Source organism: Medicago truncatula, chromosome 8 (genome assembly GCF_003473485.1).
Source record: "Medicago truncatula cultivar Jemalong A17 chromosome 8, MtrunA17r5.0-ANR, whole genome shotgun sequence".
Lineage (NCBI taxonomy): Eukaryota > Viridiplantae > Streptophyta > Magnoliopsida > Fabales > Fabaceae > Medicago > Medicago truncatula.
In genome coordinates this window covers 47,723,154-47,775,260 of record NC_053049.1, presented here as the reverse complement: position 1 = coordinate 47,775,260, position 52,107 = coordinate 47,723,154, and the positions used below count along the sequence as shown (strand labels likewise).

General features: G+C 32.2%; 5 protein-coding genes across 6 annotated transcripts; 1 reads left to right on the top strand and 4 right to left on the bottom strand.

Moving 5' to 3' along the window:
* The first annotated feature begins 10,810 nt into the window (after window positions 1-10,810).
* LOC11415750 (trafficking protein particle complex subunit 4) lies at window positions 10,811-13,292 on the top strand. Of its 2 annotated transcripts, none has more exons than XM_003630763.4 (4): window positions 10,811-10,982; window positions 11,380-11,461; window positions 12,129-12,297; window positions 12,783-13,292. In XM_003630763.4, exons 2-4 carry the CDS (start codon window positions 11,402-11,404, stop codon window positions 12,977-12,979), a joined length of 426 nt encoding a protein of 141 aa, XP_003630811.2. In that variant the 5' UTR covers window positions 10,811-10,982; window positions 11,380-11,401; the 3' UTR covers window positions 12,980-13,292. The 2 variants fall into 2 exon arrangements, with proteins under 2 accessions (XP_003630811.2, XP_024628196.1); XM_024772428.2 differs by lacking the exon at window positions 10,811-10,982 and adding an exon at window positions 11,784-12,007.
* Window positions 13,293-13,396: 104 nt separating this feature from the next.
* Window positions 13,397-17,285, bottom strand: LOC11422599 (aldehyde dehydrogenase family 2 member C4). The gene is made up of 9 exons (XM_003629600.4): window positions 17,086-17,285; window positions 15,773-15,915; window positions 15,299-15,682; window positions 15,095-15,184; window positions 14,817-14,990; window positions 14,580-14,717; window positions 14,176-14,313; window positions 13,999-14,060; window positions 13,397-13,903 (listed from the first exon to the last, which is right to left on the bottom strand). The coding sequence occupies exons 1-9, from the start codon at window positions 17,192-17,194 to the stop codon at window positions 13,630-13,632; spliced, it is 1,512 nt and encodes a 503-aa protein (XP_003629648.1). The 5' UTR covers window positions 17,195-17,285; the 3' UTR covers window positions 13,397-13,629.
* Window positions 17,286-19,904: 2,619 nt separating this feature from the next.
* Window positions 19,905-27,898, bottom strand: LOC11409735 (aldehyde dehydrogenase family 2 member C4). Its single transcript, XM_039829577.1, has 9 exons — window positions 27,653-27,898; window positions 26,896-27,038; window positions 22,672-23,055; window positions 22,407-22,496; window positions 21,440-21,613; window positions 21,197-21,334; window positions 20,879-21,016; window positions 20,732-20,793; window positions 19,905-20,351 (listed from the first exon to the last, which is right to left on the bottom strand). Exons 1-9 carry the CDS (start codon window positions 27,732-27,734, stop codon window positions 20,078-20,080), a joined length of 1,485 nt encoding a protein of 494 aa, XP_039685511.1. The 5' UTR covers window positions 27,735-27,898; the 3' UTR covers window positions 19,905-20,077.
* A 3,829-nt stretch (window positions 27,899-31,727) lies between these two features.
* On the bottom strand, window positions 31,728-36,094 carry LOC11406667 (FRIGIDA-like protein 4a). The gene is made up of 3 exons (XM_003629598.4): window positions 35,116-36,094; window positions 32,688-32,863; window positions 31,728-32,576 (listed from the first exon to the last, which is right to left on the bottom strand). Exons 1-3 carry the CDS (start codon window positions 35,954-35,956, stop codon window positions 31,974-31,976), a joined length of 1,620 nt encoding a protein of 539 aa, XP_003629646.1. The 5' UTR covers window positions 35,957-36,094; the 3' UTR covers window positions 31,728-31,973.
* Window positions 36,095-39,048: 2,954 nt separating this feature from the next.
* Window positions 39,049-39,375, bottom strand: LOC11406666 (uncharacterized). The gene has a single exon (XM_003629597.3). The coding sequence runs from the start codon at window positions 39,373-39,375 to the stop codon at window positions 39,049-39,051; it is 327 nt and encodes a 108-aa protein (XP_003629645.1).
* Window positions 39,376-52,107: the final 12,732 nt, after the last annotated feature.

Sequence of the window (52,107 nt, the reverse complement as noted above, 5' to 3'; positions counted from 1 at the left end):
AAAATGTCAAAAAGTGACAATTAAAAAGGAACAGATGTAATATTTGTTAAGCTTTAAAAACATTGACTAATCACATTCGAAAACATAAATTTTATATATGATTCATTAACAAGTGTCTTTGTTTACAATAATTGTTAACATTTTTTATTTGGCTTAATTAAGTTTTTAGTCCTTATAAATATTCACAGTTTTGTTTTTAGTCCCTATAAAATAAAATCATACTTTTTAGCCCCTATAAAATTTTCCATCACCATTTGTAGTCTTTATAAAAAATTTCCATCAACATTTTTAGTCTTTGTAAAAAATTTCCGTCAACATTTTTGGTCCCTAAAATGCTTAAGGAAAATGTCACATGGACTAAAAAGTGTGATTTTATTTTATAGGGACTAAAAATAAAACTGTGAATATTTATAGGGACTAAAAACTTAATTAACCCTTTTTATTTTGGTGCTCTCGGAACACACACCAAGTGTCTATTTATAATTTTCACTTATTTTAAATTAGTTATCATTTTATAATATCAATGATGAAACGTCAATTTTTCTTTTTTTATATCTATGGCACTTTGACTATCAAGATACCCTCTCCGGTTTTAATCATAATCAAATTTTTCACTTTTTAAAATCATTAAATAAATGATGTATATGGTTAGGTGTGATACATTAGGTGTTTTTCTTTAGATGACCATTTGAAGTTGGCATATTGATTGGTTTGAGGAGAAATACTTGGTTGAACATAAAGAAGATATACAAATGAAGATTAATGTGAACTAATTTAATAAATGAATATTATTGATGGGTCATGTTGATTTTCAACTTTTATCTCATTAAAATCTGTTGTGGAAAAAATGAACTTTTTTACGTATAAAGTGGAGCAATTTTATTTGCGTGCGTCGGTATTAATTGGAAAAGAATCGTAACATTGATCTCACATAGAGAATGACGCTCTCTGGATTCTCATGAATTCTGCTCATTACCCAAATGGTTTGGCTCATTTCCAAAGTAAATGATCAAATTGCCCCTACGCATGTTAACTTGTGTAGCGTGACTTAAGTTGCGCTACGTGACTTAAGTCACGCTATATGCTATAATTAGCCCAGGCAGAACCACATTCTGCCTCATTTTCAAACACAACACACACACAAATCTCAATTTTCTCTCAAATTACCCAACTCCAAAATTCCTTCAACTTCAAATCAAACAACCCTCCAACCCTCCAACAACAAGAACAAGTAAGTTTTCACTTAAATTATATTGGTAGGATAGATTTTTTCACTTAATCTAGAATTTTTTAGGTTTATTGTTTTGTTAAAATTTTAATTTTTTTTTTTGCAAGAAATGATAGAATGTTACATACAAATGACTTATAGTGCTTAATTGTTATGATGTTTAGATACTATGTTAGATTTTTCACACTTACATTAGATTTTTTTAGATTTAGGGTTTTTTTTTTTTTTTTTTGGCAAGATATGACCCAATGTTACATGCAAATGAGTAATATTGCTTAATTATTTAGATGTTTGCATGTTTATGTTGTAGTTATCATTTTTAGGGTTTATGTATAATTTGCACTCCAAGTGTTTGATAAAATATTGGAATGAGTTTTTCATTGATTGTGTTTAATTTCTTATTGTGTAGATTTGAAGCAATGGCCGGGTGGATCGACGTTCATGCAGAATTCAACGGCGGAGAACCTAAGAGGTTGAAGGTTCGGTGCCTTGTGTTGGAACAAAATATGTTTAGCAATAATAATCCTTAAGAGTTTTGATGATAACAAAGTATTAAAAATTGTCAATTGGATACACTAATATTTGTTCAAGTGTACAGGACTATAGACAAAAACTTGACATCCTAAATTGGTATTGGAAGAACAAATAAAGAGCAAGTACATCAACAAAAAGGGGAGCTTAAAGCGTCTTAAGAAAACTACTCCTGAAGTCTGAAGTGCTCCTGAAGACAAAGTGCTCATGAAGTGATGACGTCATCAGAAGCAAGTTCATCAGAAGCAAAATCATCAGAAGCTGTGTATCACCAGAAGATGCAGTTCATCATGAGATGCAACTTAAAGCTTCAAAAGTTGTTTCAAGGATTCAAACTCGCCTAAAAATTGCAAAAGACTGGAAAAGTATGACAACGACTATTTTGAAAGGCATTGAATGCTTATTTTTCAAAGAGCGTTGACATGTTACGTTTGCACGAAGTGTACAACCACTATCTCCACTACTCTGTTTTTTGTCTCTGCTACAAGACAAGGATAACAGCTCTGCCTGCAACAATGTTTATTCACATTGGGAACGCATTTGAAATTGATCCTTCATAGGACAATAACCATATCAGGCAAAGGATGATTGGTGATTGATCAAAAGCTTCAAACGACTCTATTTTGAATGTGCTGACATTTCAACGTCTCTTTCACACCTCTATATAAAGTAGTGAAGACTCAGAGTTTCATAAGAACAATACTACGCATCAGCTAAGCCAAAACTCTGTTGAAATTGTTCTCCACTTCAAAGTTCACTTAGAATTTCTTAACAAAGCTTATATCTTAGAAATTCTAGAGTCTTTAGAGTCTGTATCTGATTTGTATTGTGAACACCACTGATTGTATATCAAGTGTTCAACCTCAAACATTTTTCTTTGTAATTCTGTTTGAATTAAGAAGTCTCTTGCAGTTGTGCTTGAGCAATATAAGTCTCTTGATTGTGTTCAGGAGCATAGGAAGTCTCTTGCAGTTGTGCTTAAGCAATTTGAAGTCTCTTACTAAGTTTAGTAGTGAGCATTTGTAATCAGATATTACATAGTGAACTCTCCTTGGAAGTGCAAGGGGGACAGGACTGACTTCCAGTTGTGGAAGGAACATGTATAAATTGATTGTATCTTTCTTCTCTCTCTCTCTCTCTCTCTCTCTCTCTCTCTCTCTCTCTCTCTGTTTTATCCGCTGCATTTAGTTCTGAACTTCTCTTCAGAAGTAGAACTCTATCTGCTTATGAACTGCATTTTCAGTTAGGAGAAAAAGCTAACACAATTCAACCCCCCCTCTTGTGTTTTTCTCACCTTCACCTTGATGTAACGTTAAGAGGTCTCAAGGATCAACTGAATGAATTCAACCAAGGACTCAACCCCAGAGCGCAAGGAGGGTGGAATACGTTCGGTATAAACGTCCAACGCTCGACGAGGGGAGAGTATCCTTCACTTGGGTGGAGTTAAAGAACGACGAAAATGTGACGAGCATGTTTTGGGAGCACAACATGTTCCAGTGCATCGATATGCGCGTAACGTTGCTGAGATCAACTGAAGATATCATCAACAACTTGATTTCGCCAGAAGATCGTCATTAGTTAGGGTAAGGTGCATTCCAACTACAATAATTGTCTTACCTCTGAAATGGGGTAATTCAAACTTGCCAAATAGCCAGGACTCAAGCATTTCGCTCGGCATTCATGTTTTTCCTTTGAAAAGATTAACACCATGTTTGGTTGTGAGAGTAAGTTGTGAAGAGAGAAAGAGGTGAGAGGGAGTAAGAGAAGAGAGAAAATGATGAGAAATATAGTAGATTTGATGTATTGTTTGGTATAAGAGAAAGAAAAGAGAAATAGAAGAGAGTGAGATGTTATTATATTCTAAAAAGACAAAAATATCCTTGAATTAAAGCCAACATAAAATTTATGATTAAATAAGTTAATTTACTTGTTTAATATAATTTAACTAAATTATCTTATTAAGATAGTTTAATTCAATTTTAACAAACTTGGTTTATATAATTTATTATCTATTTAATTGATTAATAATTTAATTTAACGGCTCAATTGAATTAGTTTATGATTAGTATTTTTAGCATCGCCAATAGCTCTGTAAAGGTTGTGTACTATTAATTGGAGTTTAAGCATGTCTTTCCTACTTAAAAATATTTGAACTTTTGTTTATGTTGTTTTAATTAAAATAATTTCTTCTATCGTGGTTTTCATCACAGCAAACAAAACAAAACATCGATTAGATTTTGACCAATCGATAAAAAAAAAAATACTAGGTATATTTCTACCATAGAATTGGCCAACGTTTTCTTTTTTAAGGATGAATTGGCCAATGTTAAAATCCAGAACTGTAAAATCGATGTGATTACCCTTATTTTTATTATTACAAAACTGTTTCAAGCAAGGTAACAATTGTTGCACATAACCAAGGGCAAATGTGGAAATAAGAAAAAATGCAGCCTTTCTCAGCTCTTTCTTCGCATTTTTGGGGAGAAGAATAAAGTGTGTGGGTCCCATGCTCTATATCTCTCTCTCCCCTATTTCTAATCAAACCAAACAAGAAAAATTCAACATTTCTCTTCAAACTTCTCTCTCCCCTATTTCACCCCTACCAAACATAGTGTAAATTCTTGTTAGGCTGGTTTAGATGAAGGTATTAAGTGTCAATGAATGAACCTCATTTCGTTGGCACTTGAATACCATCATCTAAAGCAAGCCTAACAAAAATTTATTCTTTTCAAAGGAAAACATGAATGCCGGGTGAAATGTTTGAGTCTTGTTGTTTGGCAGGTTTGAATTTACCGCATTCAAAGGTAAGGCAATTGTTATAGTTGAAATGCACATTCCAACTACAACAATTGTCTTACTCTGGATGGGGCAATTCAAACTTGTTAATCGACAGAACTCCAACATTCGATAAGCCTCTTGAATGCTGATATTCAAGTGTCAAGAAATGCACCTCATTCTTTGACACTAGAATACCGTCATTCAAGATGCTCATCGAATATTGGAGTCCTGCAGTTTAGCAAGTTTGAATTTGCCACTTTCAGGGGCAAGACAATTGTTGTAGTTGGAAGGTGCATGTAATGTTATTGTTGACATACATGTCGTTTATGTAATGTAACGAAACCTTAATTAGACTTTTTATTCGAATTCACGTTGTCACAATTTTATTCGAATTCACGCTGTCACAATTTTTATTCGAATTCACGCTGAATTTATTTATTGACTTTACTCGAATTTTTAATTCAGTACGCATGCAATCAATCATAAAATAAATGCAACAATTAACAAAAATAAAAAAACAAAAATAATAGATATAAAATATCATTTTATTAATATAATTCTTATTACATTTACAATGGAGTAAAACTAAATCTGCGAAAAAATAATAACCACCAGAAAACCTACCTCCTTGACGTAAAACTAAAAGAAAACCACCAGAAAACCGACCTCCCTGGGGTAAAACTAAAAGAAAACCACCAGAAAACCTAGCTTCCTGGGGTAAAACTAAATCTACACATTTAGTTTTACCCAATCAGGTTTTTTTTCTTCAAGAAAGCTTCTCACTACTTATCTTTTCCCCAACATTCCTACTACTTATCATTCTTACTCTTTTTACACCAAATAAAGAAGGAAAGGAAGAAGATTCATGGGGGAGAGAGTGAGGAGGAGAGTGAGAATGTGAGATGGTGTGAGGAAAAGGGGAAGTTTAGAGGTGTATTTATAGGGGGAGATTGTAACATAGGTTATATCTACCATAAATAGGGTCAAAAAACGTGTAAAAATTTAACAAAAACGTGTAAAATGCATTAAACAAAGTCAAAACAACGTGTTTTCTTGAACCCAGGTTAACTCACGCCAATTTGGCCAGTGGTCAAGAACACTTTTTATGGACTTTGGTCGGTTATTCAACACTTTTATTGAGTTTTGCACGTTTTTTTTACTGTTTTTTGACTAAATTTAGTGCATATGAAACCTATGCACTAAATAATTTTCAATTAGGCCTTTATTCTTATTTTTTGGTTACATTTAGTCCTTTATTCTAAATTATTTTATTTACTTTATTCTAATTTATTTTATTAACTTTATTCTATATTATTTTGTTTACATTAATCTAAATTATTTTGTTTACATTAATCTAAATTATTTTATTTATTATATTCAAATTATTTGATTTACTTTATTCTAATTTATTTATCCACTTAAAATAAATATTGATTCGATATTATTCATTAAATAAATACAAATATAAATAAAATTAAATGAACTAAATTAATATTTATTCATTAAATACAAAATTGGAATATAAAAGCAAATATAAAATAAAAAGGAATGAACTAAATTGAGGCATATAACAATATCTAATTTTATTAATAATTCATACAATACAATAATTCTTACAATAATTTAGTCAAATTCATTACTTATTTTCTCCTTCTTTGGGGTAAAAAGTGAACAATCTTCATGGGGTAAAATAGTGAGCAGCTTTCTTGGGGAAAATACATCATCAACCCTTGGGCTAAATTTAAATCTGTTTTTTTTTACCTAAGAAGATTCTTTTTACCCACGGTAAAAAGTTTCTGGGGTTTAAAAAAGCAGATTTAAACTTATGCCAAGGGTCGATCACTTCCCCAAGTCGGCTACTCACTATTTTACCCCTAAGAAGATTGATCACTTTTGCCCCTAAAGAGAATATTGAAAAAGAAAGAAAGAAGAGAAATAGAGGGAGAGAGTGAGGAGGGGGAGAAAGTGATATGGTGTGAGGAATTAGGGAAGTATGGAGGGGTATTTATAGGTGGGAATGGTAGTATAGGTTGTAAACACCATTAATGTGGTCAAAAAAAGTGTGAAATAGTGTTAAAAACGTGTGGATTGAATGTTGAAAAACTGACCACAAATCAAAAAACGTTTGTTCTTCAGTTCTGCACCGGCCAACTAGCGCACACTAGCACAAGTTAAGTCATGCTACGCGAATTAACTTAGGTAAAAAAATACACTAGCGCATGTTAAGTCACGAAGCGTAACTTAACATAAGTACAAATTACACTAGCGCATGTTAACATGCGTACGGGCAATATAGACATTTACTTTAGAAATAAACGGAACCATTTGAGTAATAAGCAGAATTCAATTCTCATGTCACCACCTTGGACTTTTTAAGTTCCTATGATCCCGTGAAAGTTGAGACCCATCACTTGCTAACCCTACCTCCACCAACCCACAACAAAAGAAGGGAAAAAACAATACATGTGCGGTCGTCAAGAGGACGAGAGTTTTGGTTGAAAAAGTCAATGACCTATTAAGAAGCATGGTTCCAAACGTTGTTTAAATATATCTTTACTCATAAATCATGTCATTACTTTACATGTTACATGTTGATGTATCCGTGGGATGCTTCTTAAATTAAAGAAAATATTTATGTTGGTGTATTTGCTTTTAGTTTAATCCGTGGGATGCTTCTAAAATTGAAGAAAATATTTCAGTTCGCGTATTTGCTTTTAGTTTAACCATGCATGTGGTGGATGCATCATGCATGTAGTATGAAGGTGTTTTAAATTATTTTCTATCATGTGTATTACAAAAAAAAAATAACAATAAATATATCTTGACCTAGACAATAATGCATAGGATAGACAAACTCAATAAGATAAGTTGTGTTTTTTATGGTTCCAAAGAATTCTCCAATATTTGGTTTCTTATTTTTCATTTCACACAAAATAATTAGTCTACTAATTAAATTAAAATTTCGCATTATGCACCACAATCGGTCAAAACCCTTAGGGTCCGTTTGGTTCGCGGATTTTGAAGGGGAGGGGAGGGGAATGGAGGGAATATTTTCAAATTTTTGTGCTTGGTTCAATTTTTAGAAGGGGAGGGAAGGGAGAGGAAGGGGAGCAAAATCTCTCATAAGCTCATTTATTGCTCCCCCTCAAATTGAAGTTTTTTGGAGGGGAGGGGAGGGACAGAGAGATGAGTTAATGCAATTTTAATTACATTGACATAATTATCCTCATGTTTATTTTTAAATGACAAAACCGTCCTTATTAAAAATTTAAGTGTTTTCAACATATTGCTTATTACCATCTTTTTTAGTAACATGCCAATGTCAATTTTTTTTAACGAGAACTTCATATTCTTGTCTTCTAATTTTTTTTTACCTGAATTCACTTTTTTGACTAACGTTGCATTTTTATTTTATTTTGATATATTTATTTTATAGTTTTTAATTGTATTATATATTAAAACATAATTAATAAAATTTGTAGAAGATTTTTTTATAAATATATTTTAAAAATAATTTCTAACAATAAATTTTTTATAAATATTTTTATATTGTACTATATTATTTTAAAAGTGCTCTAATATTTTGTTAGAACTTTTGTGTTTGATTATTTATGGAGTTTTTGGTTAGTGAGTTTTCATGTTTAAATTTTTATGAAGTGAATAATATAAAAATCATGATATTGTTTTAAGGTTAGAGGGATAAAAAAGTAATTTGGTTTTAAAATCCCTCCCCTTCCCTTATGAACCAAACACATTTAATTAAAATCCCTTCCCCCCCTTCCCTACTATCATTTGAACCAAACATATATTTAAGGCTTAAATGCACTTTTGATCCCTTAACTATTTAATTGGTATCGCTTTGGTCCCTTAACTAAAAAAAAGATTGTTCGAGGATTTTAAGTTTTTTTTTAGTCTTGTTTTGGTCCCTTCTGTTAGGTTTTCGTTAGAGTTTTAAAAAAAAGATAACTCTTGGACACGTGTCACCTTGTCATTGGCTCTGAGTTTTTTTTTTTTTTTTACAAAATAATTTATTATTTTTTTTAAAATATATATTTTTTTAAAAAAAATTCCAAAGCCAATGACAACGTGACACGTGTCACCTTATCATTGGTTCTGGGAATTTTTTACAAAAAAATAAAATAAAAAACTCAGAGCCAATAACAAGGTGACACGTGTCCACACTTAACGTTTTTTTTATTAAAACTAACGGAAACCTAACAGAATGGACCAAAACGAGACTAAAAAAAAACTTAAAATCCTCAAACAATCTTTTTTTTAATTAAGGGACCAAAGCGATACCAATTAAATAGTTAAGGGACCAAAAAAGCATTTAAGCCTATATTTAATTGATATATCTCTCCTTCCCTCCATTCCCTTTCCCTCCCCTCCATTAAAACCCCTCCCTTCCCCTCCCCTCCCCTCCCCTCCGTTGAACCAAACAGACTCTTAGTAATTAGTAAATCTTCATGCTCCTCTCGCACTCTCTTCAACGTCAACACTAATATGATTTTGAGATAAAAATTGTAATTCGACAATTAAAATATGTATACATATAAGGGCTAAGCCCTCACCCCTTTTTTCTTTATCAAGAGCAAATGAATTACAAAAGCCAATCAAATAACGTAACTCGTCAATTTTATTGGTGTGGATTAGTGTTTTGCGTAGGAAGAGGACCTATACATTATAATACCAAACAAGGTCTTTCCGCTAAGGAATTGAACTCAGCTACCTAATATACCTCGCGAGTTCTAGTAAATGAGACTTATTTCTCCCGATAGATCTAATTAACAGTTCCCGCCAACACATCATTTATCCAAGTGACAATGTCGAATCAAAACATCTCAATTAAATCAAATTGGATTATCTTCATCATCATACCTTTAATTGCACATAAACGAGCTACACTAAATCATCAAATTCGACGAGAAAAATACCCGCATAGTGATCATAATTGGCTTGACCCAAGCAATTGAAATCCCGAACAGTACCCAACTGGGTGTATATACCGGAAGACTCTAGGGGGAGAAAACGATTTTTTGACATTTGTTGATGGAAAAATGATATTTGTAAAACCATTTTTTGACAACTTATGTGACAACTGATATCTCATACTCACATCATGTTTTTACTTCCTCTCTATTGCTTTGGTTTTTGTGTCAATACCTCATTTTATTTGTAAATCTATGATTGTATCAAAAGTTGTCATAAAAATAGTTGTTTAGATAACCCAACTCTATTTAATGTATGTCCTCTTAAGTAATTTCTCACCACGCAAAGTTTCTTTCTCTTTCTCTCAAAAATTAAATCCACCCACACACCCACTCCTTCAATGCAGGAACGCCAACCGCAATCCCAAATCTCCAGCTATGCACTATTGTATTCCATACGAGGGCAATGTTAAAACGAAGGATAGAAGGTCTGAATTACATGTCGACGAAATGACGATGTTCCAATGCTTGTTGAGGGTGTGGTGAGAGTTTCGGATGACACTGTCACGACCGACCATGTTGTTTTGATTGATGAATATGAAGATTTTTCTTATGTTGATGGCTGGATTGTGTTTGGATCTTGGTGAGTTTCCATGACTTATGATCGGTTTTCATGAATTAATCCACCTTTTGGTTCTAACAAGTGAAGTTTTTTTTTTGACACTAAATATTTTTTTTAGAGAAAGAGAGAGGAAGTGTGTGTGGTGAGAAATTAGTTAAAAGACATGCATTTAATGACAATTAAAAAGGAGAAAAGGAGTATTTTTTTGTCAAAAGTAAAGGTGTAGAATGCAAATGTTCATCTTCTAAAATTAAGATGAATGTCATTACGCTATATCATTTTATATTTATCAAAAATAATTGTAAGGGTATTGTTAAGAGTGCTTTCGGACACTCTTTAAACATTCTAAAATAACAATTATTTATAAAAAAAATCAAATATTTTAATTTCTAATGCATTGATTACACATATTTTTATAAATACATACTACTTATGGTCCTTACTGAGTGCCGCAGAATACTCGTTAATAAGTTAGTTTTTCGGTAATTTGACGTCATCTATAAATTAATTTTCCAGTATCCGTTATTGTTTATTTTTTACCGAACCAACCCTCAAAATTTAAAGGAAAATGATAACGAATGTCTTCGAGACACTCTTTAAAACTTTAAATGATAAATTTTTATAAAAATTTTGTATAATCAATACACTTTAAAATATTGATTTTTTAAAAGAATAATGTCTTATTTTAAATCGTTTAGAGAATGTCGGGAGACTCGCTGACTAGATCCAAATTTAATTTTAATTGGATAAAAAACTATCATTTCTCACGCTGGTTCGTGGCGGAGACCTTTATCCCAGAGAAATCAACACCGTCACCGATCTCCACTGTGGCGGCGAGCACGACCAGCGCACAATCAAGTCCATTCAGCAGCGCCGCTTTCGCCCACTCCTTGAGGTATAACAGCATAATTTTCTTCCTTCGTAGCAATTTCAGTTCACAGTAATGTTCTTACCATATACACATACATCAAATTTCAGTTCATATCATCAATAACTGAATGTTCCATACACACAGAGCTTTTTTACAGTTTGATTTTGTTCTAACATCACAACAAGAATTCTAAATATATCAAAGTTCTCCATTCAAATCTATTAAGCCTTACTTATGATATTAGAATATTGTTCCGTGTTTGCATCTATAGATATGATTTAGGTAGAGCAGGTACAATATGCTTTCAATAATCAATATTAGTATACATGCTGTTTTCCACTTAAATGTTCCTTGCTTTGTCGCATCAAAGTTCTGCAACAAAATTTTAATTAAGTTAAATTGCTTAAACATGGCATTTCAGATTCTTGCAAAGGCTTTTGGTAATGGCAGCGGTTTACAGTCTTTACATCATCAATAAGTCTGGTGGATTGATCTACTATAAGGTTCTGCTGTTTTTTTCCATTGCTTATTAAGTATCCTGTGCGTATTCCCAACAAATAGCTGTATCACAAACATATCGACCAATGTTTTTTTAAAATTAAGATTTAATTGTTGGATACTTCCCTGGTATGTATCAGGACGTATCACACACGTATCGGTGTCAGATATGTGTTTGACACCGATACTTTGGCATTTTTGGAGTATCGAGGCTTCATATCCAAGATCCCTATATATTTTCATCCCGTTATTTATTTTCTGGTATTAATTTATAGCCTTATTCGAGATTTTATTATGTTTAAGAAATTTGTTGATTTTTGGTTTTAGGATATGGATTCACGTCGTAGATGGAAATAAGGCTAAGTCAACTTTCTTTCCTTAAGCTTACAATAAAAATAATTATAATTTTATTTATATTGATTTTGAATGCTTGCAGTAGTTTTTTTTATATAATTGCAGACGTAAGAAAGACTAGAAAAATTCTCAACAGAGATTTTTAGACAAGACCTTGATTAACAGCCTTGACAAATCACAATGGCATCATTTAATCCGTAACTATAACCAACCCCATCTAACTCAGAAAGTTTTTACTACTGTTGTTGGTGCAGTTGAATTGCAGCAATTATTTTTAATTTAATGTTTTAAAATTATGTTTAATTTTCTGATATTTAGGATTATGGGTCTTCTGGACGAATGGACACCAATGATAGCTTACGGGTGGCTAGCTTATGGCATTCAATGCATGCCATCTCTCAGCAGTTGTCACCTGTTTCTGGTTGCACAGGAATTGAATTACTCCAAGCTGACACATTTGATCTTCATTGCTTCCAGTCACTGACAGGTATTATTTTCCATAACTCATCATTATGTTAAGATTTCAAAATCACATAATGAATAATGAATGCCAAAAATCTGGTACATATCACTGATTGGTATATCTAATACCAATGTTTGCTTTTGGTAAGTAACCTTGGAGGCACTGTACTGTGTAGTCTGTGCTGTGGCTGGGATTTACTAACATTTAAGGAGAGAAAGTTTAGTAATAATTATTGGTAACATAGTCTTATGTGCCTTGTAATTTTACCTGTATGTAATGCCTTGGTCATTTAAGGTGCCTTGCCGCACCAGTAGTTACAAATTATGTTTGAATTCTTACCGTAGATTTGTCACCTTAATTGGCCTTTGCGTTCACTGTGATGCTGTATTCTGTACGTCCGTGTTAAATTGAAGCACTATTTGATGAACTACCATCTATAACCTAGTACTGGTAGATTTTAAATATTAATATAATTAATTTGATACGAAATTAATTCTTCTCTGCCACAGGGACGAAGTTTTTCGTGGTCTGTGAACCTGGAACTCAACAAATGGAAAGTTTACTGAAATTCGTATATGAATTGTACACGGATTATGTTTTGAAGAACCCCTTCTATGAGATGGAGATGCCTATACGATGTGAGCTCTTTGATATCAACTTAGCTCAGGCAGTGCAGAAGGACCGTGTTGCATTGCTGGGTCGATAAACTGCCATGGATCTGGCAAGTGTTGTTTTTAAAAAATTGTTATGGTGGTGCTGCTTTCTTATAATGCTTATAATACAAAATTTTAGGATGCCAATATATGCTTTTCATCATTTCCTACTATTTTTTTTTTCCGTACAAATGAGGAATGATGTCTATGTAGATCACTATTATCTTGGCCATAACTTTCTAATCTGTACAAAATTAAACATACATCTAGCAGGTAACATGTAATTTCGTACTTGGATATTTAGGTATCCAAATTGATAAATTGACTTGAAGGCGCTTAATGAAAATATAAGCAACATTTGGAACACTCCCTGGATGCTTTTCATTGCGTCTATCCTTCTCTGGCACATTCTTTTATAGAGTACTAACTACTAAGCATATGGTGTGGCTAATATGCTCTGCATCACCGTGTGCATTCAACAAGAGTTACCCCATATGGGATTTGAATGTATATAAACCAAATATCCATTATTACATACCGGTCCTTATATTTGCCAGTCCCTAATAGATATTACAGGAAAGAGAGACAATGAGACGAGTGCAACTTTGCTCCATTTAGAAGGAAAGAAAACAAAATAGCTTGCATAAATACACATGCATACATGATGCACGGGTTGATTTTATTTTATACATGTAGGAGACGTTCAAAGCCAGGGAGAATTGTAAATAGGTGTTACAATGGATTTAACTTGTAAGTACTTGTGAAGAGCTTCTAATCCCTGATCTCTTCCAAATCCACTCATTTTATATCCTCCAAAAGGAATGTCACTTCCCACGGCAAGATAAGAGTTGATCCAAATAATGCCTGCACGGATGGACCTTGAAACAGTGTTTGCAATATCCAAGTTCTTGGTCACAATGCCTGCTGCTAGGCCATATCTGGTATTGTTGGCACTCTTAATGGCTTCCTCAATAGTCCTGTTATTCACATCCCATACTTAAATTAATCCACCATTCATCAACCTGCCCCTAAATGGTATGGCAATTAAAAAACAAAAATAAATGTATCTTACTTGAACTTCATTAGTGCCATCACAGGGCCAAATATTTCATCCTGTGCTATAAGCATGTCCTCCTAAATAGGTTATTCAATTCAACGTTTTTGATGAGATAAAAGGAAAGAAAACATGATGGTGAATTATCAACCTATGATGAAGATACCCAAAATTGATACAAATATAATTGATTACCTTTACATTGGAGAAAATTGTAGGTTCAATGTAGTAGCCCTGACTGCCCACTCTTCTACCTCCAGTCAAGAGTGTAGCTCCTTCTCTCTTTCCATGCTCAATATAGGAAATGATTTTTTCGAATTGGTTCCTATCAGCCTACAATAGAAAACTGTTACCAAGCCAACCTAGTAGGGTCCTTAGCATCGAGAAAAAGAAAGAATCGAGTAGATATATATTTTTAGAAATAGTTTTAATAACATGATTGATGTACTACTATATATTATCCATTTATGTGAATGTCTTGCATTCCAATTTGAATCCTTCCTGACAGGCTGACACTAAATGTAGCAGGAATTCCAACTGTGGTTCGGTGGTTGTGAGAGACTAACTTCTCCTGCTAGACCATTATATATTGACCTTACCTGAGGTCCTTGTTGAGTTTTAGGATCAAAAGGATCTCCAATGACCCAGGCTTTTGCCTTCTCCACCAACTTCTTCTCTACTTGATCGTAGATCCCTTCCTGAACAAACACACGGGAACATGCAACGCAAATTTCTCCCTACAAAGACAAGAAGCTTAGAAATAAAATGTTGGCTACACAACAATATAGCAGAGGATGTTCTTTGTAAGGAAAAGATTTTCGGAAGGCAAAATGAACCTTGTTAGCTAGGATACCCAAAAGAGCTAGCTCAACAGCTTTGTCTATGTCTGCATCATCGAAAATTATGAGAGGTGACTTGCCTCCTAATTCAAGTGAAACATGTTTTAAATTACTCTTAGCTGCAGCTTGCATTATTTCACGGCCTACTTCAACTGAACCAGTAAAGCTGACCTGAAGATACAAAAATCAAAGGGAATTTAAAGTGTAATTTTAAGGTGTTTGAGAGCAATTTTAGAAGCCTAGTTAGCATTTCCTTTTTCGTATAGTTAACTTACAACATCTATGTCCATGTGTGAGCTGATTGCAGCACCAGCAGTTGGACCAAATCCGGGTACTACATTCAGCACTCCATTTGGGATCCCAGCCTTTAGAACACAAACAAAAATGACTAGTGAAGGTCCAAACTAGTCCTCTAGAAAAAAAACATTAACATCTATATGGTCTATGAAAATTAAAGGTACTGATCTAAGGTACATTACCAGCTTAGCTAGATGGGCATAAAACAAAGCAGAAAGAGGTGTTTGTTCAGCAGGTTTGAGAACCATGGTGCACCCAGCAGCTAAGGAAGGGCTAACTTTGGTGAAGAAAACCATAGTGGGAGCATTCCATGGAATGATGTGTCCCACAACACCAATTGGTTCCATCAGTGTGTATGCATGGAATTGGCCAGAAGATTTTAATACCTCACCATGAATTTTATCAGCAGCACCTGCATAGTAACGTAGTGTATTTGCTGCTGAAGGAATTTCAAAAGCCTTGTTGATAAAGTACACCTTGCCAGCATCAATTGCATCTAATGTTGCTAGTTCTTCTATGTTTTCATCAATTAGTTCTGCAAATTTCATCATTATTTTCGCACGTTCCTGATATTTAATATCAACTCATCATTAATTTAGATTATTAGAAGGCAATGAAAATAAATAAGAAAAATAATAGAGAATACTGTAACATACAACACCAGACATCCGGGGCCATGGACCTGAATCAAATGCTTCACGTGCTGCTTTAACTGCAATTTCAATGTCTTCTTTTGCTCCTTCACTTATTCTTGCAATCACATCTCCTGTTCTTGGGTCTATTGTTTCAAATGTGCTTCCTAATTTTCCATAAAAATTATTAATGTTATTTTATAAAAAATTAAAATATCATTTCAATTTTTATTTTTTTTAATGAGAAAAAGAGCTTAGAGCCTAACATAGAGGAAAACATAAAACAAAGAACTTGGGGAACCTACCCCGTTAAATAAGCCAACGTGGCTTGAGTACTTGGTATTTTGCACTTTAACTTAATCATTTTTATCTTTTTAAAGTATCTTCGCATGCAATTAGAGAGAGCTTATCTAATAAAGAAAACAGAGACTAATCCATTCCTAGGGTCTTAAAATGTATTTTGACCAAAATAAGTCGTTATGGACAAATATAACTAGACTTTTGCTCAATCTAATTGTGAGTAATGTTGCATTTGCGATACAAATATTATGTACAGAATATATATATATATATATTTTTTTTATTAGGGAGAAATATACTAGGAGATTACATTAGAAGAGATTAATACTTTTCTCCCTAACATATTCTCTAGAAAAGAAATTTGTGTGCTGATATTCTAGCAAAATTGAGAGCTAATTGTCTGGAATCTTTAGTTATGATCTAGCAGCCACTACCTAGCTCATCCTCAGATTTTTTGACTTATGCCCATGGTGTGTCCTTTATAAGGACGTAATCTATTTCTCCTGTTTTTCTTTTCTTTTTCCTCATATAGCCAAACAAATTTGCTACAACAATAATTATGTTTGGATTTATTTGGATATGTACCGTAATATGCTTGGGGCTTGTTTAGAAAGTGTCTTAAGTCAATAAAAGGATCAAAATATAGTTAGAAAGCGGTGGTGGGTTTTATATTTTGGAACAAACTGTATTCTACTCATCTCCAAAAAATTATATAAGGTAAGGTGATGATTGTTTTTTTATTTTTCTTATTACACTTCTCGTGCTCAAGAGTTATTGGATCTGGTGGCCGTGATTAATTATTAAATTTGAGTCACAACCTTAGAGAGCATCTCATCTCTTAGTATTCAAGAACAATTAAAACATGAATTTTAGCATTAAAATGAAAATTAGTTAGTGTTTTTAAATATAACGTGACAGTTATGGGTCTAAAAAAAAAAAAAAAAACTAAGAAATATGAATTTAGTATGTGTAATGGAGATCCTCTTAACGCAAATTCTTTAGTAGAAATAGAAAGAAAATATATGAATGCAAATTACCTGATACAGAATCGACAAAATCTCCATTGATGAAGAGCTTGTTATACTTGATGGTCGGCATTTTGAACAAGGAGCTGTTGTCCCCATTACTGGAGTTAAGATCAGTCATCTGTGTTTGTGTTAGGGATTAACCAGTGTTAACAGAAACTAAGAAGGTTGATTTGAGGGCTGTAGCTATCTGGTCATACAAGTGAACTCATTATATTATATATATATATATATACACATTGAGAAATGCATGATTGGCTCAGCCACCAGTGGGAAAAAGTGATATAATTTTAAACAGGCACATTTCCTAATACTTTTCACTGTTATGTATACAATAAGAAAAATATAACATGTGCTTTAGTGCACTCTTTAAAGATTTAAAATAGTAAAATTTTATAAAAATATGTATATTTAATTAATTGAATTATTTAATTTTTGTATGAATAATTTCTTTATCTAAAAATATTAAAGTGTGTTCCAAGGAGATTTGTCAACAAAACTCTCAAAAAATATGGGGTTGAGAAGACCGGACTATATTCATCCATTGGCGCCTTCTATAATTAAAATCTCATTACAAATATCATACAATATATACTTAAAAAAAGTTACTTGTACAATTAATGATTACATTTTATGCGAGAATATTACTAAATCACCCTCTTTTTTTTTATTTTTTATATAAATTCGATATCATATTATGCACACAACTTCTAATGAGTTTTTTTTAAAACAAATTAGTTTATTAATTAATGTTATACTTGTGAAAAGAAATGTGTTTATTAATTTGAAAGAGACTTATATTTAGGAACTTTTTTCTTTCTTTTGTCCGATTGATGTTCATAATTAAGGACGGATGGAGTAGATAAAGAATACAATATGTGTTCATAAAATCTAACTCATTTGACAATAAGTAAAATAGTTAAATTAAGCATATTGTATGATTACTCGGATTTAAACGGAGAATTCCTATGATTTGTGTCATTCTCTCTAATACACAAAAGAGAAAGAAAAGAACCCAATAGAGAGAATATTTGGCATGGCCGTATATGCGCATTTGATTATCAAAACCAGTCGTATATGTGTCATGAATTAATCATGGAACGGATTTTAAAGCTGAATGGTACGATATGGACGAGAGAGATGAATAGCAACAAATGCATCATTGTGTCATGCACAGTTGCCATTGGAACACTGTTCATTACCGACGTTTTACTTTTATTTATTTATTTATTATTATTTAATGGGAATGTCAACTAGTGTCATAGGACATTGGTTAAAAAGATTAATATAAAAACTTTACATTAAAAAATGATGAAAAGTAAAATATTCTACTTTAAAAAAGTCAAAAAACTGTTGTCTTTAATAAAAAGTTTTTATTTTTAACTTTTTTAACCAGTGTCCCAGTCAGACAACCCTTATTTAAGTGTCATTTGCATCATATAGCACTGCTTTTAAATTAAAAAAGAAACTAGTTAAAAAAGTTATGACACCAGTGGCTCACCCATATTTTATCGTATTCAGTGTCATGTGTTATTCATTTGCATCATATAGCACTGCTTTTAAAATTTAATTTAATTTTTTTCACTAAATGCTCTTTTTAAATTTAAAGATTCTATCGAAACTCACACACTAAGGACAGAGAAGTGGAACATTGCAGATTCAGGGTAATTTTTTTGTTTGTTTGTTTTTTGTGTGTGTAAAAATAAACAAGTCTAACATAAAAAGAAAATAAGGGTTAAATATTGAGACCTTTTAAATTTAGTCTTTACTTAATTTTAATAGTTCTCTTAGTCCTTAAAATAAAATTTTGCACTCATTTATTAATCTCTCCTCAATTCAAATTTGTTTAATTTATGCTTAAACTCTTGAGTTTTTGAACAATTTTTCGCAGACGTGTTAAAAACATTACTAAAAGTTCCTCTTCAAAAAATTGTCGCAAAATTTGATTTCTACGTCCATAATTTGTTAATTTTATCTTTAACTTTTGTCATTTTAAAAAATTCATATTTAATTCGTTTCATGTTAAAAAATTCTAAATTTTAAGTAAATGCACCTTTCATAGTGTTATAAACTTGTCATAAAAAAATCGTTTAAAAATTTAAGAGTTTAAAGATAATTAAACAAACTTTGTCGTAACAAGAACTAAAATTAGAAGTAATTTTTTTTGTAAGGACTAAAAAACCTACTAAAATTAAGTAAGAACTCAACTTAGAAGTTATCAATTTTATAGGGACCAAAAATATAATTAACGCAGAAAACAATAAACAATAAGGTAATAAAATTATTTATATAAATATTATCAATAAAAAAAATTATATAAATATTTGATAGTGTATGTATGATTAGGTGTGAGTAGCATGATTGACTTAAATCTGAATGAAAAAGGAAAAGTATATATCTGAAAAGAGATTGCAGGAGAAAGAAGACGAAAACTTTATTGCGACAAGGTGAAGTGGCAAATAAGTAAAGATCACCTCTCAAAAAAATAAGTAAAGAGCCGGTGGTTGGTTATTGGGTATGAATTAGGTGAAAATATAATTAAAAAAAATTTGGGCAAGCCAATACTTTTGTTTTGAATGGCAGTGTTCACAGTTATTTGAATAATTAAATCTAATTGGATAAACAAGATATCCTAAAAGGAATGCACACAATATTTAAAGTGTTCATAACTGTTTGAATAATTAAATCGATTTCTGTATATAAAAAAAAGACTATTTGATTTTTTTACGGGGGTAAGAAAAACCCTAGGTTGTCCCCTAAAAAAACCCTAGGTTGTATTATGCACATTTTTACACAAAATGACAGAAACCGAAGCTTATAATTAACACCAATGACAAAATCATTGAAAAACTTTATTTTCACGATTAATGGTTTATAATAGATGAGCTGAGTTCACCGATAAAAAAAGATAGCATTTGGGTGGTATAAAGTTGGAATTACTAGTCACTTTTTTTTTTTTTGGTCAAGAATTACTAGTCACTTTACAAAATACAAAGTTAAATACTTAGAGCCAGGGAGAATTATAAATGGGAGTAACAACAGATTTAACTTGTAGATACTTGTGAAGGGCTTCTAATCCATAATCTCTTCCAAATCCACTCATTTTATATCCTCCAAAAGGAATATCATCTCCAAAAGCAAAATAACAGTTTATCCAAATAGTGCCTGCACGAATGGATCTTGACACTGTGTTTGCAATATCCAAATTCTTTGTCACAATACCTGCTGCTAGTCCATATCTTGTATTATTAGCACTCTTAATTGCTTCCTCAATAGTCCTGTTATTCACATTTCATACCATAAATATATTTGAGATTAAAATAAAAATAATATTGAATTTTAAATGTCATTTTAGAGATTTTTATGAAAAGTCAAATTTGATTTGTTTTTGTTTATAATTGTAACTTTTTTTTAATGGTTCACTCATTAAAATCATTTTTTGAAGCTACTGGAAATAGCTTTACATTTTAATCAGACAAACCATTATTTTATATTCTAATTAATTTAAAAAGATTGAACAAACACAGTTAAAAATACTATAAATAATTTTGTTAGTTAAAAAGGTGATTTTTTTTCTTACATTATTAGTAACACTAACATTAGGTTGTATATACTAAATCTACAATATAAGAAATAAAAAAAAATAAAAAAAACTTACTTAAACTTCTTCAGTGCCATCACAGGACCAAATATTTCATCCTGTGCTATAACCATATCATCCTAAACAAGTAGTTAAACAATTTGTAAAGCAATGGTTATTAATTATGCCTAACATACAAAAATTGATTGTGGACTTGTTATTCACCTTTATATTGGAGAAAATTGTTGGTTCAATATAGTATCCTTTGTTTCCCACTGTTTTACCCCCAGTCAAAAGGGTAGCTCCTTCTTTCTTCCCATGCTCTATATATGAAAGAACTTTTTCAAATTGTTTCTTGTCAACCTACATTAATGTACACAAGATTGTAACCCAAAAGATGAGAATAATGCAAAGTAATTATTACCCCTCCGTCCATTTTTATAAACACCTTTTGAATCTATTTTTACACATTAAAAAGAGTGTTTCTAGTGTAACTAATTTGTAGGTTTTAACAATCATTGCGCCACTAGCTAGTTTCCTTACTTGAGGTCCTTGCTGAACTTTAGGATCAAATGGGTCTCCAATGACCCAAGTTTTAGCCTTTTCTACCAATTTTTTCTCAAATTCATCATAGATCCCTTCTTGAACAAACACACGTGAACTTGCAACACACACTTCTCCCTGTGTTCAGAAAAAGGAAAAATGAAAGGTTGGCGTTTGTCACATAAAACCAAATTAAGATGTTTAAAAAGAAAGGATCTCATGAAGCATTATATTATATATCACCTTGTTAAATAGGATGCCTAATAGAGCAAGTTCAGTAGCTTTGTCAATATCAGCATCATCAAATATTATGAGGGGTGACTTGCCTCCTAATTCAAGTGAAACATGTTTCAAGTTACTCTTAGCTGCAGCTTGCATTATCTCACGCCCAGTTTGTGTTGAACCAGTAAAGCTAACCTAAACATACATAAAAAATTAAAGCAATATTATATATTCAACATCAATATGGTCCATGTTTTGATGTCCCAGTCTCCCAGCCAGAGTGACATCGATTATCAACTACATTTGACTGCGATTCTCCACAACATAAAAAATGTGACGTGACTGTTACTAGGGGTGTTCAAATCCAAACTGATCCAAAATAAAACCGCAAACCGATCCAAAAAAACCGAAAACCGCAAAAAACCGAATATTTTTGGATGTGTTTGGATGTTGCTTTGGAAAAACCGCTATGATCGGATCGGATTTCGGATTGCGTTTTCAAAACCGAACCGAACCAAACCGAACCGCAAAAGTAAATTTTTATACTTATTTATTATTTTATTAGTATTATATATTGCACTGATATATTGCTTATTGGTATTTAATCTTATATATTGCATTAATTTAATCTATATTATTACTACTTCATCTATTTCAAATATAATCAATCATTTTCATTGTGTAATGTTAACTTTTTTAATAAATTTGTGTCATATTTTGTATCAAACCTATTATTTTATTGTGTATGAGTAATATTAATATTAAAAAAAAATTACATGTTACACTTTGGATATCCAAAAACCGATCCAAATTAAACCGCATATATTTGGGTCGAATCGGTTCAAATTTTTTTAACATAATCATCCAAACCGAACCGAACCGCACGTGATTTTTATTTTGGATCGGTTGATTTTTAACCTCAAAACCGATCCAAACCGGACCGCGAACACCCCTAACTGTTACCACCACAATTTTAAATCTCACTTACCGCATCAATGTCCATGTGTGAGCTCACTGCAGCACCAGCAGTAGCTCCAAATCCGGGTACTACATTGATCACTCCATCTGGGATTCCAGCCTACAAGAAGGCAAAAACAAAGAAAACACAATCACCTTGAGCTCAAGTAACATGTGATGTGCTATGTATCTCGACACTTCAAATTATTAATAGTGTCGATGTGTTGATGTTCGTGTCAATGCTTCATAGGTGATATAAGATGCTAAGTAGAAATTAATGATTTACCGAATCATACCAATTTAGCTAGATGAGCATAAAACAAAGCAGATAGAGGTGTTTGCTCAGCAGGTTTGACGACCATGGTGCACCCAGCAGCTAAGCAAGGGCTAACCTTGACAAAGAACAGGGAAGTGGGAAAGTTCCAAGGAATAATGTGTCCAACAACACCAATTGGTTCCATCAATGTATAAGCATGGAACTCTCTTGCAACTTTTAATACCTCTCCATGAATTTTATCAGCTGCACCTGCATAGTAACGAAGTGTATTTGCTGCTGAGGGAATGTCAAGAGCCTTACACATATGGTACAACTTTCCTGCATCAATGGCATCAAGTGCTGCTAGCTCTTCTATGTTTTCATCAATTAGGTCCGCAAATTTCATCATAAGTTTTGCTCTTTCCTGGTCAACATATATGACTTGTCAATTTTAACATGCTGCTAAATAAGACGAAAGTAACATAAGGGAAGAGAGGTGCATCAACCCTTAAACAAAAATTTCTTCATTGCAATATTGCCCCCCTAAATACTAGCAATTGCGCAATTTTGACCCTCATATTTTCCAGAGATTTTAACCTTTTTATATTTTTCTCAATTTTTTCCAAAATTTATATTCAGGTGACATCATTATTAATCTAGAACACAAAAACCCTTCTTCTTATGCCCTCATTTGCTTCATTTTTTAGCCTTCTCCCACTAAAGTAAAAGCATCATCGTCTTCATCTCTTCATCTTCTACGAGAAAAGGTACCCAGCCCTGTGAAAGAGAAGGTGGAAGCAAAGCTGGAAGAGCTTAAAGATGCTATTTCTGGTGGTTCGAACCAAACTATTAAAGATGCCATGGCTGCCCTCAATCAGGAAGTTATGCAGCTTGGACAGTCTCTATGTACAATGGTTCAACACAATAATACCATTCAACACCCACTTTATCAATTCCCAACACTCCACATCATTTTCTCTCTCTTAATTCAACATCCATTCAATTTTTACCTCTCCAATGGTTTTTTCATTCAACACCCTACCCCACCACATTTTATTTCTTATTCTTTATTTAATTTTATATTTTTGTTTTTATAATTATATAAAATTAAAATTATCGATTATAATTAAATTAAAATAAAGATACACTTAATTTTTTTTTGTTTGTAAAAACAAAATTTATTTAAATAATTTATTTATATTTTCTTAACTTAAAATGCAATACAACAAACTAAGCACGCAACACACAAATAGCTTAAAATGCAAGACAACAAACAAGCACACAACACACAATAATAAATGGGTAATTAGAATAATTTTGGTTGTTGAAATGGTTATTATTGGGATCCATTTCACTAAAAATAAGATTAAAACTTCAATTAGTTTGCTAATAGAAAGATAATAATAAGAAGAAGATAGTGAAAAACTTGGGTTTTTTTTTCTGTGTCCAAATCAAAAGAACCAAATCTCTATTTATAGAGAAAAAAAAATCATGAATTTTGGTATAATTTTTTTTTTTAAAAAAATTAATTTACAACGAAATAATTGAGGTTAAATTATGAAAATGATAAGAATCCGGACAACCAATTAAAACGTGCCACGTGTCCTTATCTATCCAAAAATTATTTTCTCTCTCCGCGCTCTGCACGCTCACGCGCCAGTTTTCAGCGAATGGCAGCGCGCCACGTGGCAATCCGGTCTGCATTCAATTGTGTTGAATTGGTTCAACCTCTCTCTCATCCAACACACCATTCAACTACTATTAAACACACCATTGCAATGAAAATGCTTGTTGAATGGCACATTAAACACACCATTGGAAATAATATATAACCAACCTGGAGCTGCAGATGCAGCAGGACCTACACCACCTGGTTAGCGAGTCTGGCCCCTCAGAAGTCAGAATCATCATCAGGCAAGGGAGCAGATGGGGATGTGATTGATGCTGATTTTACTGACTCTAAATGAGTTATAGAGATTATTTAATAGGATTGTTTTTATTTTATGCTACTTCCGTACTAAATTGGTAGTGATTTTTTGTCAATGGAGAGCGAGGGTTTTATTATAAATAGACTTTTTTTATAGGTGGTCATTGACGCACGTTTCTGTATCTTTGGAAATTTTGTATGTGAAATACAAGTATTATTGTGGATGGAATTTACAGGTCCTAATTTGAAATGAGAAAAACTTAAGATGATTTTACAGACACCTATTAAGATACGAACCTGCGTGATTTTACAAATGATTGTTTGCATGTTAAACAATGTAATGATGCAACTTTGTATAAACGATAGTGTCACAATCGGCTAGATTGTACGACGGTGTAGGTGACATTTATTTTTGATTTTAGACATTTTTAGTTTGCTCTAAGTACCAATCTGCTATACAAATTACCATTAGTGAGCCGGAAAGCAGTCTTCTTTTTAACTACTCTACTAATTCCCAACTCTTTCTATCATATGCTTTGTGAATTATATTGAGCTACCTTCTTACATTGTATCTTTGCCTTTTTTTTTTATAAATTTCTTTGAGATAGTAATTTCTATTTTTGTGGTTTTAAAATCTTTATTGACTTTCTCTGAATATTAGAGATTATTTAGTGAAACTAATGAACTGCATTTCATTCCCGACTGTTTATATGAAAAATTGATGAGGAAAGTGTAGGTAATGTGATGATAGATGAGTGATGGAAAATGAGGGTATTTGAGTGAGTTTATATATGCACCTATTAAACTTGCAAATGGAATTAAAGAGATTGAGATGAGTGGAGAAAGTTTTAGAAACAAAAAGATAAATAGTTGGTGGGTGAAAACCATGTGATCTAAAAATATGGATTTGTGTGGATATGGGAGAACTCAAAGATTGAGTTGAGATTTGAGGGTTCAAACGAGTTTGTGGAAAGGGGAGGGTTTGTTGGTAGAAAGGAACCAAAGGAAAAGTGGGAAGATGAAACATAGTTTGAAGATGGATAAGATGGAATATAGAAGATGAAGCCATGGTTACGATGAAGCATACTTCCTAAAAATACGTTTGATTGAGGAATATAATGACATTTTTTTTTTTTGTCAAACAGTCTATTGGATATAAATTCATCCCTTAAGATGAATAAACCAGGAATTTAAGGTTTGAAACCCGACCCTTGTATATCGCAATGTTCATGCCAACATATTCATGCGATTATAATGACATTTTTTACTAAACTATACAATGACATTTGTTACGGGTCCATTCCAACATATTCACGCGATTATAATGACATCCTTTAGTAAATTATACAATGACATTTGTTACGTTTTAATATATAGCCAATAAAACATTTGAGTTTGTACCATAAAAGTAAAAAATTAAACATTTTACTCGATCGTTCAGCTTTTAAAAGTTTGGCGTGAACATGATATATTGAAATATGATATTCATCGACGTATATAAGTAGTTTTTTTTTTTTTACTAATACATTGTACAGTCTAAAATGTTCTACGGTTTAGGTCTTTTAAATTTACTATGAGATTAACTATCAAGTCTACAACCAAATATCAATTTTTTCACGTACACAAGTAAACTTCTTTATTTTTTTTGAAGAAAAGTAAACTTCTTTATTCATTTAAGAAAAAATACTTTCATTCAATCAAGGAACGTGCCAATTGTGATTATTGGGGAGGAAATAATAGTGAAGCCAAGAATGCTTAAGCAAATCAATATTAAAGACTTCCTCCTCATAGTGTGGAGGAAGGATGCTCATAGTGTGGAGGAAGGATGCACGCATGAGTGAAAATCAAGAGAAGCAAAGATAAGATATGTGATCAAGTTGTACCTAATAAGAAAATATATAATAAAATCTAATGGACTCTAACTTACTAATATAAAAGCTCAATAACTAAAGTTCAATATTTTATTATCTAACATATATCTTCAAACTCACAATGAATCAACAAGAAGCATTGTGAGTTTGTCAAACAAAATACGAAAAACATACTAAATAATATAAAGTTCAAACAATGGTCATGTTCAAAGTTGGATATGCTCCAAGTACATGCACACCTTTTATATGTTTGACATTGAAAGATTTGTATAGAGGATCAAGTTTTGCTTTGAAGTTGTGATTTACCAATGTTTTTGTTTTGTTGTTGATTATGGGCTTAAGATTCTTATCAAGAATTATCCAAATTTTTTGTCTAAAATAATTCATTTAATATCAACATAGTAGTATATATATATATATATATATATATATATATATGAAAATAGAGGAAGGAAAAATAACATACAGCACCAGGCAGGCGGGGCCAAGGACCAAAGTCAAATGCATAACGAGCTGCCTTTACAGCAACATCAATGTCTTCTTTGGTTCCTTCGCTGATCCTTGCTATAACTTCTCCTGTTCTTGGATCTATTGTTTCAAATGTCTTGCCTGTTTTTCTCAATTTTTCGTCCAGCAACACACAAAAGCACATAAATAAGAGTTTTTTTTTTTTTTAATAGGGTCAAAATAATTCAGAATTCAACGGGAGGTAAATAAAGTTAGCCAAGAATTATTCCATCAATAAATCCATCAATTCTTCAACGATTCGTTATTGAATAAAATTCATTAAACACCTAAGTTCGATCACTTGATTGTAAATAAGAGTTTTTTTTTCACGAACATGCTTTGTAAAATAAATAAAACTTACCGTTTGTTGCTAATATGTCAAAGTTTATAAATAAGAGTTTCAAAAACAATTTGTCATATCTAATTTTTCTTTCTTGAAAAAGATTAAAAAATATTGAACATTTAGCAAATTAATTTTGTTGTAATTTTTAAAATAATAATAACATGATGGTTATAGCATGACTGATGTGTCAGTGTTATTATTACCATATTTGTTGAGGCAACTATTTATCATTCAAGTTAAATAAAAACGCAAAACTTTGTTATTTATAGATAGAATCATGTCAATTTGTGAGAGAAGGAGCAGAGAAAGCTAGAAAAAAAAAATAGCACTAGTGTGAACAAAATAAATGGAAATATATTATTATAGTATTGACCTGTAACCGAATCCACAAAATCTCCATCGATGAATAACTTGGTGAACTTGATGGTGGGTTCGCCATTAACTGGGCCAGTCATCTTTTGTGTTTGTGGGGTTCACTTGAGTGATTGATGAAATGAAATAAGAGAGTGCAGTTTGAGAATTGAGATGTTATAGAAATTGAATCCATTATTATTATATGTTTAATTACGACATTATTGAGAAAAATATGGTTTATTCCACATAAACAATATTATCATTGTAATTGCACTCCTTGTGTATTTTTTAAATTTATAGTATTTGTTTTGTTTTTCGGTCAAGATCTATAGTATTTGTTATTGCTCACAAAAAGAATATTCTTATTTGTATACGAATTTACCATAGTTGTTATACGATTTCTTTCATACGTCACTCTCATATCCTACAATCAGATAGATTTATCACGTCCTCACAAAAAGAAAAAAAATAGAGTTATCATTATCTTAATCACGCCGCTAAAACTAGAATTTTAGGCTTAAGATTTTGGGTCTTTACAAGTATCTTTGGAGTATTTTCTAAAGATTCTAAAATAAAAAAAATATAAATATTTCAATTTTCAATGCATTTTTTTTTTAAGAAGTTAAAATGAAATTATATAACCAACCAAAAAGCAGTTCCCAAGCAAAAGGTGTGCCTAGTAACCACTACAGAGATACAGTGTCTGTACAAATAGTAAAACAAAAAACCAAACAATTAGCCTATGCCCAGACAAGCTAAAGGGCTAGACCACCACATCTGGGTGCCATACATAAACATGGCATTTTTAGCCTTCAGCCACCCTGAAGATAACAATTTGACCTTATCTAACAGACGAGGAACATGTGTTACAATATTATTAAACAGACGGTTGTTACGTTCATTCCACACAACCCACATACACAATAACCAAATAAGTTGCATGAACGAGCGTATAGCTTTACTGCCACCTGTCATATGCATAAACTGCACCAAACGATCGAAAATATTATTGGAATCCACCCCATCGAATCCAATCCACTCACGGACCTGCTGCCATAAAGCTGCACTCATTGTGCACGAAAGAAAAAGATGTATGCTATCTCCACGTGCCTGCAACCTGACACACACACAATGTCTTCTGTTGCAATAGCACCACACATAGTCAGGTTAGCTTTTGTTGGTAAGCGGTCTCAAATGAGTCTTCAAGCAAACAACGAGACCTTCAGCGGAATCTGTTTATGCCACACAAAATCCAGAGACGTGTCCATCTGAGAAGTATCACAATTAAGTAACAAGTCATAGGCGAATAAAAAAAATGTTTTGAACGAATTAATGAAGTTCATTTTTCAAAAACATTATTAAAAAGTGGAGTTTTTTGAAACATACCAAAACGTTATCTATTGAATCCCTTACAAAAAGATTTTGATTAGGAAGAACTCAACGGAACCCCCTCGAATTCATCAAAGAAAGAGTGGATCCCCGTTGAGTCTCGCACAGAATATCCAGTAGAAATGTCTGGAAGCCAAACCCATTTATCTGAAACATTTGGAACCAACACATCATCAAATAGTAACGCCCTACACTCCTCTAACATATCCTCAGCCCATGCGCCGCCAACTCAAACCCCCCCCCCGTCCCGCGCCAGACCCGTTAAAAACAAGTTGCCCACCGAAATGGTTTTGTTCACACCCAAGTCAAACAAACGGCGAAACCGCACACTAAGCGGACTACCACCAATCCACCAAGAACAAAAGGTATTCCAACCTATCTAAATAATTTTGTGACAATCCTCACTCCCACCCCAAAAAAAAATTATTCAATAAAGATTCAATGGAAGAGATTATACCTGATGGAGCTTTCAAGAATGAAAGGGCATAGACATGAAGAGAAGTCAGAACTGCTTTAAGAAGGATCAAACGGCCACCGAAAGATAGAAACCTGCTATTCCAACCCGACAATCTAGATTTAATGCGATTCACAATAGGGTTCCAAAACGATATTCTCCGCGGATTACCACCAATAGGCAGGCCTAGGTCCCAAAACTAATTAATATGAATAAATTTGTAAATAGAATCCACAAAATAATGCTTATTCCACTTGCAAATTGTAAATTTGTATTCCTTTTTGGGTAAATTACCCAAAATTTATGTGTCACCGAAAAAAAATCAGTTTGGTAAATATTATGTTACTCAATGTATATTTTTTTCTATTGCACCGCTCACAGGGTAGAGCAAGGTTTCTCTTTTTCCCTTTATTCAACAAATTATTAGTACTCGATAATGATACATTTGAAAGGGGAAAAAACAAATAGCGTGTACTACTATATGATAATTTGTGTTAGAATTTATATTTAGAGTCCTTTATAAAAGTAGTATTTCTTATTTTTAAAAAACCAAATCAAATTTATTAAAAAATAACAATTAAAACCCAGTACAAGGTATACCAAGGTGCTAAACTTAATGAATCAATGTTCGTTGGATGAACTCTTAACTTTTATAATTGACTTATGCTAGGATCTAAATTTGCCAGCGACACCATGACGCCAATGGGGCGTAGTATGCTGCTAGCCATAGTGGAGGAAAAGAACGAAGGATTGTGGGAGAAAGGACAAAGCTATTTTGAGGTTAAGATACAACGAAAGACAAAAGTGGATGGAGTGTGTTGGTTTCCACCGAGAAATGTTTAAAGAGAAAAACAATTTGACCTGCTAGAGTCGACGTTTAGACCATTTTTCTAATTAGAACAAAAGGTATTCCAACCCATCCAAGTAATTTTGCGACAATCCTCACTTCAACCCCAAAAAAAATTATTCAATAAAGATTTAATGGAAGAGATTATACCTGATAGAACTTTGAAGAATAAAAAGGCATAGACAGGAAGAGAAGTCAGAACTGCTTTAAGAAGGATCAAGCGGCCACCGAAAGATAGAAACCTGCTATTCCAACCCGATAGTCTAGATTTAATGTGATTCACAATAGGGTCCCAAAACGATATTCTTTGCGGATTACCACCAATAGGCAGGCCTAGGTGATTTGGGTACTTGTTGGCATAAAATAGATGAGATGTTGACAAACCAATTTGGGGAGATACAATCATCGTTTGATAGGAGCGTTACAGTCTTGGAACATAGGTACAAAGATGTCACTTTGTACTCCGGTGGGGGATCACATGTCTAGACAAGCCATGAACTTTATTTTTGTGGAAGAAGCGCGTGCTAGGAAAACCTTGTGCATCGAGAAAAAAACTTGCGGTTGTGTTCAAAGGACGTCGTATGGCCTACCTTGTGCATGCTTCATTGCTATGAAAATCCGTCACAACAAGCCCATTCGATTGGATGGGATACACCCGCATTGGCATAAGTTGTATAGCGTCACAACAAGCCCATTCGATTAGGTGAAGAAGAAAGTAGTGAAGATTTGTGTTGCATAATGTGGAAAATTTAACGGATTTCAAACAATTGTGAAACGTTAACGCATTATCGGTTCTGTGTAATGTTACCGAATAATTGATAACCTATGAAATGTTGATGTTTGTGATTGCTGGATGTTGTTGTTTCGATTTGATTTCCTCCGAAATTGCCGTTTGAAATTATAGGTAACACATGACAAATTTCCTAGGCTAAACCAGTGCAGACTGCACTGGTTCTGTTAACTGCCGCTGGATTCCAGCAGTTGTTAACTGTCGGCGCTTAGACTAACGGTTGTTAACTGCCGCTGAGAACAATTATGTAAATTACTTGTGCTAATAGGAAGTTTCCTATGTCAGAAAAGCAATTTTCTAATTCCTTTGACTACAAGCCTTCTCCGAGCAAAGTGGTCAGGCCTTGCGCAAGGAGGGACTAAGGACCAATACAGTCACACACATATGTTGACAGCAAAAAGGTTGATTAACACACTAATCCTCTTGTTAATGCCCTCCCAACAATTGCAATACTCTTAAAAGTAGACACCCTGCACGACTGCATGCCTGCACCCGTATTATAATTTATATCAGGTGTATTCTTACAAATGTTCGGGTTGGCCTTTGTCGATTAATCATAATATTTAAGATATTACGGTAACTAAGTCCTATATAATTTAAATATGCGTATACAATTAAAAAAAAACACTTTTAAGACGACAACAATTAGAGTGCATTTTTCAAATGATCCCCAACTACGATTATCATAATGTACTACTACATAAAAGTTCACTTTGGCACACCATAGATCTATGTATTTAAAGAAATACATTCCTAGGATACTCCTCTATTTTCAATATTAACATACACAAAGAAATTGATTAGATGAAAGTAGCATAAAAGGAAACAGCCAACAAATGACTGAGGGGGAATAAGAAAATTCAACCCCTGTAGCTGGTTTGATCTGTTGTGTATGGATAAGTTGGTGGAGCAGCACTTCCGTAATCATATTGCCCGTAGTTAGTCTGTCCTGCATAAGAACTACTGGATAGATAACTAGAGGGGCCTAAATTGTCGACAGGGTATGAGTAGTGTTGTTGTGCCATTCCTATTCCAGCTGGGCTTTGAGTGATAGAGGTTCCATAGGTTCCTGCGTATGGATTAGCAGCAGTTGAATTTTCCAGCATATTCTGGCTTTGGTAGTGTAATGGTGCAGAATATCTTGCAATAGGGCTAGGATGCACAGGAGCCAGATTGTTCCTACGACTAAGGCGACTAAAAGATGACGGGTATACACTAGTTTTGGCTGACTTGGCTGGACGGGAAGAGCTTGTCCCTCGACCGCCACGCTTTCGAGGTGGTCTACTTCCACTTCCACTTCCACTTCCAAATGATGAAGTATTCTTTCGCTCAAACTTGTTTTTGTCCAACTGGGAAACCCGTCTTTTCAATTTATCAAGTCTAAATTTTGATTCAAGTTTGTGATCTTCCACACATTTGATTACATCCTTAATCGAAGTCAACTCCAAAGTATTTGCCTCATCCTGAAAAATACAATGTTTTAACAAAGTGGTCCATTTAAGATGTGTTTCATGAGGTAATTATTGTAAATGCATTACTATATGAAACTGAATTGAAAAGGTAGCTGTCCATACCGTTGCGACCTGACTGTTATTTCCGCTTTTCAATATGGTAGCAACATTATTTTCGTAGTTCCGAACATAAGAATTGAGTAGCTCAATTGGTTTAAATCTTTCGGTCAAACCAGATTCTGAAGCAAAATAAACAGCTTCCATCTCTTTGCCATTTTTTACTAATTCATCTATAATATCTGCATAAAACACTTGCTTTTGTTAGTGTTAAGTATGAAGGGAGCTCAAACTAAAAAAGTATGATGCACTGCTCAAAACTGAATCGCATATCTAATAAAGTCCTCTGATGCTTTAAGTGTGTCAAATACATATGAACCAAGTTAAAAACTGTACGTGAAAACACAGTCTGAAATTTCTCTTACTAGTTGATTTAAGGTCATCTATCCTTCCTGCTCTGCCTTATTATCCAGAAAATTTAACTCTCAAGTGCTAAGACATCTATAAGGATAGGTGTAATAGGCTAAGCTGGAATTTGAAAAAACTATAATATTAAGAAATGGAGACATTTATTAAGGGGCTGTAGAAAGTTTCCCCAAAATAAGGTGACAAACTGGCAGTGTATGGTGGATGGACAAAACTTTAAACGTGGGATTGGGACCTGTGGCTGGTGGCGTTTCACAAATTGCATATGGTGGGCTGGCATAAAATACGGTAAGGCACCGATATTTAACAACAGTGGCACTCAACACATAACATTGACCAGAATCAATATTCGAAGTAGTAATCAGAATCAACACTAAGAAATGAAGACATTTATTGAGAGGCTGTAGAAAATTTCCCCATAATGTGACAACATGGCAGTTTATGGGTGATGGACCAAACATTTCCATATTAAATGTGGGATTGGGACCTGTGGTTGGCGGTGCTTCACAAATTGCATATGGTGGCTGGCATAAAATCCATGAAGGCGCCACAACGACTGCTATTTAACAAAACTGGCACTTAACACGTGCCATTGAGCAGAATCAACAATTGAAGTAGTACTCAGAGCAATGGCGAAATACTTTCGACTCAATGAAAGCTACTTCTATAGAATAAAATACAAAATGGTCCCTTAAATTTGAAAATTTTAATAGACCTAAACCTCTTATCCATGTTCTAAGGAAAAGGTAGGGAATCCCCTTTAAGTCCACAACATCAACGGTGGAAAACATGTTATGTTAACCCATGCAAGGATATGTGAACATAATACAACTTACATATGTGAACATCAACGGTGGAATCCCCTTTAAGTCCACAACATCAACTGTGGAAAAACATCCTATGCTAACCCATGCAAGGATGTGTGAACAAAATACAACTCACATATGATACTTCTTCTCATCCCATCCCCACTATTTTCCCACGACCAATGTATCCCCCACAATTACTTTGCAGACACTTTTTCTTATTAAGATACTTTCTTTTTTCTCGTCCCATCTCTACCATAACTCCAAACAAAGTTTCAGGTTTTTCATCTTCATCCACTCTTCCCAACATCATGGCAACACCAACTTTCACTGCCAACACCAGGCTTTGAGCAAATTACACTTGGCTTGCACACTATTCAGCTTCATTCAGTTTATTTGATGTTTGGCAGATTTGATCCACAGTTGGTTAAAAAGGGGATGAAAACACACATTTATCAGTAGGTGGTGGAAGAAAAAAAACAGGAAGCATGCATTTGTTTCAAATGCAATTGGAGGTTTTAGGAGTCACCTACTCAACCTGGGTCACTGCTTGTATAGTTTTGGATGGGAAATTGACAGAATACATTCTAGTTCTGCATAGGTTTATTTGGGAGATCAGGGAATGGTGTCAGGGAGGCAGACATAACTTAGAAGAAACCGAGGGGAAAAACTGGCCAGACAACATCTGAAAATACCCGTGCTCTGTTGGAATATATAAAAAATCCAACTCACCCATATTTATTTTGCCTTAATTGCCACTAAAGAAAGGTTTTTTTTTTCCCGCATAATGACTAACTTTTGAAAGGAGTACCTTGCCTTTTGGCTAATACCAGTACATGTAGAAGACAACAGAAATGTGATATGTTCCAAATTGCATCAATCTGACCCTATATTAAAAAACAATGCTCAAGATTTTCCTCAATTCTCCAGCTACCTCTCAAATGAGGAAACCAGTGAGGATCGAGGGAGGTTGGTCCTTCTCCATGGAAGGGTACTACAGACCACACAAGCTAAACAAAACTAGGTTCTAAGGCTCTAATCTATTGACAAGTTCAAAATTTTGTAGCACGACACACTAGCTTCTTACAATAAGAGCATTGAAAAGTCACAAACACGCAAAACCTTAAAATGCTACTTCCAAACCAGAGCATAGATAATTGATTTAGGGAACATTTATATCCCAATCATTAACCATTCTAATTATATAGATAGATAGATAGATAATTAACAGAACATTCAAAAAACATAGATAGGAAACAAACCTATCATCTTGTCTCCAAATTCTAAGGAAGCAGCAACCTTAGCCATATCCCTCCTAGAAGCAAACTTCATCACCGATTTCCTCAAATACTCATCATCGACTTTCGACCTTAACCCAAAACACACAACCATCTGCAAAAACATCACCATTTCAGCAGCACCTTTCTCCGGTTCCCCATCAAGCTGCTCCTTCCACAAATCCAAAAGACTCCCAGCTCTCTCCACAATCGTTCTTGAATACACACTCGACTCCGAAATCAACCCTTGAATCAAAAGCCCACAGGCCCATCTCTTATCAGTAACACCAGACTTCCCCTCTGTTTTACACGTCAGATACTCTTCCACAGCATCCAGCACCAATCTCGGAGCATCCACAGCCTCTTTTAACGCTGCCGCTATCTCCGGCCTCAACATTATCGACTCTTTCCTCTTCGAAATTACAAACATAAGCAGAGATTCAGCGTCCATTTTCCTCGACAGCGATTTAAGCGCAGCTGCGATATTGGACGGTGGATTAGGGTTACGGAGGGCAGCGAGTGCGGCTTCTTTCTGTTCATCGATGCGTGCGGCGGCGGAGGATTCACGTTCAGGGATGGAATTTTCTTGGTTGGCGAGAGATTCTAGGGTTTCTTTGTGGCGTGATTCGAGGGATTGAAATTGGGAATCTAGGGTTTGGAATTTCTGAGAAATGGAATCTTGAAGAAAAGAGAAATGATTGTTGAGTTTTGTGAATAGGTCGGTGCATTTGATGAGAGTGTTCTTTTGAGATTCTAATTCGTTGAAAAATTGATGAACTTTGTTAGTTTCTGATGAGATTGTTGTTGCAACCAATTGAGTCGCCATTGTAGTGTTTGAAGATAGAGTGCTGTGTGAAACAAACCCTAATAAACCATTCTGAAAGAGAAACACAAGTGAGTAATGGCTTTGGTACCTTCAGACTAAGCAATAAGATGGTAGAGTAGAGATACGTAAACAGAGGCACTAAACTCAGAAAATTAGCAACTTATGGGCCCGGCTTCAAATACATGTCCTCTAATTCATATTGGAACCTCCATACATACTTACATAGGTGTGTGTCTTCTTATCAAAAAAGAAAGAAAAAACGGGTGTAGGTTTTTTTTTAAGAAGTGTGTTAAGGTTTTATTAATCTATCAGAAATGATATTTAAACATCAATTTTATGACAACTGTTGTACAATCTTCTCTCTCATACTCACATTATCTTCTTATTCTCTCTCTATTGTTTTTGACCAATAAGAAGAGAGAAAAGGTAGGTTGTCACAAAAGTTGTCACTAAAAGGTTGTTCAAATATCATTACTCTTAATCTATTCTCATTTATTTTTCAGTGAGCGTAAATTAGAAAGTTGTACATTAACGTGTATTTCACAAATTTTTAGGTATAATTTTTTTACTCCCAATTAGTTTTAGGGGGGTATTGGATTGAGATTTCAAAGGATTTTAAAAGACTTTTTTGTTTTATAAAAGTCTTGTGGTATTCAATCAAGATTTTTAAGGAATGTAAAACATTCTTGTGGTATTCAATTAGGATTTTCAAGATTTTTTAATGAGTCCAATGAAATCCAGTGGTATTCAATTGAGATTTCGCATAACTTAAAAATTGTCTGCTAGTATTCAAAACTCTACGGATTTTAATGGATTGTTGTGAGTAATGGATTTTGTGAGATTGTTTAATGTAAAATGTACTTACTAACAATCTCACACCTAGCCTTGAGACTTTTTTGTCTCCCACACATAGCCTTGAGATTTTGTAATACTCTTCCAAATTCTTTTTTTTTTTACGTTTCTTCCAAATTCTTTTTTGTTCTACTGTAACAATGGCAGGTTATATATTTTGTTTGGCAAACTTATTGTCGAAATCATCATGCATCTAACTTGCACTTTTCTTAACATAACTTGTACATTCATTAAAAAAAAGAATATATTGTATAATCTTGTGGTTAATTTACCATCTACCTATATATCAAATTATTATAAAAATCACAACTTTACGTTCATTGGTATTATAATAATTTTTCTACTTGCATTTTTCTACCTGTAACATGCATTTTTCAATCAAATTATTATAATCAATAAACTAACATAACTTATTTTTAGATCTATTTATTTTGATATTATATGTCCAGAATTTTTAAGATCAATCAACCTGCTAGTAGTATATTATCTAATAGTCTTTTTTTTGAAGAAATATTACACTCATTGATTCAATGTTTTGTTTTCGATTGATTTATAACTGTATTTTTGTTTTTGAGATTTTTTGGTCTGTACTATATCTTTAAATTTATTGACCCTTTTAAAATCTTAAAAATCCATTAAAATCCTTTAAAATCTATATCATGAATCCATTAAAATCTTGCAAAGAATCTTGATTGTAAAAAGTTTTTTAAAATCCCACAAAATCAATACAATCCAACAAAGTCTTTTAAAATCTTCAAGATTTTTTCTATCAAAACAGTCTTTTAAAATCTCAATCCAATGCAATGATGCAAGTCTGTCTCTGCCTTGGAATGTTACATGAGTGGAAACTTATATCATATGGTACGTTACATTCATCCATTTTATACTAACTCTAAATTTGTTGTCTCCGGATTAAAACCTTTAAGTGATTTGCCATTGATGTCGTATACATGTAAAATGACACATGTTTATTTAATGTGTGACATCATAGTCTTTTTTTATAAGGGAAAAATTAGGTGATAGAAATTAGTGGATGAATCGTTTTGATTCTATGTTCCAATTTCATGAATTTATTTGTCAATTGACAAAATTAAAGGATTATTTTGACTTACATTCGCAATATCAATTTATATATTTCTATGGAAGTATGAGTTGGTCTAATGTGCTTCACGCAGAAATTCAGGGCGGGTATTTGTTGTGTTAGCAAGAAAGGTTAAAAACATTTTTTTTTTTACTCTCTTTAGGTTGTTCAACTTGTCACCATGTGTAATAATCAATTTCGTCACCACGTCAACTTGTTGAAGATTACTAGAGATTACATGATGAGAGAATGAGTCTTAGTATGTGTTTGAAATACCGGTGGAAAGCTCAAAAAAGCACTTTTAGGCAAAAGCTGGAATTTCCAGCTTCATAAAATCACGCTAAAAGTGACATTGGATAGCGTGCATCGTGAAAAAAACGTGATGCCAAACACTGCTTTAGAATTTCATGGCACTCTTCATGAAGGGAATATTTCCATAAATATCTTAACAAAATCGGAAGCTAGTGATGTTGACCCTATTACTATGGTGCAGGATCTCCTAGCACTTTGTTATCAGCCCTCTTGACTGATGTCATGGGTGTGTTCTTTTTAAGGATTTACTTTCTTTTTTCTCTTTCATCTATTAAAAAAAATGATATGTTAAAAAAAAGTACAAGGAGGTGCTTCATCTCATTACAAGTTTACAACCTCAGAATGATACATATAGATTAAGTGGAGGGTAATTAACCCTTGAGCAAATATTTCAGAGGGTTCGCACATTACTCAAAATAAAGACAATGACCCGTACCCTAATGAAAAACCACTTAACCTTCGTTCTACACATATTCACTTTCTTTAAATCAACCAATGTTTAATATTGTTAGTTTTTATGGTGGGTGAGAATGGAGATCAAACATTTAACCTCTCATCACTTCACTTCTTAACTCTTAACTCTTACACCCCATGCACAAATTAAAAACTTTACTACCCTTATGAAAAATAATTTCCCCATAAGTCATAACTTCTCCATCAATAAAATTGAACTCCACCGTGCAATGGTCTCACTTATATTACAAATTAAAAATATGCATATAACCGGTGATAAACATTGCATAAACAAAAAGAAGAATCAGACTATAGGCTAAGTAATATGAAGAAAAAGAGATGCAAACATTGCTAACATAAAGTCTCAAATTTCCCTAGCTTTGCCTTAAACTACTCATTTCTTTTGATAATTAATAAATTTACAAGGATCGGCAAACCGAACAGAGAAAGATCTAGACAGGTAATCTGGTTCATCAAACACTGTCCCTTGTTCAAAATTCTGAGAATAAGTGAAAGGATCATAAGGATCCTGCTGCAAAGGTGATGATGTAGACTCAAGTAGCTTCTTCTTCTCTTTCTTGAGCTTCATCCACAACATTTTCCATCTAAATTTACTTGATCTTGTAGTTGCTGATAGAGAGTTTGTGTGCTCGATTTCATAGCAAAATCTTCCCAATTCTTTGGTCTTCCTGCTAGAATTGCACTCGCTTTTGATATCCATGGCAGCTGCTAGTGAAATAAGTAAACTGATGAGAAGTGACTAAACTTGAGAATACAAGCACATGCTATTGCATTTGATATAAGAGTGTCTACTCTTGGCCTATATAGCACTAATACAAACGAGAAATGATATTTGTACAACCATTTTGCTACAACTTTTTGACAACTTGCTCTTTCAGACTCACATGATGGTATTATTCTCTCTTTTCCTTTTTCTTTCTATATTGTTTTTGACCAATCAAAAGAGAGAGAAACAAAGTTGTCACCAAAGTTGTCATTAAATGGATGTACAAATATCATTGCTCAATACAAACACATGCTGAGTGTTGGCATCAATAATAATTTTAAAGATGAAAGTAATTGAATGGAACCCATGCATCAGTGTACGACACTAACACATGTCAGATATTAGACACATATTCAATGTGAAATCTCGGTACATATGTATGCGCAATTCTCTAGCTAAAGGTAAAGGCAATCAACTAACTTCAGCAGAAGAAGACTAATTTCTCTTTAATTAATCAGTAAGAATCAAAGCATCCAAAGCCAATACATGTTCACCAAATTTTTCTACCCTGGTTAAGTTAAGTGGATAACGATTCTATAAATTAATAGCTCTGGCACGTGATGCACGTGACAGACTGCAAATTATTGTCAAGTGGAACTGTTTTCAGAGACAACTTTATCATGTGCGGGGCTGTGTTTTGGTGCAGAAATAATTTTCATAATTTGAAGATATCATATCAATTGGAGACATAATTCTCAGTTCCCTTTCAGTTGTACTCAGTCTAGCATATGCCCAGATTTATAGCAGCATTTGCCAATTGCCAATGCAACTTCGCACAAAGCATCATTAAAATTATAATAACCACAGGTTTCAGGTTGTGATTTGAAATTTTTATTTCATTCAATTCTCTAATGATACAAGGGAGGCATATATATGGCCAATCTCAAATGCTAAACATAAAAGTATACAATACTTGCATTGCAAGTAATCCCTTAAAACTGCCACAACACTACTAAGACTAATAATTATTTCCTCTATTTTACTCATTTTTTCTTAATTCAAACCAGTGTGGAATATAAACTAGTTAAGCTCATAATACAATTTATTTTCTAAAAAAACTCAAATTCTTGATAAAATGTTTTTTGAAACCGCAAATTTTATTACCTCGGGTCTCTTTATAACTCCACTCCTTAACTCATTCACATTAACCATTATGTCATATTTATATTCCTTTGTTTCTTCGTCCATTGTTTACTTATTCTTTGCCAACAAAAATACAAAAAGAAAAGTATCTATGCGCAGAAAAGGCAAAACCACGTCTAAAAAGAACGGATATTGAAAAATAAAGTAAAAGCAAAAGGAAGAGATGTATCTACAGAGAAGAAGAAAGATACGCATATAGTTCATTTCATTTTACATTATTACATTCTCATGAATGAGATTTGTAAATATAATTAAGAAAGTGCTTTTATTAAGTAAAGAAAAAGTATCGTTTCAAAACAATAAAAATAGAGTAAATTAAAATGTCCCTCTCTCCTGCCAATAATCTAACAGTATTTTTTCCAGAACAAATACCAAATATGAGTTTTTTTATGTTCCTACCGATAATAACTTCATTAGAACAGTTACATATTGTTTTCACTAATAATTACATTAAATAAAAGAAATTCTAAAAATTAATGGACTAAATTAATAATAATTATTATTATTATTAAGCCAATTATAAATCAATGGAACATATATGTGATCAGAAGAGCCACCAGCATGAGGAAGTAAGCAATTCCTTGATCAAACGCAGTGCCTGATTATTTTAATTACAAAAAAAAATGTTATACACTTCAACAGTAGAGAAAGAAAAGAATGATGAAATAAAAATAAAATAAAAAATAAAAAAAACTGTGTTTGAAGCATTAATTACCATCACTAGAAGGAGCAGGAGCAGGTGCAGGTGCAGGTGTTGGAGAAGGAGAAAAGTCGTGAGCTTCAGAGATAGCAAAGAGTACCAAACTGAGAATTGAAAAAGAGAAAAATCTCAATGCCTTCATTTCAATCATTTTTCCAGGAAAATTGAAAGAAGAAAATTGGTTGTTAACTATAAGTGATCGAAGGAAGGAAAGGTTAATTATACATGTAGGAGAAATGGCGCCACAAGAAACGGAAGCAAGCGCGTATGATGTGATTTTGAGAACCTAACACCAATCTCAACTTTACTCGGATACAACACGTCTGCATAGTTTACATAAGTGAAATGAAATTTAATAGATAAAAGTATTTTGATAAAAAAAAAATTGATAATAGTATCTTAATAAAATTTGGCACTTATTATGAACTAGAGGGAGTATTCTTTAACATTTTATGGATACTATTTTTTCATATATATGTAATATTTGATTAATCACGTGCGAAGATATGGTTAATTTTTTTTGTCAAATAGTCTAATGGTTAAAGCTCACATAATTAAACTGTGGAGTGTACGGGGTTCGAACTCCGACCCCTACATATAATATGCAATATTCATATCAATAACTAAGTTTACGGAGATAAAATATGGTTAATTTAATCAAGGCATATGATTTATTCGGTTATATAAGTAATTAACTCAATTTAAGTTGAAATTGTGGTTACTTCGTGTAATTGAGCTAACAGAAATTTTAATTCAAATGATTTAATTCAAATAGTTAATAAATTCATATCGTAGTTGCTCAATTAGCATAGTTCTTTTCTTCATTTTAAATGTAATATACCAACGACGAATTCGGATGTTCAGTTCTGTAAGTGGTTTGCATCCGACCTTGAGCTGCATAGTACTAGTATATTACATTAAAAAACGTGCCTCTTAATTTAACAATATTGGTTATTTTGTCAAAAAAAAATGTTATTGAATATCACCCAAAAGATTACAAATGGTCATATTTTTTGTGCTCTCTGGCAACAAATTAAAACTTGGATTGGTGTGTTTTCTGTGGATCCTCATCAGGTTTTGGACCATTATTATCAGTTTGTTTATTCTTCAGGTGGTTATGTTGAAATTTGGGGCCTAACTCATCCTTACAAAACCAGTCTTATCTATCCGATGTGGGACTTGGGTTTTTCCCAATACACCCCCCTCACGCCCAGCACTCTTTTGGCTTGGTGCGTGAATAGGTTTAGGTGGCCCTTGAATTCGACAAGCTCTGATACCATGTTGAAATTTGGGGCCTAACTCATCCTTACAAAACCGGCTTGTAAGGTGAGGATTGCCTCCTCTTTATAAACTCTTCTCAAGAGTCTTATCTATCCGATGTGGGACTTGAGTTTTTCCCAATAGGTTATGCTCCAAGAAGGTCTTTTCTTCATTTGATTTTGCTTTGTGGTATTTGGGTTCTTTGAAATGAAATAAATAATAGATTGTTTGCCAACACAGCTAAAACAACAGAGCAACTTCTTGAGAAGGTTAAGATTACATCTCTCAAATGGTTGAAAGCAAAAAATGTGTGTTTTCCTTTTAGTTATCATTTGTGGTGGCAGCGTCCCCTTGCTTGTTTAGGGATTGGTTGATGTATTATTCGTTCATGTCTTTTGTGGTTTGATTGGAACTATTTTGTAACCTTGTTTTGTCTCCTTTGACACTCCTTATGCTAGGGAACAAAACTCTTTGTTAATATATCTCATTTTGACTTGTTCAAAAAAAAAAATTACAAATGGTTATTGAGAATCCATTTTGAAATTTAAGAGAAAGGGAATCCATGCTTGTGTAATGTTTTCGTTTTTTTCTTCTTATAAATAAATTATTAAATCCGTGTGAAGTTTATGAGAAATGATAATATTTAGGCTAGTTTCCCCTATCTTTTGCTAATTGTGCGATTTTGCACCCTCTATTTTTTTTTTTTGAGAGATTTTGCACCACATTTTTTGTCAATTGTGTTTTGTTCAAAATCATCATCGATAAAAGAGGGGAAAGGGGCAAAAGATAGAGTTCAGGTATGCTCCATTTAGTTAGGATCTTGGATGCAAGACATGTGGCAAGATTAAATCAAACGGTTGAGATTTAAAATAAATTATAAGAACATTTATTTAATTTAATTAATAAAAAGAGCTTCCTCTTCTCACAACCACCAGTCTTCCTCTTCCCTTTCCTCACCGACAACCTCCACCCCACCACTGCCATCGCCGTTGTTGCCTCTCTCACCCTCATCACCTGTCTTCCTTCCACCATCGTTTCTCCGCCGCCGTCGTAAGTTAGTCCATCGCCACTCTACAGTTGAGACATTCGAAATCTGTAAAATCAAAGAACAATTGAAAGAGAAATCTGAAAGAAAAAAAAATTCAGAGATGATTAATTGAGCTTGATTAAAAGGGGAGGCCATGGCAGCGATTGGTGGCTGTGGGTGGAGGTTTTACGGTCACAATAGAAGATGGAGAGGAAAACACGTAACAGGAGAACACAGAAGTTAGGGTGCTATTTTTTTTATTTTATTTTTATTAAACTAATCTCAACACTTAAATTTAATATTGCCACATGTCTTGCATCTAAATCTTAAATGGACTAAATTGAGCATACTCGACTCCAAATAAATCCTAAATTGACTAAATGGAGCACTACCTAAATGGAGCATACCTGGACTCCAAAAGATGGATTGCAAAATTGCTCAAAAAAACAGAAGAGGGGATTTCGCACAATTAGCAAAAAGATAGGGGGCAAAAGCACAATTGAACACAAAGTTGAGATGCAAAATCAAAAAAAAATATGCGGTGCAAAATCGCTCAAAAAAAAGACAGTGTGCAAAATCGCACAATTAGCAAACGATAGGAAAAAAGTGCAATTAACCTAATATTTATACAATCATTTTTAAACAACTTTTTAAGATAATTTTTTATCCCCTCTTCTTTTGAGACAAAAACAATCCTTACTTGAATTTCCTCTATTCAATTTGGATGAAAGTATGACAAAACTCTATTTTGCTTACTTGGATTTCCTCTCTTACTTGAAAGTGAGAGAAGTTCCATCAGAGACATTATGTCTTTGGGTCATAAAAGACAACATGGTCACGTATTTATTCAGATGGTCCAATATCATAATAAATCAACATTCAACTCTACCTTTGATTTTCCCTAAAAAAAAAAAAAAAAAACTATCTTTGATTTAATTCATTTGAGTTATTTTAGTGGTGTTGATTTGAGACCTATGCTCCTCTCAAAATCTCACATTTAATTATCCTCTATTCAATTTGGATGAGTTAGTTTATCTTCTTAAAAAAACTTTATTCTTTAACTTGCTAAAGACACTCGATTGTTTGATAAAAACAAATGTAGTTTCACCTATTTATATTTATGCTCACTTGGATTTCGTTTTAGTATGAGTTTGTTTAATGGTCAGGATAGGATAGAGGCAGTATATGATATAAAGTTGGATAGAGATATGATATGATAAGGACATGATAAACATTAATCCTATCATATGTTTGATGGGCACATGATAACAAATATAATATCATTATAATTAAATGAAAAAATTGTTCTCATAACTAATTAAATATTTTAAAAATGGCATGTTATTAATTATAATAGAAAATACATGCTATGATTATTTTTAAAATGACAATATTTTAAAAATGGCAGAATATAAAGATTATAAATAAGGAGTGATCTTCTAATCTCATCAGGATAATTTTTAACTCAATCTATACTCAGGATATAAATTACAAAGGAAAGTCGGGATATGATAGAAAAATGATTTATTTTATCCTATCTCTTTCGTGCATCAAACATGATATTTAAGTCGGATATGATTAATGTATCATATCCTGACTCCCTATCCTGGCCATCAAACAGATCCTAAAGGTTTTCATGGAACAGTCTGTATCGATTCTAAAGCCAAAAAATAATCTAATTTAATTATCTAAAGATAAAGTCACATTCGTTTTGGTTGGACTATTTAATTTTTCTGATTCAATTTAAACAATTTTCACCAAAAAAATATCTCAATACAGTTGATAATTATACTAATTTGAATTGGTTTTGATATAAAAACTCCTTGCTGATATGAACTTAGTCTTATGGACGAAAAATGTGATTGAGCATTAAATTAAAGGTAAATGTTTAGGGAGATATTTTTTCGGTGAATAACTAGACATTCCTAAGAAATTTGAAAGTTACCATTTTTTTTTAAAAACTATGGGAGTGTTTGTTTGAAGGTTAAGAATAACATTCCTGGAAATACATGGTTAGGGAATGATAATACACATTTTTGTTATGAGGTTGAGGAAAAAATATTTATGGAAATGAAGTATCTTCTCATAACTTCCATTATTCCCATGAATTTATTCTCGTGTAAAGAGTTGGGAATGTGCATTCCCGTAATATTCTGCATAGATTTAAAAAAAATAAAATTGTAACTTTCAATTTTTTCAGGAATGTCAAATTATTTGTCAAACACTTTATTTTTTTTAACATATATTCAGAAATCAAAATTTCATATTTTCATTTTCGGATATGTTTTTTCTGAGAATAATTTGTGTTTCCCCAAAACAAACACATCCTATGTAGAATATCATGGAAATCCACATTCTCAACTTCTTACATGGGAATAAATTTATGAGAATAAGAGAAGTTATGGAAAGTTTGTACCCAAAAAAAAAAATTATGGAAAGTTACTTCATTCCCATGAACCTTTATACCCATGATTTTTTTTTCCCTCAACCTCATAACAAACACGGGTATAATCATTCACTGATTACTATTAAACTAAATTTTAATGTTACGGTTGTGTTTATCAAGGTGTGTACACATGTTGGATCAACTCAAAAAACTCAGTCAAATCTATTAAAAAAACTCAAAATAATGGGTTGGGCTCGTTAATAGGGCGAGTATGATTTTAAAAAAAATAAAAATCCATAAAAAATAATAGATTTTAGGTAAAACTAGATTCAGACTCATTAAACTCACTTATTTAATAATATCAACATTTTTATTTTTATTTTCATATGAAAGAATTGATACAATACATCCTATATATATTGAAAATCAAAACATGATAAAGTTACAAACTAGGATCTTTCACTTTTTTGTTATTTGGATGCTAATTAATTTTATCATGCAACTTTGATTTGTTGCAAATATTTTATGATAAAATTTATTATTTGATTTTATCATTTATTAATTTATGACATTAAAATATAATGAAAACAGGTTCCACAATTTTTTAAGAAAATAATAAAGCTAAATAATCTTTATGAAAAATGTATAAGATCTCGTCATTTGATATTAAAAGTTAAAAATAAAAATTGATAACCCACCACCTAACCCAATTCGAACAAAAAATTAGTGAATACAGTATGTCCAAAGAAACCCAAAAAATTAGTGAATATGTCCAAAGAAACCCTATAATATAACATGGTTATTTTACTTGACAAAAACCCAATTAATCTTTTGATTTGACAAAATCCAACGCAAACTGACCCACCCATGGACACCCTTACGAGTATTAAATTGATAATGAAGAGATAAGCATAAATGGTAATAAATCCAGCGGCGGTCATTGATTTCCTTACCCACAAAGACATTAGGCCTTCTTCATTTACTTATTCTATTTTAAAATAAGTGATGTTTTAACCAATTACACATATTAAAGAATGGAATAAAATAGTAAAATGTTATAACAATTTATTAAATTATTCTTATTGATTATTGGTTTATTTTTCATTAAAAAATAATAGTTTGAAAGTAGTGTAACATATTATTAATTGAAAATAAAAAGTTATTATTGTATTGAAAATTAAAAGCGACATTCATTTTAAAATAATTTTTTTACTAAAACGACATTTATTTTAAAATGGAGGTAGTATATCCTAGTGAACAGATACATGCCACGCACGGAGGAGTTAGAGGCACATAACAAGGCCAGGTGGCAGAATCGGATACAGGTGGCCATTGAAAATTGCACGGCTTATACACATACTAGTTTGAGACAAGTGCCCTGCACGGGAAATGTTTTTCCAAAAATTATTTTGTATATATTAAATATCATATATTCTTTTTTAAAATATTTCTTGTGGGTTTTTTAAAAAATTGTGGCCTTATTTATAAGAAAATGTCACATCTTTTTAAGTATAGTTATTGCATAAAAAACATTTTTATCTTTCACTTAATGATTCTCTTTTTAATCTTAGTAGTGGGTGTATTTTTTTTATGAGGGTATATTAGTAAAAATATTTAAAAAGTTACTTAATTAATGATTATATTGGTGTTGGCCTAGTGATATTGGCTTAGGATCTAGGAATGTGTTCCTCCTCAAGGTCTCAGGTTCGATTCTCTCTAGTGTCAATTTGGATGGGCTAATTTAGTTTCTTAAAAAAAAATTAATGATTATATTAGTTTTGATAATTTTTTATTTTGTTTCTTATATTAAGGTCCGAAATGGGTACATCAATAATACCTTAAAATTCTAAGGAAAAAAAGGGAACATTACAATTAAAGAAGTCTTATTTTTATTTTGTCATTTTGTGTTCACCTAGAAGGTTTAGACTTTTTGTCCCCTTCTTCTTTGGGTTACTATAAAAATAGATCAAACACTTTATTTATTTTTTCACCCAAAAACTCAACCCTATGATATGTGCATATGAAAGGAAAAATTAAAGCTAATCGAAAATACGATTTTTTTAAAAATATTTTGGAAATAAAATCAAATTTTATCCTTAAAAAAAAATCAAATTTTTAATAATTGTAACGGTAACTCATGTAAATTGATAAAAAGGAGGATTATGATTGAAGTCTAGCGAACCCGCGTATATTAATCGCGGGCGCAAACCAGCAAACCCGTGCACGAAAATGAAACCATATAGCAAAAAAGGTTACGTGTTATTGATTAAAGTACCAATCCGGGTCTAAAAATGATAAATGATAAACCATGAATTTTGTAATAAAAAAATAAACCTAACATGAATTATCTCAAATAGTAAGAAATTAACGCTAGTAGAAAAAATACAAAAAATCAATTATCCCAATAATAAATTGGTTCAATGGTAAGTTTGATTCATGTCTCTTACGGAAAATATTTTGTTTTGGAGAGGAGAATCTACACCATTAAATTCAAACTATGTAGATCAACTCTACATAATACATACATGTATAACATAGCAACCTAGTTAATTTAACCCTAATAAGTCCTAACAAATAAATGAAAAATCATTAATCACATGCACAATCAAATGAACCCGTCTACGAATATTAAACTATATAGCATAAAAGTTTATGTGTGGCCCATTAAAGCACCAAACTAGGTCTAAAACTGAAAAATGAATCGATCATCAACATAAAAATGATCCATATATCATCAACTTCTTGAAGCATGTTGAAAATTAAATGTAGAATGAATTTGTTAAGTTAGATTTTTATTAAACGATAAATAAGTAATAAGGATAATTCATTTTATTTGTTTGTTGGTTTGCACATTATATTTTAAAGGATATCTCATACTTAAACTTATAATGAGGGAGGATAGTGTGATATGTAATAACATTATAATCAAACGACTTCTACCAAAGTTCTTATAATATATGTAACAATGCGAAATAGAATATGAAGAAAAAATATCAATTAAGTGAATTGGTAAGTAATTCTTATATCAATTAACTTTTCTTTGATTCTATACATATAAGGATAATTCATACAAAATTAAGCTCTTGATACATAAATGAATAGTAACGTATCTACAAATATATAATGGTATATCCATAAGGTTAGGAAAAAACCAATACATCTAATATTTAGTTTCACAACACATCAAAAGATTATGGCATATCAAAGTATAAGAATATGATAGCGTTTCATCCATATGTTTAGTAAAAGGAGAGAAACCCTTTGCTTCAAAATCCTATATAAAAAAAAAAAACTTCTCCATACATTGTTGAGTATATTTTGATACTTTTAAAAGCTTGCATCAAATCAAGGAAATTAGCATACTTCTGAAAAAGAGACGGAAGAAACAATGTGATGGAAAGTGCCTGCAAATTTAGCCTATTTATAGGACAATTAGAGAGGTAGTTTTGTTAAGTCAACTTTTTTTGTAGTAATTAGATTTTAATGAAAACGAATATGCATTAGAAACACATCATGTGACAATTTCAAATCAACACAATTCTCTCTCAATAATATTCTGCTACACAATTTTATAATAATTTTTACTGAAATTTTGCTGTACTTTTTTTCTTTAGAGTCATTTTCACCAATATTTGACTACGCGTTTTTCTAATATTTTTCTACATGTTTTTTGTCTGTCATTTTCACTGACAATTAGATTCATTCTAATTAATATTTCACTAACATTCTCTCCTTAATTTTTTTGTTGTACACTATTCTTCTATATGTTTATTTGTAGGGTAATTTTTTTGTTCAAGTGACCCTCATGGATTGTTAACTTTTATCCACCTTAAGAGTTATGTAATTTTTTATTTTGAAATAAAGAACCAATTGTGAAATAATTTTCACAACCATTAAACTCCTTTTTTTTTTTGCGACGAAACATATTTATTATTTTTTCGTTTAGAATGATTGAATGTGACTTTTTTGTTGCTGTTGTGCGTGCATGTCACATATATCAAATTTTCCAATCGGAGAGGATCAATCCATTTAAAATCTGATAAACAAATGTAAAACAACATTAATGGTAGAGTCAACTTATTGAAATTGAGAATCAGATAAAAAAATTAATGTTAAAATTGGAGAATCATAAATTATTTATGTAGAAATCTGTATACCTTACATTAGAGTTTTTTTTTTAAGGACCTTACATTAGAGTTAGAATGAGACAATGATGTCAAAGTATAAGAAAAATGTGCGATGCAAATTTAAATAACAAGTTTAAATGAGGACCGAGAAAAGGCCAATGGAAAATTTAATCTTGCCAATTAACATTGCCTTATATATAGGGTGTCATTTCACATGGGAAAGGTTAATTATTTCCCACCATGGGAAAGTTAGAGTCAATGATTAGATTAAGTGAAGAACATATTCTTAACATGCTCTCTTAACACTAGATTTTTCTTCACAATATCTTCCAACAATTTAAAAATTCTGAAAATTAATTTTCAGAAATTAAAGAAATCGAAAAAATATAAAAAAATTCAGATTTTTTTTTAATTCTGTAATTCATTTATTGAATGTTAGAATTTTTTTTTTTGAAAAAATGAAAAAAAAAATTGTTCAAAAATCTTATTTTCCAGAATTTTATTTTCCTAGAAAAATTAAAAAATTTAATTTCAAAATATTTTTTTTAAGATTTTTATTTTATTTTTCAGAATATCTTATTTTATTATGAAATTAAAAAATATATTATTTTTAGAAAAATAAAAGCTTATCTTAGTTTTCAAAATTTTATTTTTATTGAAATAAAAAAAATCCTAACATTCAATAAATGAATTACAAAATTTAAAAAAAAATTATCTGAATTTTTTTATATTTTTGAAAATTAATTTTCAGAATTTTTAAATTGTTGGAAGATAGTGTGAAGAAAAATCTAGTGTTGAGAGATCATGTTAAGAATATGTTCTTCATTTAATCTAATCATTGAATTCAACTTTCCCATGGTGGGAAAGGATTAACCTTTCCCATGTGAACACACACCTATATATAGTGTTATGAAAATTGGGAAATTTAATCATCATTTGCCAAATGGCACAATGCATATGTGGAGAGCCTATTAGAAAAGCACCATTTAATAAAGGTCAATGTAAAACATTTGCAATTATATACAGAGTAATGATATTTGAACAACTTTTTTACTATAATTTTTGAGACAATTTTATTGTGCTCTCTTTTCATTGGTCAAAAACAATGGAGAGAGAAAAAAGAAAAGAGAGAATAAGAAGATAATGTGAGTATGAGAGAGAAAGTTATACAAAAATGATTATACAAATATCATTTCTCTTATATATATATATATATATATATATATATATATATATATATAATATAGATAGATACATAGTGGTGATGATGATCCAATGCAGCATAGCACAATTTGGCTAAATCTCCCAAATCTAAAATACAACCCTTACTTAATAATCAAACACTTAAAACAATTCTTGGAAAATAAATTATTATTATTATCACAAAACAAAGAAAAAAACTTAAATGGACACAAATGTACCAAAACCTTGTGGTCACACAAAAGTTTCTTCAAAACACAAACCACTAAAGAATTTCTATTTTTTATATCTAAAATAAAATAAAAACCCTTTTAATTTAAGCCAAGCACACAATCCTTTCCCCCTTGCTTTTATTACTCTATACAATTTCATATGATCCACATATATTATTTTTCTTTAAATTAAATTGCTTAATTGGCCAAGTGAAGTGAAACACAAATAATCAAATATATATTAAGTCCAAATTCCAAAGAGAACTTAGAAGAAAAATGTGTCACGAGGGGTTTTTTCCTTTGTACACAAGATGTCGTGTATTCCGGGAGGTGCAAATAGTGGTGGACACTGTAGCAGGGGAAGAACCGGTGGTGGTGGTGGCAGGTCAGGCTCGCGGTGGAGGTGACCGGGCCGGCGAGGATGGTTCGATAAAACAGTGTGTGTGCTCTCCATCAAAGCACCCAGGGTCGTTTCGTTGCCGGCAACATCAAGCCAAGTATGTATGGCGCAACAGACCAATCAAGTAGGAAATTTTTTTTTGATAGAAAGTAGGAAAAAATTGATCAGTGATATTCAATTATATATTAATGTATCTAATTCAATATGATGT

What these genes read in the sequence shown, in the direction of transcription:
- LOC11415750 (XM_003630763.4), top strand. Translation starts at nt 11,402, where the DNA reads ATGGCAGCGGTTTACAGTCTTTACATCATCAATAAGTCTGGTGGATTG. An exon ending in GTGGATTGATCTACTATAAG is followed by an intron (nt 11,462 to 12,128) that starts GTTCTGCTGTTT and finishes TCTGATATTTAG; the next exon opens with GATTATGGGTCTTCTGGACG. An exon ending in TTGCTTCCAGTCACTGACAG is followed by an intron (nt 12,298 to 12,782) that starts GTATTATTTTCC and finishes TCTCTGCCACAG; the next exon opens with GGACGAAGTTTTTCGTGGTC.
- LOC11409735 (XM_039829577.1), bottom strand. Translation starts at nt 27,734, where the DNA reads ATGACTGGCCCAGTTAATGGCGAACCCACCATCAAGTTCACCAAGTTA. An exon ending in CACACATGGACATTGATGCG is followed by an intron (nt 21,614 to 22,406) that starts GTAAGTGAGATT and finishes ATGTATGTTTAG; the next exon opens with GTTAGCTTTACTGGTTCAAC. An exon ending in ATGGCACTGAAGAAGTTTAA is followed by an intron (nt 20,352 to 20,731) that starts GTAAGTTTTTTT and finishes TGTGAATAACAG; the next exon opens with GACTATTGAGGAAGCAATTA.
- LOC11406667 (XM_003629598.4), bottom strand. Translation starts at nt 35,956, where the DNA reads ATGGCGACTCAATTGGTTGCAACAACAATCTCATCAGAAACTAACAAA. An exon ending in ATTTGGAGACAAGATGATAG is followed by an intron (nt 32,864 to 35,115) that starts GTTTGTTTCCTA and finishes TGTTTTATGCAG; the next exon opens with ATATTATAGATGAATTAGTA. An exon ending in ATAACAGTCAGGTCGCAACG is followed by an intron (nt 32,577 to 32,687) that starts GTATGGACAGCT and finishes TGTATTTTTCAG; the next exon opens with GATGAGGCAAATACTTTGGA.
- LOC11406666 (XM_003629597.3), bottom strand. Translation starts at nt 39,375, where the DNA reads ATGGATATCAAAAGCGAGTGCAATTCTAGCAGGAAGACCAAAGAATTG.
- LOC11422599 (XM_003629600.4), bottom strand. Translation starts at nt 17,194, where the DNA reads ATGACTGATCTTAACTCCAGTAATGGGGACAACAGCTCCTTGTTCAAA. An exon ending in TTTTGTCGATTCTGTATCAG is followed by an intron (nt 15,916 to 17,085) that starts GTAATTTGCATT and finishes ATGGAAAATTAG; the next exon opens with GAAGCACATTTGAAACAATA. An exon ending in AAACTCAACAAGGACCTCAG is followed by an intron (nt 14,314 to 14,579) that starts GTAAGGTCAATA and finishes TTTCTATTGTAG; the next exon opens with GCTGATAGGAACCAATTCGA.